General features: G+C 31.6%; 2 long non-coding RNA genes across 2 annotated transcripts; both read left to right on the forward strand.

Annotated features, from left to right (window-relative positions):
• Positions 1-26,675: 26,675 nt before the first annotated feature.
• Positions 26,676-28,815, forward strand: LOC128993594 (uncharacterized). Its single transcript, XR_008490774.1, has 2 exons — positions 26,676-26,720; positions 28,195-28,815. It is a non-coding gene; the product is annotated as an uncharacterized LOC128993594 (long non-coding RNA).
• Positions 28,816-49,121: 20,306 nt separating this feature from the next.
• On the forward strand, positions 49,122-51,408 carry LOC128993549 (uncharacterized). Its single transcript, XR_008490769.1, has 2 exons — positions 49,122-49,230; positions 50,763-51,408. It is a non-coding gene; the product is annotated as an uncharacterized LOC128993549 (long non-coding RNA).
• The last annotated feature ends 20,681 nt before the right edge of the window (positions 51,409-72,089 follow it).

Genomic DNA, 72,089 nt, shown 5'->3' on the forward strand with positions numbered 1-72,089 from the left:
TGCTTATAATTACTACAGTTCAACAGATAACTATTTAACATACGAGCATATGACGATAGAATTAACAATGAGGCATCCTACGAATTGAAGCTTAGTAATCTAAAAATAGTTTGGGGATTGACGATGGTAAGTGTAATATAACAAATATATTTAAGGAAACTATTGGCTCTCATGAGACACCAGTGTGGGCCTATTGCCTTTTTTTATTGACCATATGTGAATATATATATGAACTGCGCATTGTATCACAGACAGGTTGTAGGATTGACGATCTTCTCAATAATCACTGTTGACTAAAACTGACCACTAACGTGACTTTAGTCCCTCCTTGAAGATAAGGGTTGTGGGTTGCCTATAGTGGTTACAGAGGGTTTCATAGACCTGGGTAGATGGATCATTGACCGAGTTACAACCGTATAGATAAAACTAAAGTGACTAACTTTGTAACTGAAAATTGATATGAAAAGATCGTATATAGATACACGTGCATATGTAAACAAATAGACATTTTGAATGAAAACAGCATATTTTTGACAGATATAAATCTATAGTAATTTCTTAAAAATGTGTTTTATAAGTCATTGCTAGTAAAACAAAAAGGTGCAGCATGCGTCTTCCAGGCTAGAATGTGTCTACAGAAATACATTACTAGTTGTAAGAAGCGGAAAGGGAAGAAAGGTATATAGATACGTTTAAGGGCAATCTTTGTGAAAGGGGCAGCAGTGGTGCACCATGCTTCGATTTAGATTCAATAACCTTCTTTACAAGTTCGGAAATTTACTTATAACAAAAAATATGTTTTTAATATCCAGATTCTACCTAGGCCTTACTTCAACTTTACGTAGGCCTACAAACTAATATAGAAGATTGGTGGTGGTAAACAGGATCCTAGAAAAATGAAGACGTGGGAGATTATACAATGGAGAACTAAACAGTGAAAATAGAAAAGGTAACTTTGTAAGTCTAAAATATGGGTAAGGTTCATATTATTAACTCATAACTTTCCAATAAATAAACCTGTAAACACATGGTATTGTATTATAACTACAAAAGACCAGGAGTATGGATTCGTCAAGGCATTGATTTAAACCTGTTCCAGGAAAGGTTTTGAGTAATAAATTTACAACCTTCAAGAAGTTGATGTGAATAATCCTTCTGATAAAACAAACACAACAAACAACAAAGAAAGTTTTTGGGAACACGTATATGCTGGTGAAGTGATGTTTGTAGCTTGTAAAGTAACGAACTCCTTTGGTAAAGTTGGGTTTTATGTGCTTTTTCTATTTTTGATGAGTTTGTACCCGGCAAGAGAGCAATTTATCAATATTTAAAAACAATATTATTACGTTCTTTATAACATTTTGTGCTGTGTTGTGTTATTTGTGATTTTTATATTCTTTGCAACAATTTTATGCCTGGTAAGAGAGCAATTAATAATATTTGAAAAAAACTATTTTTACGTTCTTTATAACATTATTTTGTAGATAATACGGGGTCGCACTGAAAGGCGTTATTACTATGGTTGCACAACAACTACAGCAATCTCCACCCCCCCCCCTCAACTGCAATAAACCAATTTACTTCAAAATCTATATTCTATACCGTAGTGCTTTTTAAATTATTAAACTTTAATCAGATACTATAACTGTATTGCATGGAATGTAGCTCGTAAATCAATGTGCGTTCATTTGCTAAAGATTTTTGATTCAAAATGTTAAAGTTTTTTTTTTATTTACAACTGTTTGAGTAAATACAAGTATTATACGAGCTATTAGGACTAAGACAACGCTATTACATTTTTTATTCTATTGTAAACTGCTTTATGCTATTTCAAAATCACTGACTATTTTTATATGTCCATTCATGATTTTGTAGAATATTGAATTTTATCAAAACTCAAATCGCTATTTATAAATAAGGGTTATACCTAGAGGGTTTTATGTTTTCATTTGCAATATTTGATTTTCTATAGAAACAGTTTTAGGTGACTTTGGTACATTATTTTTTACCAGAATATTCTAACCAGATAGAAAATGTTGGTTATATCACTAGCAATACATCTTTTATGATTAATTATTAAGGAAATTGACAAGAAAGCAGGCTTACGTTTAAATAAGTCCATAGAGACAGACAACAAATACAACACAAAAGTGGAAATTTTCTTGGTCACTGACAAATTTTAGAAAATCAACCACTGGACTTTTCTCTAGTTTTTGTGTGGTATTTTTATGTCTCGCTATGGACTTGTTTAAAGTTAAGCCTGCTTTCCTTTCACATTTTATAATTCCAGACAAATGCCCTATCTTGTAATCAGATAATCTTTGATGATAAAGATATTTTAAACTGTTTAGTATTTTTTTTTATTCATTCTTAAGACAAGCTATTGAATACAACGTCTCTTCAAGTCGAATTTAGTTTTATGAAGCACGCAGTCTACATGATTTTATGTATTTCTAAGTTAGAAACTTGCACTCCCAAAACGTAACATTAATAAAATTTACTGCCCAAGGAGTTGAAATGTAGACTAATTAGCTAACACGACTCACAAGAACGAACGACGGCTGTTGGAGTTTACCATTGCTCTCTGGAGAAGAAACTTTCTGGTGTTCTTGACGCGTTCTGTAAGGACGAAGAAATCGTAAATCACGCAGCGTGTTGTAAAACAGGCACGGTTTATCTTATTTAAAATAACATATAATTTATAATATTATTTTTCCCGTTAAACATTACTATGCATAGAATGAAAATAAATATTTTCACTTCATAATTTGATGTATCCCTTTTTTACTTGTCAATATATGTACTAACTATTTTAAATAAATTTTTCTAAAAATCCCCATAGGAATGGTTATAGTTTTAAAGTTTGTAGTGCCATATGTATAGCTACAGCTTGTGATGTTAATTTGTAATGTTCAGTATGTTTGTTAAAACTAGACATAGGCTATATTCATAAAACCCATTTGGATACGTATGTCATACGCTCGAAACCCATTAAAAACTGTCTACGGTTAGTGTTTTAACATGTTAAGAGCTGTAAAAAGTTGGATTTTAAAATATATACAAGGAACCCTTTATTGGTGGTTTTGGTATTGATTGAAACGTTATAAAAGATGTAACAAAATATTTTATTGCACATTAGAGTACTAATACTTACAATTCTTAAAACAAAAAAAGATAACAAGTTATAACCTAACCTAATCTAACCTTACCTAACCTTACCTAACCTTACCTAACCTCACCTAACCTAAAAATTATCTCATGATGGTTGGCCTCTGGATCGTTAAAATTCGCAGTAATAAGGTTTATATTACCTGGCTTCTGTCTCAGACAGAAGCCAGGTAATATAAACCTTATTAGTGTTAAAATTATCATTGATAGTTTTAGATATTTTTAAAAACGTCATAAAGTGAACTTACATTTGTAGAATGATTTGAAATAACAACTTTTTACCCTTATTTGATAACACCGCCTACAAACAATCAGGATTTTTAACTACTATTATTAAGGATAATTATTCCTACTACAGTAATAAGTTTTTTGTTAGCTTATTAATGGTTGCAATTATGGCTTACGATTGCATTAAAAATTACCATAATATATATTTAGGCGACTCGTTCATTAAATAGTAAGATAGCAAACTTTGATATCAGAGACAGCCACATCAAAGGCATACGTCAGTGTCGGCTGTGACGTCACTACGCTGCCTACATGTCCGTGGTGTGGGGTGATTTACATGGAGATTATGTTGACAATTGAGCTTTGCAAGCATGTCTTAGGACTGCGATTGCTATAAAATTGCTTCACGCTTGCAGTTTTCAACAGTATTTTATATTTAACTAGGATTACTTTTACTTAAGCCAATTGTTTAGAGCGTTCTCATTTCATTATTATTATAAGGTGAGATATAAAGACCTTCCCCTCACTTACATATTATGTTCTAGTTTAAAGTTTCAAAGGTGAAATATTTTATTACTAAGATGTTTATTACTGAGTGGCCTTTGCCTATCGGTTTTCTAGCCTATAACAATCTCTAAGATTTAAGCAAATCCATCCGTTTAACCCCCTCTCTCTAAAAAAAGAAAATAATAAAAAAAATAATAATTTTTACCTATCCTTAAATTTCTTCATTGCTGTAGATATGAAAAAAATGAGAATAAACTCTTACAAGAATTGCATTTAATATTTCATATTGATTCGTCCTGATAGTCATTGACTAAACATCAACCTATACTGAAATTATAACAATAATTGATAATATTCTTCTGATTACCTTCACTTACTTAATGTACCTTTGAGTTTTTATCTTCTCACTCACTCAGTGCTAACTCTTGCCTTATTCCATCGAAACACATCAAGTAATTTTCATTAACGACCAGAGGAACATTACTTCTCGAGAGAGTCATTGAAAGTTCCTTTGTCGTGTGTTCTGTCTGTTTTACCCACAAGGATGCTTTATTAAAACTTTGTACATTACATATTACATCAAAGTATTCTTAGCTGTCGGCACTAATGACAATGTCATTTTCTTGGAGACTTAAGGTTATTGTTAATAAAAAACTATGGACTTTTACTAATTTTTCATTGATAAAATTATATACTAGAGTCTTTGTACATTCAATTATGATTGCCTTTTTTAGTCAGTATTATTTTTAAACTATGAGTTACACTGACGATTAATTCTTTCAAATTTAATTTATCTTTGCAGCCTGGACTGTTTTTTTTATAATCAAGTACTAGCCAATCCTGTTAAAGTATTACACTTAATAATGTTAAGATGTCTTCATATACAAGCCAATTATACTAATTTTGTACTTTAGCAATATAGGAACAAAACATCTAGGAATGTATGATTTAGTATGTTAATCTCGTTTATTTCAAATGCACGAATAATACAAACATATTAAAATGTTTTGTCTTCTCATGGTTTTAGAAATATTAATCATCATAAAGTATAGTCTCCTGTGTAACGGATCCAGTTAACCAAGTCGATGAAACCCACAGTAATTAGTCAAATGTAGTCTACAGACCCTCCAGGCTTACACTGAAGTCTCGTTAGTGGGCAGTTCTAGGCTATTGTGATCATTCTATAAATAGCCACAACAACAAACACCCTATCCTTTGTAACACAAGCCTTAAGTTTGTTATATCTTTCATTATTTTAAAAATGTTAATGATTAATGTACTTGAAATGGCTTGAAACATACATTACTAGATAGCTTAGAGTAAAATATGCTACTTTGGTGGTAGCGTAATGAATTTGCATTACAGACTATTTATTTTTACTATACGATATTGCAACAGGTAATTTGTTTGGGTGCATTTATCATCTGTTTGTTTAGTAGTAATTTCTATGTCGGTATACTATAACCATGTAATTCATCACCGCTTGGTTAATTAACATGGATCACCAGTTTAAATGTATTTAGGAATAGAATTAGGAAATAAAGTTGACTTTAATGAATATGGATATGGTATAAAGCAACATTGTCTTTGAAGCAATTTCGCCCAGGTTTAAGGGTAATTTGTCTTTCAAGTTAGTTTGACTGTACAAGTACAAGGACCTCGAAAATTAGTTAAGCTATAATACCAAAGTATTTTTTTTTTAAATTACATAAAATGACCAAATTACCTTGAGGAAATCTCTGCTTACTGAATTTAACAATTATTTCGTGGGTAAATGTTCAATTTTCATAGTGCCTGAAATCTATATAAAAATAGTACTCTATTATTACGTGAATCGATTTGTTATCGAACTTCAACGATTCTAATTTGTCGCTTACTATTCACGTAAACAGTGAATTATACGCGTACTTACAAGTACCAATTGCATATACGAACAGTGTATAACTCAGTTCATTAGATAAACATGAATATAGTACAGTACTGGGTAAACAACTAAGAGTAAACAGTTATGGATCTTCTTGAGTTAATATACCCTATATTGACCTGCTTACTACATTGAAGGCGGTACTTAAACATCCTTTGATACACAATGATGGTTCAAACTACTAGTTTGGCAAGTATCAGCTTTGCCTCTGAGGAAGTAACATTAATTGGCTAAACGTCTGGTTTGTAAATAGTGTAAATACCTCCTCGACGTGGCTCTCACTAGAAGACACCGACCACACAGAGCCGATTGAAGATCAATTAAAAGCGATACAGAAACTATCTTATCTTCTGGTAGGCATGCAGTTTGCTATGTAATAATTTAATTTTCGAAGTTTGTATGTCTTCTCGTAAACATAACTTTCTATTTAAATGGTGTGTCATTTAAGGTACAACGTTCTTGGACGTGTTAAAGCATAATGGCACGTTTACAAACCAACAGCAATTATATTTATAACAATAATTTGTTAGTATTACTTTCGTTCTGCTTTACTTGGCAAATTGTATAATAAAATAAAAAAATAATAAAAAATAGAGAATGGCAGATATTTGTAATAGCCCAAAGAGGGGAATGCGTAGTCAAGTAAAATAAGGCAAAGCAACATTATACAGTAGTCACCAATTTAGAAATATAGGCAATTACTACTCTTTAATGGTTTTAACGTGTAAACATGTAATTTGGACTTTTACGATAATCGCTGTTTGTTAGTCGTCAACTACGGCTACCAAGAATATTTAAAAGTTTGCGATAACAAATGTAACAGATATTATTGCAACTACTTAAAGGAGATTTCATCAGTTAAACGTATCAGTAAAATGGCAGCAACCACGTACTGGGTTTTGGTGAGTGAATACATTTTTATTCCGAATTTGTGAATTAGTTACGTAAATGTTGAAACTCCCTTAGTTTCACTACAGCTATTATTTGTGAGTTTTATTAAAAAAAATATTTATGATAAGGAATATCTGTTAAACTTATAATAAAGGTTCAAAAACACGTACGTGCATTATTAAATTATATATCTAACAAATTTATCTCTACCAATTTATCTTATACAGTGTGAGACAGACTAAAGTACAGTTACTGTAAACAATGTATAGCGGTCAAACCGATTGAGGTAAATAACAACTTAAACCCCCTTATTTTAACTCCGTGGAAGTTGGGGAAATTATTTTGAAATGTCCCAAACACATAGTTTTCCCAAATGTTTCAAATTTAAAGGTAGGTTAAGACTAACTTAATTTTTCAGGTATTTGTTCACTTAGCATTCTGATAAAACATTTAAAACTTATCTCGATGCTCATGTACAGGGTAGGGTGTTGCTAAAAAATCCTATGTTGCTATTTGAGATTATTTACTTGTAAGCTCATAATTTTTTTAAAGTTTTGGCCGTTATACATCCTGCCCTGTTTATTTTCTTAAATACTTTCTATGATAAATAAAACACTTAATCACTGTTATTCTGTCTAATTGTTGTTGTATATAATTAAATTTACCAGTTACAACTTTGAGAATATTCTAAAGTAGTAGCATTAGAATACGAATAAACAATATTAATAAAAAACTAAATCATTATTATTTTTGTTTATTATTTTGTTTATTGTATTTTATCAGTATTATTTATTTGGCTAGTAACTTATTGATACTAAATTTTATTTCCTTGGGTGCTGTATTTTATCCTAAAATAATACATATTACATATATTTAATTTAAGAGTGTTTGCTAAATTTATTCCAGATCAGATTGTTTCGAATGCTACTTTTGTATCATTACTGCACAAGGTAACAATACTGTACAAGGTATATTTTTCACTTGATCCGTTTATCACAATTACAATTGTGACAAAATTATATAAATAGATTGTACTAAAATTTGTTAGGAATTCAAAGAATTAAAAGTGTAGTTTAAATTTACGTAACAGTGATAATTAAGTTTTGCCATCTATTCATGGCTGAATTTTTCAATAATGTTATTTTTTTTTTATTAAATGTCCATGAAAAATAATTTTCAATACACTCGATGCTTTCATTGTCTTAGTGACCACAAGAGTACAAAGGGCTATCTTAAAGTTTAGGAAAGTGTTTGAACAAAATGTGTATGGATTTTACATGGAATATTTAAGCAAACATATTAAACATGTTTGTTTTTAATGGATTTTCTTTATCATTACTAAAAAATAAAATTATGAATAATTGGTACAGAAATAAGATCGTACTGTAAATCCCCAGATAAGAAAATTCGCATTTATAGTTTAAAAACAGTGCGGAAACCCAACAGATTCTACAGTTAAATGTTTACACAAAACAATTCACAGCTACATCAACAAAATTTTGTTGCAGGTTTTGGCGCTAGCTGTTGTAGTAGCATCCGCACCTTCTCCTGATTTTGTATCACTAGTTTCAACCAAAAACAAGCCTTTTAACGAAGACGATCTAAAAAACGTACATTTTTTGGAATTAAATGACGAAGACCTTGTCGAATTTTACAATTCACTGGAAGAACGTGAATTAGCCAAAGCACTTTATAACGCTCGAAAAACACTCGAAGAAAAGTGGTGGTTAAAGTTAAAAAACCTTTTTGGCTAACCTCATATATTAACCTAAGTTATTGGCCTAGGGGCATATCATAGCATGCAGTATAATATGTCTTTTTTAAATAAAACATCTTTAAATAACTTGTTAAATTAAAATATTAATGAGTTTACCCTCTTTTAAAATTTTATATACTAAAAACTTTAGCCTATTCATATTTTTACGCATACAATTTCATCTAGAGCAGCCGCAAAAGTATAGTATCTTTGAAGCATGTTTTAATTACATTATACAAAATAGCAACAGAAAAACAAAGTTGAAACTGTATTTTTTACATTAGGTTAAAATGTTGAAACATTTGTTATTTACATGATGTTGACATGATCAAGGTTTGTTTTAATTTATTAAATCAAATATACAATGTGTCTTTGAATAGAGTTTTCCTTATTAGCATCCCTCAACTTAAGTGGTTATAACATGACTTTATCTTACACTACTATATTTCTAGAATTTCCTATGTAATAATTTGCTAATGATGTTTTATTAAGACTCATAAGCCTTGATGAGGGTTTGGTTAATTTATTGTAAGCACATTAACTTGAAATAAGTTTTACATTTTAGTCATACAATTTGTTTACGTGTTTTCTAAAAAGGGTTTTTTCTCATTTCGTACGTTGATTGTGCATGAGAAACATGATATTCTTTTTCTGATATCAAACGTCATATTTGTCTATATTCAATTCAAGTTAATCAGTTTTTAATCAAAACCTAACGTACTCTTATAGTTACCAAAGTAGCCTTTCTAGGAAGTATTTGATTCTTTTTCAAACATCATACAATTATTATGCTAAGTTATTAGGTCGAGAATAACATTTAGGTTATACGTAAAAATCTGACCTAATCACAAAAAAATTATGTTTTTAAAAGTTTTGAATATAAATCTGTTTAAACGTTTATTTACTCTTTTTCTCTTTACAAACTAAAATTTTCTGACTTAAATATAAATTAAAATGTAGTATAAGCAAACAAGTTACAATGGAAGTACTTGTAAGTTATACGTGTGTAAATCCCAGTATGTCTCCACATTGTCGTACTCCAACACCTGTGAATTCTCAACACCTACTTTAGGAAACATCCACAACTTATGCGCAACCTGGCTTCCCGTGGTATTCTTTAGCAAGTAATTTACATAAATCTCAAATGTTTTCCACATTATTAATCGGATTAGTTTTAAAACTAAACAATAAAGGAAATTAAATATCTATATATAAGAAAAACCTAAATATGTTTTGCTGTATAATGTATTCTGCGAAGTTATTTAATTCCTTTTTCCTGATCTAGTAGAGTAAATGCATTAGCATTGTTTACAGTTTTTGTCGTAAATGTTTTCTTGGACAAGTAAGTTTGATTTAAACAGATGTTGATGTAGCTAATGCAATGTTTTGTTAGTTTGGCCCAATAATGGACTTTAGACTAGTAACGATTTTGTTTTATGTAGCTCAATATTATACAAGTCGAAATAAACTAATTAACTCTACAATATATTAACACAGCGATAAGTCTTTCTCTTAAATTACGATAAATAGTTACTTTATTACCTGCCGATATTTAGCCTATTAAATGCTTAAAAATAGATTTGGTTGAATTAACGTATTTTTTGTAAAATATTATCGATTATAATGCTGAAAAAAATATTATTAATTCAGTATTAAAGTGTTATTTAATTCAGTATTACTTCTAATAAAAAACTTACAGTAAGACAAACACATAAATATAAACAATTTGGAACCCAAACAATATAAAAAGCTATTCAACAATGGTTGTGGACTCGTACCGCATTAAAATAAACAGTTTATATACTAACTATCCAACAAACCACAATAAATGTTAAAATAACTATTTTTATTTATTCATTATTGTAGATGGATTGATGTTAGATTGAATAGACAATTCCAATTTTATAATAGGCTTACTAAAGTTTACGAAGTTACTAAAAGTAAAATTCGATAGGCCATAGAACATGTAGGGAATATATTTGATGACTTCTACTCACCACATAAATAATATTTAAAACAACATTTACTCTAATTCATAATACAAAAAGTATATTGTAATGGAAATACCACGAGAAAACATATTTCATATTTCACGCACTGGTGAAGAATGTACTAAGGAAAACAAAAATAACATGAAAGCCAACACAAAATGTTAACCAACTCAAAGTTTTCTCCATGAATATTATATCTACTTGGAATGAACAAGTTTACAAGTTAGCCTATGGCGTGTCTTCCTTTGAAACTGATGTCATAACTTGTTTAGTTTTATATCAAGCTACTAAGGCTCCTGAGTTATAGGATATTTAATATATTCTACGGATAAAATGCTTTACGTACATGAGTTCAAATGTTGTTAACATTTACCGTAGTAAAAATTATATTTCAATTAGTGATTAGTTATAAGCTTAAAACAGTGTAGAGTGACTGGCGTTTGGTATGATACCAATAAAATTTTCAAAAATAATACAAACTAATTTTATCCTTAATTCTAACAACTGTCTTTATTATCATTTTTAGGCTATTGACAAAATAAACATAATATTTTTGTCCGTAACGAACCTTCGCAGGCTGCCATACCTATTCTACAATTATTATAGAATAAGTATTATAATTTATGTTGAAATATGCATAGTTTCCCCATTTCTATCAAAGCCATTTGTAATGGTTATTGTGTTTGTTTCATAGTTGCAGAGGATAAGATGTGAACGAAATGTATTATTGTAAATTATATAAATAACGTTTACCAAACAATTTTCAACGTGTAATTGAATGGTATGAAATAGCCAACTAATTGAACTATTGTGTAATTTTCTTTTTATTAAATCATTTGGTTAAGTTGAACCTTAGAAAATATAGTTATTTTTATTCATCTATATTTTCTTTTAATGTTCTTATTAAGGTCAATTGACCCTAAGATATTAATATATTTTGTGTCAGGCAAATTCGCCATTTTTAGAGCCTTAAATAAATGTCATGTAGCAATCCTCTTAAGCCAAAGATTTTCTAACAAAGTTAAGATGAACGCCAACATTGGCGGGAATATGCATTGATACGAAACTGCATGCTCTTACCATTACAATTCAATATATTAAACAGATCATACAAAATCGAAACTAATAGAACGTATATCTGGTGTTTTTTTTTTTCTTTAGAAAAGCCAATAAAGATAAACAATTATTAAATGTTTAAGAAATAGATAATCTTGTCGAACTTACCTCAGCAAAATAGCAATATAATAACCAATTTATTTTCAACCAAATTATTACTAATTTATCCAATTAGTTTACTATTTTATATTTAAATAAATCTAATGTGAATTTATATAATGTAGGCCCAGTGCTTTCAAAAAACAATTTTCCAATAAATTCCTTAACTTGATTATAATTCCGCTAAAATACGATTTTAACCGCGTAGCTATTTCTCATATCAGAGAAATAAACTCACATATTCTCCTGGAATGTTTATAGTGCGGTATTATATACACGAAAAGAATAATAATTTTTTTGCCATAAGCAATCTGTTTAAATACTGTGTTTCCTAAACACAAGTTGGGAAACGTACAGTGTCTTGTTACTTAGTCATGAGTTATGTTAAAATTAACCTTAAGAGAGCGGCAGATTAAACTGAGGCAAATGAGAATTTATTTTTAATGTAAGAAATCAACAATACATTTGGCAAAATCTTGGATAAAGATGTTTAGCTAGTAGGATTTTGTTTGCTGTAACCTCATCTTCCAAAATCTAAACTTTGATAAGATACAAAAAAGTGGTAAATATTAAACTACCATAATTATTATTTCAAACACGGGATTCTACAAGTATCGTTTAACCCTACACGACTTAGCTACGATTGGTGATTTGGCGAGATTCATCCATGAATATAAATCAACCTAAGCCCAAGATCGCTGGATACGTGATGAATACCAACACTAGTTGGATCGGGACAGAGCTTCAATACAGGCAGAGACACACACAACAGTGCATATGTATGTGAACGTGTTTATGTGTACCCAAGGCTTTTGAAAAACATTTTTTTTACATTATGTCGTAATAAGAATACAATTAAACTAAACAAGTCCATTAAAACTACTATTCCTCATATTTTCAATTTTTTTTCGAGGAAGCAAATAGTCAGAGTATGAAGTATCAGTCCTTGAAAAGATTCATGCCTTCACATGGACTAATTGCCGATTATCATATAGAGATAACAACAGGGCATATTTTAAATCGAAATGAATGTAAGGAATTATCTTAGAATGGAGTGAGACGCCTTGGCTCAGTTACATTTTAAGACCAGTAGTTTCTTTATTAAGAGCCGTTTATGGTAAGCACATGTAGTTCATGTTACAAGTCCACTGGTGCATATCAGCGGAAGTGTAACGTTGAGTTATATTTTATGTTGTACTTGAACACATATTCTTAGTATTGTATACGTTTTTACCTGCAAAAGTCAAAATACCCCCGCCGCAGCAAACCTGCAGACTAAGCGAATTTCCATTTGCCTGATTGGATTTACACTAAAATGTCTCCTTAAAAATATCACATTTATCCCTATTTAAATAGAATCAGTTTAACACATACTTAGGTATGCAGCAACAGGGAGGGTAAAAGTGTTTTTTTATGTATAATGTTAATTGTTAGTAAGAAATAAAAACATTTTCCAAATTCGGGCAAAATATGTTAATAAACAAGCTAACTACAACAGTTTACTTATTCTCCATAAGAATAACATGGGAATTTTAAATTTACAATTTTTTGGAATTTTCTCCGTAACCATTAGGCGCAATATAACGCTTAAATATACTAAATTATTTGTTTTTTTAAGCTCTACAAAATAGTTTAGAAAGAAATTGCAAAATTTGATGTTTTTTGGGTCAAAAATGGGGAAAACCCATTTTTACCCCATAAACCCTCGTTCCCATGGTCCGATCATGCTGGTTCGCGAACTCGTTCGAATAAACGTAGGTTTACACGTTTGTACTAAATTTCATCAAAATCTGATCATTTTTGCTTGAGTTATCGCGCTAACGGTCACACACACACACACATATATATATATATATGAATTTGAAAGGATGGTGTTTTTGGCCTCTAGGGACCTCAAAACGAAAAAAAAAATCGGTCCCGGGTCCAGGTCTTACCATGAGTACTACGGTAATAGCTTATTCCCTATATGGGAAATTCGCTAAAACACGTTTTACTTCGATAAGTTATGCAGGAGCACACTTTAGATAGTAGGCTGGTAAGATATTTGTTTAAATCCATCCTGAGGTCACATTGTCGTATGCCTGTGCGTTCTCACCAGGTACCAGCATGTTTTGAATAAAATAAAATATGCAGGCCTACAAAAGATTATTCGTTTCAAATTTGTTGAATTTATAAGCTTGACAATGGTTGTAACAGTACTTGTGATAAGTGATATGCTTTGCTTTGATATTCCTCCAATCAGTTTATGCACAAAGCAGTAAACAAACATTACCTGTGATTCATTTAGCACACTTGTTTTCATATTAACCACTTCTTATTCGTAATCTACTAATGAATAATTACATTCTATTACAATTACTGTCATATATACTTACAGTGTTTATATTTACAACAGTTCATCAGGTAACTATTTAACATACGAGCATATGACGATGGAATTGACTGTGAGGCATAATATGAATTGAAACTTAAGTAATCAAAAACAGTTTGAGGATTGACTATGGTAAGTGTAATATAACATGTATATTTAAGGAAACTATTGGCTGTCATTAGTCGCCAGTTTATTGTTTCTTTTGTTATTAACAATGTATAAAGATTTAGGGTGAAAAAAGTCTGGAAACGGCTTGATTTCTTTTTAACTAAATTGGTTAGAAATTTCAAACCTTTCACATTAACTTATATGTATGAAAACTACTTTTTGCAAGCATTACCATGTTCTGGACTTCACCAGAGGATGGTCCATGCGGAGTAGGTACATAATCTTTAATGTAAGCATAGGTTGGTAAGAATAGCCGGGAAATCTGAAACCCGGTTAAATTTGCTTTGAAGATTGAATAATATTAGTATATGAGCTAGTTGACTTTAAAATACAATTTCAGCTCTCAAACTAATTTTGAATACGAGTATTTACTAATAATAAGGCCTGTGAAGGTATATTCCCCAAGAACTTTGGACAGCCACCATTTTGTAACGGATGAACCTTTTGAGACGCGGTTTCCGGCAATGAACTGCACCTGACTAACCCTTTAAAATGATGTGTCCATATCAACCTATACTTACATTAAAGATAGTGTTCTTACTCCTTATAGTCGTCCTCTGGTAGAGGGGAAAAAATGACAATGCTTGGAAAAAGTAGTTTTCATACATGTAAGTTGATGTGAAAGGTTTGAATTTTCTAACGGATTTAGTTAAAAAGATATGAAGCCGTATCCAGACTTTATTGCCACCCTACCAACTACACATTGTATTGAAGAGTGTTTGTAGGAGCGATGGTCTTTTCAATAATCACTGCTGACTTCAACCGACCACTAACGTGACTTTAGTCCCTCCTTGAAGATAAGGGTTTTGTGGGTTGCGTATAGTAGTTATAGAGGTTTTCATAGACCTGGGTAGATGGATCATTGGCCTAGTTACAACCGTATGGGTAAAACTAAAGTGACTAACTTTGTCACTGAAAATTACCATACAAATATGTATGTAGTTACATATGTAAACAAACAGACATTTTGAATGAAAACAGCATATTTTTGACAGATACAAATCTATAGTAATTTCTTAAAAATGTGTTTTTATAAGTCATTGCTAGTAAAACAAAAATGTGCAGCATGCGTCTTCCAGGCTAGAATGTGTCTACAGGGTTACATTACTAGTTGTAAGAAGCGGAAAAGGAAGAAAGTTATATAGATGCGTTTAAGTGCAATCTTTGTGAAAGGGGCAGCAGTGGTGCACCATGCTCCAATTTGGACTCAATAATCCTCTTTAAACGTTCAAAAATTGATCTTTTAAGCCAAAAATATTTTGTTCAATATCCAAATTCTACCAAGCTCTTACTTTGCCTCGAAATATTCCTACAAACTAATATAGAAGATTGGAGGTTGTAAACTGGATCATAGAAAAATTAAGACGTGGGAGATTATACGATGGAGAACTAAACAGAGAACTTAGAAAAGGCAGCTTTTTAACACTACAATAAGGGTAAGTTTAATATTATTACTTAATATTATAACGTTAACTACAAAACCTGGTGTCTGAATTCGTCAAGCCGTTGATTTAATCTTGTTCCAGGAAAGGTTTTGAGGAATAAGTTTACAACCTTCAAGAAGTTGATGTGAATAATCCTTCTGATAAAACAAACACAACAAACAACAAAGAAAGTTTCTGGGAACACGAATATGCTGGTGAAGTGATGTTTGTAGCTTGTAAAGTAATGAACTCCTTTGGTAAAGTTGGGTTTTCTGTGCTTTTTATATTTTTTATGAGTTTATACCCGACAAGAGATCAATTAATAATATTTGAAAAAAATATTATTATGTTCTTTCAAACATTTATGTAGATAATACGGGGTCGCACTGAAAGGCGTTATTACTATGGATTGCACAAAAACTAAAACAATCTCCACCCAACTGTAATAACCAAATTTACTTTACCACGCAATGAATTATTTTTGAAATCTATATTCTATAGTGTTTTTTATTATTAAACTTGAATCCGACACTATAACTTTATTGCATGGAATGTAGCTCGTAAATAAATGTGCATTCATTTGCTAAAGATTTTTTATATAAAACTCTAAGGTTTTTTTATATTTAAAACTGTTTGAGTGAATACAAGTCATATATGAGCTATTAGGACTAAAACAACTCTATTACATTTTCTTATTCTATTGTAAATTGCTTTATGCTATTTCAAAATCACTGACTATTTTTATATGTCCATTCATGATTTTGTAAAGTATTGAATTTTATCAAAACTCAAATCGCTATCATGATAAGGGTTATACCAAAAGGTTTTTTATGTATAAATATGCAATATGTATTTAATGCAATATTTGATTTTCTATAGAAACAGTTCTAGATGACTTTGGTGCATTATTTTTTACCATAATATTCAAACCAGATAAAAAATGTTGGTTATATCACTATCTTTTATGATTAATTATTAAGGACATTGATAAGAAAGCAGGCTTACATTTAAATAAGCCTGTAGAGACAGATAAAAAATTCAACGCAAAAGTGGAAATTTTCTTTGTCATTGGCAAATTTTTCAACCACTGGAGAAAATCAACCACTGGACTTTTCTCCAGTTTTTGTGTGGTATTTTTTATGTCTCGCTATGGATTTATTTAAAGGTAATCCTGCTTTCCTGTCACATTAATAATTCCTGGCAAATGCCTTATCTTTTAATCAGATAATCTTTGATAATAAAGTCATTAAAAAAACTGTTTAGTATTTTTTTTATTCATTCTTAAGACAAAGTATTGAATACAACGTCTATTCACGTCAAATTTAGTTTTCATAAAGCACGCAGTCTACATGATTTTATGTATTTCTAAGTTAGAAACTTGCACTCCCAAAACGTAATATTAATAAAATTTACTGCCCAATGAGTTGGAATGTAGACTAATTAGCTAACACGACTCACAAGAACGAACGACGGCTGTCGGAGTTCACCATTGCTCTCTGGAGAAGAAACTTTCTGGTGTTCTTGACGCGTTCTGTAAGGACGAAGAAATCGTAAATCACGCAGCGTGTGGTAAAACAGGCACGGTTTATCCAATTAAAATAATGTAAAATGTATAATGTTAATATTTGCGTTAAAACTTTACTATGCATAGAATTAAAATAAATATTTTCACTTTACAATTTGATGTAATATTTTTTACTTAGCAATATACCTACTATTTATTTAAAATAACATTTTCTACAAATCCCCTCTGAAACGATTATAGTTTTAAAGTGTGTAGTGTCTTATGTATAGCTACAGCTTGTGGTGTTAATTTGTAATGTTCAGTACATTAGTTAAAACTAGACATAGGCTATATTCATAAAACCCTTTAGATACGTATGTCATACTCTTGAAACTCATTAAAAACTGTCTACGGTTAGTGTTTTAACATGTTAAGAGTTGTAAAAGAGTTGGATTTGAAAATATATTCTAGTAAACCTTTATTCGTGGTTTTAGTAATGATTAAAACTATATAAAAGACGTAAAATAGTATTTTATTGATTATTAAAGTTCTTCCCAAAACTAAAAAGATATGGCAAACTGAAAAATAGTATTGATAGTTTCGGATAAAACTCCAGAAAATGAACTAACATTTGTAGAATGATTTGAAATAACGACTTTTTACCCTTATAACAACAAACGCCTAAAAACAATTTGGATTTTTAACTACTATTATTCAGTATTCTCTACAATTATTCCTACTACAGTAATAAGTTTTTGGTTAGTTCATTAATGGCTGCAATATATGGCTTACGATTGCATTATAACATTTTCATAATACATATTTAGGCTACTCGTTTATTAAATAGTAAGATAGCAAACTTTGATATCAGAGACAGCAACCTTCTACATCAAAGGCATACGTCAGCGTTGGCTGTGACGTCACTACGCTGCCTACATGTCCGTGGTGTGGGGTGATTTACATGGAGATTATGTTGACAATTGAGCTTTGCAAGCATGTCTTAGGACTGCGATTGCTTTAAAATTGCTTCAAGCTTGCAGTTTTCAACAGTATTTTATATTTAACTAGGATTACTTTTACTTAAGCCAATTGTTTAGAGCGTTCTCATTTCATTAGTATTATAAGGTAAGATATATAAAGACCTTCCCCTCATTTTTAACATACTCTTATGTTCTAGTTTGAAGGTTTAAAGGTGAAATATTTTATTACTAATATGTGTTTTATTACTAAGTGGCCTTTGCCTATCCGTTTTCTAGCCCAAAACAGTCCCAAGCATTCAACAAAATTCATCCGTTTAATTTCCTCTTAAAACGAAAAACAAAAAAAATTTACTTTCTTATATTTCTTCTTTGCTATGATGTGATCAAATAATAATAAACTTTTACAAGACTTGCATTTAATATTTCATATTGATTCGTTCTGACTATCATTGATTAAACATCAACCCACATTGAAATGATAACAATAATTGTTAATATTGTTTGGATTTCCTTCAATTACTCAATGTAGCTTTGAGTTTTTATCTTCTTATATAATGCTAATTCTTGTCTTATTCCATCGAAACACTTTAAGTAAGTTTCATCAACGACCAGAGGAACATTCCTTCTCCAGAGAGTCATTGAAAGTTCCGTGTCGTATGTTCTGTCTGTTTTACCCACAAGGATGCTTTATTAAAACTTTGTACATCACATATTACATCAAAGTATTCTTAGCTGTCGGCACCAATGACAATGTCATTTTATTGGAGACTTAAGGTTATTGTTTATTAAAAACTGTGGACCTATACTAATATTTCATTGATTAAATTATTACTATTGATTAGTATAATTGGTTAAATTATAACTATTTTAAATTAATTACTAGAGTCTTTGTACAGTAATCTATAATTACCTTTTTTAGTAAGTATTATCATAGACTATGTTTTATCTATGGTATTATTTTTCAATTATGAGCTACACTGACAATTAATTCTTTCAAACGTAATTTAGCTTTGCAGCCTGAGCTTTCTTCTATAATGAAGGACTAGCCAATCCTGTTAAAGTGTTACACTTACTAATGAGAAGATTTCTTCATTAGAAGCCCCTTATACTATTTTGTATATTTTTTTGTTTTATATTATTTTGTACTTTAGCAATATAGGAATAAAACATCTAGGAATGTATTATTCAGTATGTTAATCTCTTTTATCTCAAATGCACGCATAATATAGGTATATTAAAATGTTTTGTCTTCTCACGGTTTTAGAAATATTAATCATCATAGAGTATTGTCTCATGTGTAACGGATCCAGTTAACCAAGTCGATGAGACCTACAGTAATTAGTCAAATGTAGTCTACAGACCCTCCAGGCTTACACTGAAGTCTCGTTAGTGGTCAGTTCTAGGCTATTGTGATCTTTCTATAAATAGCCACAACGACACCCTATCCTTTGTAACACAAGCTTTAAGTTTGTTATATCTTTCTCTATTTTAAACATGTTAATGATTGATACACTTGAAATGGCTTGAAACATATATTACTAGATAGCTTAGAGTAAAATATTTGACTTTGGTGGCAGTGTTATGAATTTGCATTACAGACTATTTTTTTTACCATACGATACTGCAACAGGTAATTTGTTTAGGTGCATTTATCATCTGTTTGTTTAGTAGTAATTTCTATGTCGGTATACAATAACCATGTAATTTATCACCGCTTGGTTAATTAACATGGATCACCAGTTTTAATTGATTTGAAAATAGAGAAAGGAAATAAAGTTGACTTTAATGAATATGGATATGGTATAAAGCAACATTGTCTTTGAAGCATTTTGCCCAGGTTTAAGGGTAATTTGTCTTTCAAGTTAGTTTGACTGTACAAGGACCTCGAAAATTAGTTAAGTTATAATACCAAAGTATTTTTTTAAATTACATAAAATGACCAAATTACCTTGAGGAAATCTCTTCTTACTGAATTTAACAATTATTTCATCGATAAATGTTCAATTTTCATAGTGTCTGAAATCTATATGAAAATTGTACTCTATTATTACGTGAATCGATTTGTTATCGAACTTCAACGATTCGAATTATTTGTCGCTTATTATTCTCGTAAACAGTGAATTATACGCGTACTACAAGTACCAAGTGCATATACGAACAGTGTATAACTCAGTTCATTAAATAAACATAAATACTGTATAGTACAGTACTGGGTAAACCAATAAGAGTAAACAGTTCAAAGATTCAAAGATTCAAAGATTTATTTACCATTAAATATTTACAAAATACAATAGGCTTCGTCATGCTTATATCTAAAACAGTGCAAATCACAAATCACATGCAAGTGCTTAAATGACAAACAATATAAATAAGACACCTGATTTGGAAAAATATAAATATGAAAAATATAAATATGAAACCTGATTTGGTCCGGATGGAAGGTACAGCAGTTAGGGGTTTAATAGGGCAGAAGAGGTGTTGAGGTTGGTGTTGAAAAATTCATTAGTGTGATAAAAAGGATGCAGAATGAGCCAAGACTTCATGACCTGAGTGAATCTTGGAAGGGGAAGGTTTCTGACGGTGACAGGCAGCTTGTTAAAAAAACGTATACCTGAAACAGGAAAAGATTTCAAAGTTTTTTCAAGCCTAGTTCTGGGATAGAACAAATTTCTATTTGACCTTGTATTATGCTCATGAACCTCACCAACGGATGTAAATAAACCATTTCTTTCCTTTATAGCAACAACACAATGAAATATGTATAGACTATATACAGTTAGGACCCCTTTCTCTATGAAAAGAGGCCTGCCATGATCAAGCCAACCAGCACCTGAAATGACTCTAATTGCTTCCTTCTGCAGCAATAAAATTTTACTTACACTTGGACAATGTCCCCATAAGATGATTCCGTAAGTGACATGGCTTTGAAAGAAGGCAAAGAAAGCCTGTCGTACAAAGCTGTTTGGAAGCTCAGTAGCAAGCCTCCTTAACAAACATAACTCTACTAAGCTTACTACATAGTTGATCAATATGAGCGTCCCAAGACAATTTGGGGTCAATTGTGAACACTAACAACTTTACTGGTTCACTGATTTCAGAACTGTTGCAAAGACTAAAAACTATTTCCTGGGTCTTAGAATTATTGAGTGAGAGCTTATTATCAATAAACCATTGTGAAGCATTACTAAACAATTCTCTTGTTGAAGTTACAGCTGCCTGCCAACTGGTGTTACTAGATACAAGTGTTGTGTCATCTGCAAAGAGCAGGACACCATCCCCAACTCTGTGGTACAAGTCATTAATTGATACAATGAAAAGAAGTGGCCCCAGTATGGAGCCCTGGGGAACTCCGTGTTTTACATGAACAGGGGTAGACATTCTACCGTCCCAGCTAACAACCTGATGACGATTGTCAAGATATGATTCAATCAATCTGAGTGCACCACCCTCTAGTCCATACTTCTCTAGTTTCTCGAGCAAGATTTTGTGCTGAACGCAATCGAATGCACGGGATAAATCACATAGAATTGCCGAAGCAGATTGCTTGGTTTCAAAAGCATTGATAATTACTTGAACAAACTCTTCGACAGCCATTGAGGTTGATTTCGCTCTGCGAAAACCAAATTGGGCCGGTACTAGAAGGTGTTGCTGCTCAAAATAATTATAGAGCTGACTGAACATAATAGATTCAAAAACTTTGGCTAGTACAGGAATCAAGGATATTGGCCTATAACTAGCTACCTCATTCAAAAGTCCTTTTTTGTAAATGGGCACGGTCCTTGACATTTTAAGTACCTGAGGAAAAACTCCCTCCAAAAAACATGCATTTAATAGATACGTCAAAATTGGGGCAATTACATGTATAACCCGTTTTAACAAATTGGGGGTCAAGTCGTAAATATCTTTACTGTCAGATGCTTTAAAACTATGAACAGTATTAACAATATCAAGTGAATTTACATGATTCCACTCAAAGTGAGTAGCTACAGCTGGAATATCATTTGCAATGTCACACAGGTTAAGGTTGGATCTAGGTACATTTTCCAGAATGGAATCCACCGAGTCTACAAAGTATTGATTGAAATCATCTGCTGTAGCAAAGCTGGAATCAGCAGATGGACGTCTTGACCTGTTCCTGTTGATCAGGCTCCAGGCAGCTTTGCAAGGGTTAGATGCTTCGGAGATAAACAGAGCACTCGCATTTATCTTAGCTTCCTTTAGTTTTTTGCGGTAGTCTCTCCTCAGATTACGCAACACAGGTAATAGATGAAGTTCGGTAGCAGCGAGGTCGCTAACAAGGACAATGAAACCTCTTAGCCTAGCAAGCTCCGGAGTAAACCAGTTCTTTACTTTGGGGGAGTTACTCAATGGTTTATTATGAGGTTTCTTAGGTTTTATGTTCTTGACCTTTTTTTGGAAATATAATTCAAAAGCTTCTTGAAATTTCTCAAAAAAAAGAGAAAAAGCATCATTTGCTGTTAGAGTCTTTACTACATCAAACCAAGACCCAACATGCGTAGTAAGATAAAGAGAAAAAAGTTCAATTGCATACTCATTGATTTCTCGGTAGGAAACACTTTTAGGAACTAGGCCTATATCTAATTCATGGTTAGACTGTCTATTCAGAAAAGCAGTAAGAAAAATATGCTTGTGATCAGCAATCTGATCATCACTGACCACAACCTCATAGTCCCACTTATTGAGGTTAGTAATAAAAGAGTCTAAAGATGCTTTACCTCTGGTAGGCAAAATCACTGAACTGTAGCAGTTAAAAGTTCTCAAAATATTTAGGAACTCGGGTGATTTATTCTTAGAACTGAGCAGGTCTATGTTGTGGTCAGTACCAATCAAAACAAACATGCCTAAAGTCAATATATAGGTTAGACACTTATCAAGTAGTTCAAAAAACCTACCCACATCACCATTTGGTGATCTGTACATGGCCAACACAATTAGGGAAAGGCCTTGAAACAACACACCTGAAAACTCAGCATGAAAGTCCTCACAGTACTCACCGAGATCAAGTGGTTTACAGAAAGGCTTAAGCCTATGGTCTATGTACACTGCGGAGCCGCCACTACAAGATTGTCTACAGAAGTAAGCAGCAAGCTCCATATTACCCAAAAAACTGAAAGAATCAATCTCACTACTTGTGAGCTGATGCTCACATATACACATGATATCAATGTTATTTTCAGAGCAAAGAATCTCTAGTTCAAGTGTTTTGTTTCTTAAGCACTGAATATTAATTCCACAGAGTTTGAGGTTATGTAGGCTATTCACTGGTACATTAGGCCCTTCAGATAAAAAGTTGTTATTATCTAGGACTGAGGGCTCTGTTTCCCTAAAAAAGTCCTACTGTGTACAGTGAGACCTCTTTTAGGGACGTATTTCCTTATCAGTGTCCCTTCAGGCCAAAATTCAGCCTTCCACACTGTATCAAAATCTCCAAGTGACACACCTACCTTGAATGAAGCATATGTAGGGTATTTAGTTTCTAGTTTTTCACACTCAAGGTTATCGACACCGCCTTTCTTTACAAAATTCTCAAAGGATTCTTTAGTGACATCGGGTTGAACTCTTGAGATAAATAACCACACTTTTTTCTCAACAATTTTTAGGCCTTCATCTTCCGATGAGTCACCTTTACTCTTTGTACCAATCAAGGGCCTATTGCCTTCTGATGTCTTCTTTTTCCCTGAAGGATTCTTTACAGCATCTGCTAAATTTTTCCTGAGGCTAGGCTGTTCACCACCTAAGCCTACCTTATTATTTTTGCGCCGGCTGTTGGGATAAGCAAAGCCAAAGCCTGCACTGTCTGATTTCAAAGGGTTACGACTGTGAATGTTACCGTTATTACCGGTAGATTGCTCTACTTCCTCATCCCCATTGTCTTTAGAACAGTTGTTATTCTCATTCGATTTAATCAACAAATTTGATTCTTGACTAAGCATAGGCCTAGGCCCAGAACAGGTTTCAGCAGAACCCTGTTTTTGAGTTTTTACAATACCATCAAGTTTGTTATTAAGTTCAAGGTTATCACTAACCACACCTTTCACTAGAGATATTAGATTTTGTACTGTTGAATTTAAATTGATCAATTCTTCTATATTTCCAACTCTTGTCTGCAACCTTTTGAGGTTAGTGTCACAAGATTGACAGAACCACTTCGACTTTTCCCCTAAAGTATTAAAGAGGTCATATTCATCTTTATTAACATTCACACAGGCAATGTGATACCATCTAGAACAAAAACCATCACAAAATAACGCATTACTATTCTTTTTTACTAGTTTAAAGCACAAACCACAGTTAGGATCACATGTACCATCCGCCATTACAACTCCACCAAGTTATGGATCTTCTGGAGTTAATATACCCTATATTGACCTGCTTATTCAATTGAAGGTGGTACTTAAACATCCTTTGATACACAAAGATGGTTCAAACTACTAGTCTGGCAAGTCTCAGCTCTGCCACTGAATAAGCAATATTAATGAATTGGCTAAACGTCTGGTTTGTAAATAGTGTAAATTTCTCCTCGACCTGGCTCTCACCAGTAGACATCGACCACATAGAGCCGATTGAAGATCAATTAAAAGCGATACAGAAACTATCTTATCTTCTGGTAGGCATGCAGTTTGCTATTTAATAGTTTATGTTTTGAATTTCCGTTTCAAAGTTTGTATGTCTTCTCGTAAAAATAAATGTCTACCTAAATGGTGTGTCACTTTAGGTACAATGTTCTTGGACGTGTTAAAGCATAATGACAAGTTTACAAACCAACAGCAATTATGTTTATAACACAACTAGCTGTACCCGCGGGCTTTGCCCCGTTTAACTTCATAAGTATTCGCATGGCTCATTCACGTCCTGGTTGAAGTTCGTTCGCTACGCTCACTCACCGTTAGGTTGGAGCTCGTTCGCTGCGCTCACTTGCCTTCAGGTTAGCTCGTTCGCTACGCTAACTCACCTCCAGGTTGAAGTTCGTTCGCTACGCTCACTCACCTTTTGGTTGGAAGTTAGCTGTTGTCATAAATAAAAAAAATATAATAGTACTGCACCCTGTTGGTAGTCCTTGTAATTTTTATGCTATTGAACATCATAGAACAGAACCAACTTGTTTAATTGAAACAGCTGTTTAGATTCATTAATTCCTTTTAAATATGAAAAATCATAAGGTTAAGATGGGGAACTACAGAGCCTCTGGGGCGGAGCCCGAAAGGATTTTTGAGATAAGAATATGCTTTAATGTTAATCGGGAATGTGAGCTATCATCATGCCAAATTTCAGCCCAATCCGTCCAGTAGTTTATGCGCGATTGAGCAAAACACACACAAACTCACAAACTTTCAGATTTATAGTAGGATAATTTGTTAGTATTACTTTCATTCTCTTTCTCAATCTCACTATAAACCAGACAAAAAGCGCAATAGTAAACTTAACATCAAGAAACACAACAAACCAAAAATCTAACACTAATATTGAAATAGTATCAGAAACCAAATTCCTAGGACTAATAATTGATAAAAACCTCATCTGGAAAACCCATGTAGAAAATTTAACAAATAAATTATCCTCAGCATTTTATGGACTTAAGAGAATAAAAATAATATCTGGAAAAATTACCGCACTTGTGGTTTACCAGGCTCTACTTTCTTCTCACATAAGATTTGGTATTATAGTCTGGGGAGCGGCACCGCAAATCTACCTAGACCAAATACTAACTGTCCAGAAGAAGTCTATAAGAGCAATTAATGATCTGCAAGATGAAGAACACTGTAAACCATACTTTATTAACAATAAAACTTTAACAGTCATATCCATCTATATCTACGAAACCATCATCCATTAACTAACATCAAACAACAATAGAAGAGAAGACATACATACCACAACACAAGAAGAAAACAACAATTTGACTTACCATACAATAGACTTAAAAAATCTCTAAACCATCCAAACTACATAGCACTAAAATTTGTCAACCACCTCCCAGATCAACTAAAAAATATTCAAAATACAAACGGCTTTAAAAATAAACTTAAAGACTTCTTCTCAACAAGACCCTACTACAAAATAAAAGATTTCTTTGAGGCTATTGATGACTAAAGATGAAGAAATAAATCCGGACGAGCCCCCTTTCTTAACGACAGCGGAGGCGAACACCCACAAGTACCAAGGAGTACTTGTGGGTGTTAGTACTTACTACTTACTAAGCACTTACTTACTTACTTTAGTAAGTAAGTCTTTACTTGAGAAATTGTAAAAAAAAGAAAATGGCAGATATTTATAATGGCTTAATAGCTTAAAGAGGGGAACGTGTGGTCAAGTAAAGTAATAAGGCAAAACAACATTGCACAGTAGGCGTCAATGAAGAAATATAGGCAATTACTACACGTTAATGGTTATAAAGTGTAAAGATGTAATTTGGACTTTTACGATAATTGCTGTTTGTTGGTCGTCATACGGCTACCAAGAATATTGAAAAGTGTGCGATAACAAATGTAACAGATATTATTGCAACTACTTAACAGAGATTTCATCAGTTAAACGTATCAGTAAAATGGCAGCAACCATGTACTGGGTTTTGGTGAGTGCATACATTTTTATTCCGAATTTTGAATTAGTTACGTGAGTGTTAAAACTCCCTTGGTTTCACTTAAACTATCATTTGTGAGTTTTATTTAAATTTATTTATGATATGGAATATCTGATAAGCTTAACAGGGTCAAACACACTTATATGAATAGTTAAATAAAATATTCATCCTACTAATTTATCTTACACAGTGTGAAGCAGAATACCCGTAAACAATGTGTAGCGGCCAAACCAATCGATGTAGATAACAACGTGAACCCCCCTTTTAAATTATTTTGAAATATCCCAAACACATTAAAAGGGTATTTTTTGGAGAGTGGGGGTAGTTTCCGTATTTTTTTCAAATTTAAAGGTAGGTTAAGCCTAACCAAATTTTTGAGGTACAGTATTTGTTCACTTAGCATTCTGATAAAACATTTAAAACTTATCTCGATGCACATGAGTTAGCAACTGGGTGTTGCTAAAAACCCCTATGCTGCTATTTGACACTATTTACTTGTAAGGTCATAATCTTTTTAAAGTTTTGACCGTTATACATTATACCCTGTTTATTTCCTGAAACACTTTCTATGATAAATAAAACAGTCAATTATTATTCTTGTTTCTCATTGTTGTTGGATATAATTTCATTAGTCAGGTACAACTTTGAGAATATTCTAAAGTAATAACATTACAAAGCAAATAAAAAATATTATACAAAAACTGAATCTTTATAATTATTTTCATCATTTTGTTTATTGTTTGTTATCAGAATTTTTTATTTGGCTAGTAACTTATTGATACTATATTTTGTATCCTTGGGTGCTGTATTTTATCCTAAAATAATACATATTACAGATATTTAATTTGAGAGTGTTTGTTAAATTTATCCCAGATCAGATTATTTGAAATGAGATTTATGTACTGTACAAGGAAATTTGTTTACTTGATCCGTGTATCACAATTACAATTGCGACAAAATTATTTAAATAGATTGTACTAAAAGTTGTTATGAATTCAAAGAATCAAAAGTGTAGTTGAAATTTACGTAACAGTGATAATTAAGTTTTGCCATCTATTCCTGGCTGAATTCTTCAATAATGTTAATCTTTTTAAATAAAATGTCCATGAAAAATAATTGTCAATACACTTGATGCGTTCATTGTCTTAGTGACCACAAGAATACAAAGGGCTGTCTTAAAGTTTAGGAAAGTGTTTGAACAAAATGTGTATGGATTTTTGTAATGATTGTGTATATGGAATATTTAAGCAAACTGATTAAACATGTTTGTTTTTAATGGATTTTCTTTATCATTACTAAAAAATAAAATTATGAATAGTTTGTAAAGAAATAAGATCGTACTGTAAATCCCCAGATAAGAAAATTCGCATTTACAGTTTAAAAACAGTACGAAAACCCAACAGATTTTACAGTTAAATGTTTAAACAAAACAATTCACAGCTACATCAACAACATTTTGTTGCAGGTTTTGGCGCTAGCTGTTGTAGTAGCATCCGCACCTTCTCCTGATTTTGTACCCCTAGTTTCAACCAAAAACAAGCCTTTTAACGAAGACGATCTAAAAAACGTACATTTTTTTGAATTTAATGACGAAGACCTTGACGAATTTTACGATTCACTGGAAGAACGTGAAATAGCCGATCCACTTAATAACGTTGGAAAAACAATCGAAGGAATGTGGATGGGTTTAAACAACATGTTTGGCTAACCTTATATATTAACCTAAGTTATTGGGCTAGGGGCTTATCATAGCATGCAATATAATATGACTTTTTCAAATAAAGCATCTTTAAATAACTTGTTAATTGAAAATAGAAATGAGGTGACCCTGTTTTAAAATTTTATATATGGAAAACTTTAGCCTATATATATTTATACGCATTTAATTTCATCTAGAGCAGCAGCAAAAGTATGGTATCTTCGAAGCAATTTTTAATTACATTTCCCAAAATATTTACGGAAAAACTAACATGAAATTGTATTAATTACATTAGGTTAAAATATATTTGTTATTTACATGATGTTGACATGATCAAGGTTTGTTTTAATTTATTAAATCAAATATACAAAACTCAGTGTCTTTGAATAGAGTTTTCCTTATTACCATCCCTCAACTTAAGTAGTCATAACATGACTTTTTCTTACACTATTATATTTCTAGAATTTCTTATGTAATTATGTGCTAATGAGGTTTTAAGACACATAAACCTTGGTAAGGGTTTGTTTAATTTATTTTATTCACATTAACTTGTAGTTGTTTCATTTTTCATTTAAGTCATACATTTTGTTTACTGTTGTTTATGTGTTTTCTAAAAAGAGTTATTTTTCTTTTTTTGAGTATAAATAGTTTTTTTAGATCTACGTTGATTGTGCATGAAAAACATGATTTTCTTTTTCTGATATCAAACGTCATAATAGTCCATATTCAATTCAAGTTTGTCAGTTTTTTAGCAAAACCTAACGTACTCTTATAGTTACCAAAGTAGCCTTTCTGGGAAGTATTTGATTCATTTTCAAACATCACCATCATACAATTATTATACTAAGTTATTAGGTCAAGAATAACATTTAGGCTATCTGAAATAATCACAAAAAATGAATGTTTTTTTTAAGTTTTGAAAAAAAATCTGTTTAAACGTTTATTTACTCTTTTTCTCTTTACAAACTAAAATTTTCTGACTTAAATATAAATAAAAATGTAGTATAAGCAAAAAAGTTACAATGGAAGTAGGCTTGTAAGTTATACGTGTGCAAATCCCAGTCTGTCTCCACATCGTAGTACTCCAACACCTGTGAATTCTCACCGCCTACTCTAGGAAACAACCACAACTTATGCACAACCTGGCTTCCTGTGGTATTCTTTAGCAAGTAATTTACATAAATCTTAAATGTTTTCCACATTATTAATCGGATTAGTTTTAAAACTAAACAATAAAGGAAATTAAATATCTATATATAAGAAAAACCTAAATATGTTTTGCTGTGTAATGCATTCTACAAAGTTCTTGAATTCCTTTGCCCTGAACTAGTAGAGTAAATGCATAGGCATGGTTTACAGTTTTTGTCGTAATTGTTTTTTTGGACAGGTAAGTTTGATTTAAACAGATGTTGATGTAGCTAATGGGATGTTTTGTTAGTTTGGCCCAATAATATAATTTTGACTTGTAACGATTTTGTTTTATGTAGTTCAATATTCTACAAGTCGAAATAAACACAATAACATCTACACTATATTAACACAACGATAAGTCTTTCTCTTAAATTGCAATAAATGGTTACTTTATTACCTGCCGATATTTAGCCTATTAAATGCTTTAAAAAATTAGATTTGGTTGAATTAACATATTTTGTGTAAAATATTATCGGTTATGGTGCTGAAAAAAATATTATTAATTTAATTATAGAAATAGATTACAAGAGAACAAAATAAATTTCCTAGACGTGACAATTTCAAAGGAAAATAGATCTTATAACTTTGAAATTTATAGAAAACCAACTACAAGTGACTGCATAATACCAGCAGACTCAAACCACCCGTGGGAACAAAAGGTGTCTACATTCCACGCATTAACAAATAGATTGATCAATATCCCAATGAACAAATCTTGTTTCATAAAAGAAAAGAATCTAATTAAATACTTGGCATTTAAAAATGGATACAACCCTAGAATGATAGAAAACATGATTAAGAAAAAACAAATGAAAAAAAGAACAAAATTGTAACAGAAAAACAAAAGAATGGTTTTATTTGTGTTCCATACATCAATATCAATATCAATCAATCATTGTGTAAATTCAATTTGGGAAATCAGGAAAACATTCAAAAATTCTAAACTAAAAGTAAGTTACCGAACCAAAAACAACGCATTAGAAGTAATTAATAAAAGAGCCAAAAAAGATAACAACCAAGCTGTAACATCAAAATATGAGAACTCTGGTATCTACAAAATTAAAAGTTCAGATTGCGAAAAGTACTACATTGGACAGACAGGAAGCTCATTTAACTGCAGATATAAAGAACATGTTCAAGCGTTTAAATCAAAGAATCTAACTAGTATGAAAAGTAATGTAGCAGAGCACATGCTTAATGAGAATCATAAATTCACTAAAATTGAAACAGATATGACAGTTTTGGACTACGGATCAAAAGGAAATAAATTAGATACAAAAGAAGAATATCATATATACTGCAGCTACAAGAAAGATCCAACGAATATAATCAATACGATGCAAGTAAAGAAACAAAATCCTATAAATGAAAAAAATTAAAATTAATAAATAATAATAATAATAGTAAAAAGGCCTTTATTTACGAGCGAGTTTCATAATACATGGTTTTCAAACTAACTCAAGTCACTAAATCTAAACTATCCCAATATATTTACATAAGTATATACAAACAAATTACAACAGAATAATTACAATATATATTTTACATTTGTTTTTTTTCATTGCGGCCCTGAATGTGTTGTACGATTTTGAACACTTGATCTCTTGAGGGAGGCCATTGTACAACCGCGGGCCGAAATAAGAAAAAGACTTTCTTCCAGCCTCAAGCCTCACTTTAGGAAATTGAAGCTTGCGGTCGGAGCGAGTACTACGCAGACAGATCTCCCTCCTGTACTTCAGCCTCTCGCTGAGGTAATGAGGCTCTCCCAGCGTGAGCACTTTGTGGACCAGGCAGCAGGTCAGCTTTCTGCACATGTCATCCATTGGGATGAGCTTAGCAGCATCTCTGTAGGAGGACACGTGTTCAAAGCGACTAAGGCCAAAAATGAACCTAATGGCAGAATTTTGAATTCTCTGAACTCTTGCCATATCCTCCTTAGAGATGCTTTTTCCATATGCAGGAAAGCAATATGTGAAGGCTGGAAGGACCAAGGACCGCATGAGTTGCGTTTTGGCAAATTCTGGCAGGAGAGTTTTGAATCTGCTAAGACCTCTCAATCTTCCCACTGCGCGTTGGACTGCAGATGTGACGTGGTCAGAAAAAGAGAGGTCTTTGTCAAGTACAACACCAAAGCGTGTTGACAGTGTCACAGACAGACAATCCCATGCCATCAAGGGTGACTTTAATGTAAGATTTTCTCAACTCCTGCATTAGAATATGTGGTCCAGTATGCATGACAACACACTTGTAAACGTTCAATCCAAGGCCATTCATGCCAGACCATTGAAAAATGCTGTGCAAATCAGCATTGATGAGTTCAATTGCTGCGGATGTCATGTCTGGCTTGTATGACAAGTGTAATTGACAGTCATCAGCATACAAGTGTGCTGTACAATATTTTACACTTCTGGGCAAGTCAAATGTGTATAAATTGAACAGCACAGGGCCTAAACAACTACCTTGAGGAACACCTCGCAATTTGCAAAGCGGATCTGATGTCCCACTCCCAATTTTGGTAACCTGCAGTCGGGACTCCAAATAGAACCGAAACCAACATACAACTTTTTCGCTGCAACATAGTACTTCATTTTTGCCAATAATAATTCATGATCAATAGAGTCGAATGCTTGAGAGTAATCTAAAATAGCTAATGTGCTGTAGTAGTACAGGTAAAATAATACCAAAAACGCATCCAATAACAAAAAAATTGGTCCGTTGATGAAACTTGGTGAAAACTTTCCTTTTGTCATAAGAATTAAGAATCTAAAGAGTCCATAAAAATATTTTAGGTGGAAGGGTGTTTTTGGGGGGGTGGGGGGGAAATATCAGTTTGAAAAACTGAAAATTATATTTTGACGAAATATAGGCATGTGACCCATGTTTTTGGGGTTATTTTTTATGCTAAAACGAATAAAAATAAGATCCAGACGATATAACCTCCATATAAAGAGTTTTTGTTTTGATTACCTCTGATATTCAATAATTTTCCCAATTAGTACAGGTAAGATGGTACAAAAAAACACCATAGTATAACAAAGTTGGTCCGTTGATGGATCAGGGTGAAAACCTTTCTTTTTCCATAAGAATAATGGATCAAAATAATCCATCAAAATACCCCCGCCTCAGCAAACCTACAGACTAAGCGAATTTCCATTTAGGCATACCGGTATCTGATTGGATTTTTAATTAAATCTAGGTAATTTTTAAATACCTTTAGCACTATTTTTACAAATACCTAGGTTTGCTGCTACAGGGAGGGTAATATAGTTTGTTTTTAGTAAAATATTAATAGCTTAGTTTTAAGTAAGGTAAATGCACCAGTAGCTGACAGTGCTCCAGAAGCTGACAGTTTGAGTTTCTTTACATTATAATGTGGTCTCTTAAAAATATTTACACATGATTGCATTGTTAGAAGAACATGTGTTTATTCTTGATTTGTTAACAAAAAAATGAGTGAAATTTAGCCCATACTCGCTGAATGGTGGTGGTTTGAAAGCGACCCTGTCTGTACACATCACATTTAGTCGATTCCCTTAATGAAATTGTTAAGAAGGCAAGTTTAGTTTTTTGTAATTTCGCAAAATTTCTTAAATGGTATTAATGATTAGGCTCATTATTTTTATCAATTATACCTTTGTTGACAATTTCATGATAAAATTGGGGTGTTAGGGGTTCTGGATTCAAAATTATATCAATGTCAGGCTTTGGTACACAAAAGCCATACAAGTTCCACTAGCTGACAGGGGATATTTGCTACTTGCAAAATATTAAATTGGTTTTACCCATCGAAATTTGCATGCTATTTATAATTTATGTAATCTCACATTTTTATAAAATGATTTTAATTTTTTTTTATTAATAAGCCAAATTATCTTAAAAAAATGTTTACTTTTTTTAAATATATATAATATATATATTTTTAATGTAAATATTTTTTTATTTTAAAATATGTAAATTAAATTTTCTTAATAACGTTTTACATGATTTTATAATTTAATTAGGTATTAAGTTAGATTTTATTCGTCTCATAAATTATAAAACCCTTAGGTTTAGCAGCTAGTACATTTATAGTTCCAGTGTCAGCTACTGGGACAACTGACAGTCAGCTACTGGTACAAGCACTTTTTTCACTGTCAGCCACTGGAACACGTACAAAGGTTGAATTAAGTTTAAAAATGAGATAAAATATATTTAAAAACCCCTTTTTGTAGGACAAATTTGAAAATTACACTAAATTTAAAATCACATAAAATCCGTAATATCTCTTTAGTTCCTATTTATTCAAAACCACGGATTATTAAGTGCGTATAGTTTCTTATACTGTCAGCTACTGGTGCGTTTACCTTAAATACTTTTTCCAAGTTTGGTGGAAATATATTCATAAACAAGCAAACTACAACAGTTTACTTATTATCTTTAAGAATAACATAGGAAATTTAAATTTACAATTTATTGAATTTTCTCCGTAACCCATAACCTTATAAACACACTTAAATATACTATATTATTTGTTTTTACACTATATTAAAAGGTGAAAAGATAAATTGAGGAATTTTATGTTTTGCTCCCCAAACCAATTGTTTTGAGAAAAATCAATTTTTACCCCATAAAAGCCCTCATAACACCCCGTTCCCAAGGTCCGATCATGCTGGTTCGCGAACTCATTCAAGTTTATTCCGCCCTACTCCTTCAACCGAATTTAATCAAAATCGGACAAAAAATCGTTCACGGACGTAATTTTTTTTCACCGACTTCTCTACAACAGTAGTATTTAAACATCCACAACTACGTATTGCTGGGCCATCCATTTAGTGGTTGTGGCAGCACTAGTGTTATATTTGGGAAAGGTAAAAAAAAGATTCTTAAAATACTGGAATCTGAGGCTGCTATGGAGAAAGTCATATCAACTTTCAACTCAAAAGGTTCAACAGAAATTGAAGCGAGTGAAGCTGGAGAAACTTTATTTTTCGATGTATGGAGAGAAAAAATTGTAAATATTCTCTACATTGAATTGCAAGTTCTACAATTATACAGACTATTTCAAAAGTCTTTGAAAAAGGATAGTTAAAAACTGGAATCACTGCCACCCTCGTCGGATGTAATGTTAAATCATATAGATGTAATAAAGTTCAGCTATGGTTTGGTAATAAATTAGTGCCTAAACAGAGGGGTTGGACACGACAGGATGGAAATTTGTTGCTACCAAATAATATGACATAAGATGTAACCCCAGAAAATATTCTGATGTTGGTGTCATGTACATGCAAAGGCAACTGTTTAACAAAACAGTGCAGCTTCAAGAAGAGTGTAATCACATGTACACACCTACGCAAGGTGTGAAAGCCTTACAAGTCTGAATGCGGAAGTAGAAGAGAAGGAACCAACACTCATTTACCAAAAGACTTGAATGAAGGCAAACCATTTTTGTGAAGAAGATAATTAGTATAAACCTTATTATACCATTTTATTATTTTTCTTATAGTCAAATGATTAACCATAAGTTTTTTTCTTTAATCTTTGTATCATTACAATATATTCTTTATTGCCTAAACGGTTTGCTTATACTTATATTAATACTTAGTGGTGGGCATACTTACTGCAGTATGTTTTACCATCGCCATTTAATTATGGTGAAAATCTAGAACTAGCACAGGAAAACCCAATATTTTTATGACAGATAACAATAGAGCATGTAATTTTAAGATACAGTATCTTTATTCTTAAGTACTTTCTTTTACAACTGTAGGTTTTGGAGAAAACGGGTAGGTATACAAGTTTCCCAGGTGTAATTTTAATAGTAATAACCACAAAACAACACCCTTCGTTCAAATTTATATACATATATACAGATATATATATACGTCCATGGACACGATAAACTGAGTAATTTTGTTCCGATTTTGATGAAATTTAGCATGAAGGTGTAGGTTGGAATAAACTTGAATGAGTTGGCGAACCAGCATGATCGGGCCGTGGAAACAGGGTGTTATGGAGGCGTTTATGAGGTCAAAATTTGTTTTTCTAATTTTTAACCCTCGAAGCATAACATTCCTCAATTTCTCTTTAAACCTTTTAATATAGTGGAAAACAAATTATGTAGTATATTTAAGTGGTTTTTTACAGTAACCGGTTATGGAGAAAATTCAATAAATTATAAATTTTAAAATCCTATGTTATTCTTAACGAGAATAAGTAAACTGTTGTAGTTTGCTTGTTTATGGATATATTTCCATCAAACTTGGCAAACGTATTTACTTTAAACTAAGCGATTCACATTTTACTAAAAAAAACACACTTTATTACCCTCCCTGTAGCAGCAAACCTAGGTACTCGTTAAAAATAATGTTGTTTAAAAGTTAAATAGATTTAATTGAAAATCCAATGAGGTAAATGGAAATTCGCTTAGTCTGCTGGCTTGCTGTGGCGGGGGTATTTTTATGGACTATTTTAATTCTTTATTCTTATGGAAAAAGAAAGATTTCCATCCTGATTCATCAACGGAGCAATATTTTTACACTACTGTAGCCTATATAGTGTTTTTGTACCATCTTACCTGTACTAATTGGGAAAATTATTGAATATACGAGGTAATCAAGACAATAACTCTTTATATGGAGGTTATATCGTCTGGATCTTATTTTTATTCGATTCAGCATAAAAAATAACCCCAAAAACATGGGTCGCATGCCTATATTTCGTCAAAATATAATTTTCAGTTTTTCAAACTGATATTTCCCCCCCCACCCCCCAAAAACACCCTTCCACCTAAAATATTTTTATGGACTCTTTAGATTCTTAATTCTTATGACAAAAGGAAAGTTTTCACCAAGTTTCATCAACGGACCAATTTTTTTGTTATTACATGCCTATTTTACCTGTACTATAGAGTCCTTTGTCTTTGGCATCAAATAGATCAGCAAACATATTAGTCAGTGCAGTACACGTGCTGTGGTTTTTTCTAAACCTTGACTGTAGCTTAGGTAGTATATTATACTCATATAGAAATAAAGTGATTTGTTCGGTTACTATCTTTTCCAGTATCTTTGAAATTGCAGGTAACACAGAGATAGGTCTTAGCTGCTGGATGGTTTTTGGCGTAGCAACTTTAGGCAAAGGTTTCACGTAGGCAACCTTCCAACTGCTAGGAAAAACACCAGAGGCCAGGCTCATATTTAATAAATGTGTAATTGCTCCTAATGCAAAAACATCCTAATGCTAAATTAAAGAATATTTAACATAAACGTCAAGAGAAAGATAAAATAAAAAACCATAATCAATTATATATATGACAAAAATTCATGACCAAAGATTATCCTACTATAAATTTTAAGAAAAAGAAAAATCATATGTTAAGATCATCATATGATGTTTTTTTATTAGCCAATTTGTTGTGTTTAAAGTGAGGTTAAATATGTTACTCTTGTAAATGGCCTAAAGGTCGAAACATGTAGAGTGAAAAAAAAAGAAAAAAAAATCAGGGTACTGAGTTAGTATGATTTCTTTATTATTATTAATTTAGTATTAAAGTAATATTTAATTTAATATTACCTTTTAATTAAAAACGTACAGTAATACGAACACATAAATAGAAATCATTTGGAACCTAAACAATATACAAAGCTATTCAACAATGGTTGTGGACTCGTACCGCATTAAAATAAACAGTTTATATACCAACTATCCAACAAACCACAATAAATGTAAAAAAAATTTATTTATTGATTATTGTAGATTGATTGATGTTAGATTGAATGGGCAGTTCCAATTTTATAATAGGCTTACTAAAGTTTACGAAGTTACTAAAAGTAAAATTCTATCGGCCATAGAACATGTAGGGAATATATTTGATGACTTCTACTCACCACAAAAATAAATTTTAAAACAACATTTACTCTAATTCATAATACAAAAAGTATATTGTAATGGAAATACCACGAGAAAACATATTCCATATTTCACGCACTGGTGAAGAATGTACTAAGGAAAACAAAAATGACATTAAAGCCAACACAAAATGTTAACCAACTCAAAGTTTTCTCCATGAATATTATATCTACTTGAAATGAACAAGTTTACAAGTTAGCGTGTGGCGTGTCTTCCTTTGAAACTGATACCATAACTTGTTTAGTTTTATATCAAGCTACTAAGGCTCCTGAGTTATAGGATATTTAATATATTCTACGGGTAAAATGCTTTACGTACATGAGTTCAAATGTTGTTAACATTTACCGTAGTAAAATTTATATTTCAATTAGTGATTAATTATAAGCTTAAAACAGTGTAGAGTGACTGGCGGTTGGTATGATACCAATAAAATATTAAACAAATAATGTAAATTAATTTTCTCCTTAATCCCAACGCCATTTAGCTGTCTTTATTATCATTTTTAGGCTATTTACAAAATAAACATAATATTTTTGTCCGTAACGAACCCTCACAGACTGCCATTCCTATTCTACAATTATTATAGAATTAGCATTATAATTTCTGTTGAAATATGCATAAGTTCCCCATTTCCATCAAAGACATTTGTAATGGTTATAGTGTTTGTTTCATACTTGTAAAGGATAAGATGTGAACAAAATTTATTATTGTAAATTATATAAATACCGTTTACCAAACCATTTTCAACGTGTAATTGAATGGTATATAATGGCCAACTAATAGTATTCTCGTAATTTTTATTCCTTTATTCCTTTTTTTATTAAATCATTTAGGTAAGTTGCTCTTTAAAAAATAATTTTTTTTATTAATCTATATTTCCTTTTAATGTTCTTATTAAGGTCAATTGATCCTAAGATATTAATATATTTTGTGTCAGGCGAATTCGCCATTTTTAGAGCCTTAAATAAATGTCATGTAGCAATACTCTTAAGCCAAAGATTTTCTAACAAAGTTAAGATGAATGCCAACATTGGTGGGATATATGCATTTATACGAAACTGCATGCTCTTACCATTATAATTCGATATATTAGACAGATCATACAAAATTGAAACTAATAGAACGTATATGTGGTGTTTTTTTTCTTTAGAAAATCCAATAAAGATAAACAAATATTAAATGTTTAAGAAATAGATAATCTTGTCGAACTCACCTCAGCAAAATAGCAATATAATAACCAATTTATTTCCAACAAATGTAATACTGATTTATCCAATAAGTTTACTCTTTTAAATTTAAATATATCGAATGTGAATTTATATAACGTAGGCACAGTGCTTTCCAAAACCAATTTAAAAAAAAAATTCTTTAACTTTATTATAATCCCTCTAAGACGATTTAGTCAGCGTAAGCTATTTCTCATAGCAAAGAAATAACCCCACATATTCTCCTGGAATGTTTATAGCGTGGGATTATATTCATGATAAGAATAATAATTTTTTTACATACACTGTTTCTTAAACACTAGTTGGGAAACGTAGTGCCTTGTTACTTAGGCATCAATCGTGTTAAAATTATAGCTAGTAGGATTTGTTTACTGTAACCTCATCTTCCAAAATCTAAACTTTGATAATATACAAAAATGTTGTAGATTTATAACTACCATAATTATTATTTCATACACGGGGTTCTACAAGTATTTTTTAACCCTACACGACTCAGTCCTTGAACAGATTCATACCATTACATGAACTAACTGCCGATTATCATATTGAGATAACAACAGGGCATATTTTAAATCTAAATGAATGTGTGGAATGATCTTAGAATGGAGTGAAACTCCTTGGCTTTGTTACATTCTTAAGACCAGTAGTTTCTTTATTAAGAGCCGTTTATGGTAAGCATATGTAGTTCATGTTACAAGTCCATTGGTGCATATCAGCGGAAGTGTAAGAACACATATTCTTAGTATTGTATACGTTTTTACATGCAAAAGTAAAAAAACACGTTTTACTTCGATAAGTTATGCAGGAGCACACTTTAGATAGTAGGCTGGTAAGATATTTGTGAAAATCCATCCTGAGCTTACATTGTCGTATGCCTGTGCGTTCTCACCAGGTACCAGCACGTTTTGAATGAAATAAAAAATGTATGCCTACAAATAAATCATTAGTTTCAAATTCATTGAATTTAAAAGCTTGACAAATTAACCGGTTGAGCTGAAATTCTACATTCTAGACCATCAGGAAAATGTCATTTTATTAGATGTATAATGACAATTTGCAATAATCACTTACACTTAAGAAACATTTGCAAGATAATGCAGCAAAGTTTGAACCAGGGAGGACAGTACCACTTTACTGAGTTAACACGAAAAGCAAACATCTTACATCGGGCTAATACATTAATTCATTGTATGTGTGATGAATACCAACACGGATGGGATTGGAGCTGGCACAAACATTTTTGGTTATAATAAAGTTTTATTTTCAAATAACATATGACCTATTATCTCTAATTAAGTGGTAAGTGATGGCTTTACTTGGGAGAAAATGCTCCATAACATATTTTCTTCCTCTCAAATTATCCATTCTAATTTTACAAACTTCATTGTGACTACAGGCGAACAACAAACTGTTTTTAGTAACTGTACCTTGATATACATAAATATATATAAAAATACGTTTAGTGTTAAATGCAACTTTATACAAATTTGGAGAACTCGACTTTATGAAATTTAGAATGTCGTTAAATGGAAAAACTGATTTTACCTGATTTTCATAGTGTTAGTTTTGATGGTTCATTATAGAAAATCGTCTACATCCTTATCTTGCTGTAATATTAACCAATCAGTGAAATACGGTTGAAGAATGCATCGCATTAAATGTATGTAAATATTTTTATACATTGCACTTAATGTAGAATATAGGAACAAAACCATTTGGATCACTTGTTTGCGGTAACATTCCATCCTTATGTATTAACTTAATGGTTCACCCACAGAGTGGCTAAATAATATATTCGAATGAATAATATATATGGATGAAGGTGTTTTGCAAGTTCTCGTTCTTTTCGAGTTTTAACCGAAGTTAAAATATCTTTGTAAGCCCTCATTCACTGCCCATGAAGCAGAAACACACTATTGTTGCTCTTGTAAATTTGTTATGTGGTTGATCTGAAATGGTTACTTAAACTGTAACTTCTTAAATATAAGTTCTGTTAAAACCAATTTTACAAAACTTTCCACAAATCTAAATATCATTATTCCGACTTATTGTTGATGTTATCTTATTACTTAGCATTATTACTTTGCTACCGACCCTTAAAGGCAATGTTGATTTCTCATCTTGTAAAAAAACATTTATTTATATTTTCTGTTTAATTACATCTTAGTTAATACATAAAACCTAAAGCGAATGCCAATTGATCTAGTAATTTAGTGGAAACAATAGAAGATAATAATTTTCATCAAATTAATTGATATTTTTTTATAATCAATGAACATTTGTTTTGTGAAAGACTACGATTTTCATAACCATTTGATAGTAATTAACTTTTCCTACTCACGTTTATTTGTTTTATCATTCCATATTTATTTCAATTTATGTTTAATATCTTTGTGATAATTAAACGTATGCAAGCTACAAAAAAACATGAGATAAATTTTAAATTACAAACCGTTGTGAACAACGTTTATAAGGTAACTATAAAACTTTATTTTAGTGGTGATAGATTCTGCCATAAGCTCGAAACAGCATTTCCAAAGGATTGTAACAGCACTTGTGATAAGTGTTATGCTTTGCTTTGGTATTCTGCCAATCAGTTTATGCACAAAGCAGCAAACACACATTACCTGTGATTCATTTAGGACTTGTTTTCATATTAATCACCTCAAAGAATTCGAAATGTACTATTGAATAATAACATTTTATTACAATTACTGTTATTTATACTTATTGTGTTTATAAAAACTACAGTTCAACAGATAACCATTTAACATACGAGCATATGACGATGGAATTAACAATGAGGCATCCTACGAATTGAAACTTAGTAATCTAAAAATTGTTTAATGATTGATGATGGCAAGTGTAATATAACAAATATATTTAAGGAAACTATTGTCTATCATGAGACACCAGTGTGGGCCTATTGCTTTTTTTATTGATCATATGTGAATATATATATATATGAACTGCGCATTGTATCACAGACAGGTTGTAGGATTGATGATCTTCTCAATAATCACTGTTGACTAAAACTGACCACTGACGTGACTTTAGTCCCTCCTTGAAGATAAGGGTTTGTTGGTTGCCTATAGTAGTTACAGAGGGTTCCGTAGACCTGGGTAGATGAGTAATTTACCGAGTTACAACCATATAGGTAAATCTATGGCCAACTTTGTAACTGAAAATGACTATTAAAAATCGTAGATACACATACATATGTAAATAATTAAGGCATCTTGGATGAAAATAACATATTTTTGACAGATATAAATATATAGTAATTTCTTAAAAAACCTGTTTTTATAAATGCCATTTCTAGTAAAACAAAAACGTATACCATGCGTATTCCAGTCTAGAATGTATCTACAGGGTTACATTACTAGTTGTAAGAAGTGGAAAGGGAAGAAAGTTATATAGATGCGTTTATGTGCAATCTTTGTGAAAGGGTCAGCAGAATGCTTCGATTTGAATTCAATAACCCTCTTTACAAGTTCACAAATTGATTTATGACAAAAATATTTTTTAATATCCAGATTCTACCTAGCTCTTACTTCACCTTGACATAGGCCTACAATTTAATTGAGAAGTAGGCGGTGGTAAACTGGACCCTAGAAAAATGAAGACTTGGGAGATTATACAATGGAGAACTAAACAGTGAAAATAGAAAAGGTAACTTTGTGACACTAAAATAAGGGTAAGGTTTATATTATGAACTAATAAATTACTAATAAATAAACCTGTAAACACACGGCATTGTATTATTAACGTTAACAACAAAAAACCGGTGTCTGTATTCGTCAAGCCGTTAATTTAATCTTGTTCCAGGAAAGGTTTTGAGTAATAAATTTACAACCTTCAAGAAGTTGATATGAATAATCCTTCTGATAAAACAAACACAACAAACAACAAAGAAAGTTTCTAGGAACACGAATATGCTGGTGAAGTGATGTTTGTAGCTTGTAAAGTAATGAACTCCTTTGGTAAAGTTGGGTTTTATGTGCTTTTTTATATTTTTGATGAGTTAATACCCGGCAAGAGAGCAATTTATCAATATTTAAAAACAATATTATTACGTTCTTTATATTCACCGTCCTCACAAATGTGTTCAAAGTTCAATTAACACAGCACGTGACTATGTATATTGGATTAATATGGAAAGAGATATTGAACAGTATGTAGCGAGGTGCAATGTATGCAGTAAATATCAACGAGATAAACCTCAAGATGTGATCTTTCAAGAAACAGTGCCAGTGAGGCCATGGCAGTTCATCGGTGCTGATGTATTTGAATGTGGAGGTAAAGACTTCTTAGTAGTTGCTGATAGTTACTCAGGATATTTTGAGTGTGAAAGTCTAAGGAACAAAAGTAGCATTACTGTTATTACACACCTAAAAAAGTACTTTGCAGCTCATGGTATTCCAGATGAACTAAGAACTGATGGAGGACCATGTTTTGCTTCAATAGAATTCACTAAATTCGTATCCGAATGGAAATTTAATCATAGAATTTCATCTCCTCATTTTCCAAGATCCAATGGGCTGGTGGAGAGGTATGTCCAAGAAGGGAAAACTTAATTGTCAAGTGTCAAGAAGAACAGTCCGATATTTATCTTGCACTTCTTCATCACCGTAACACACCAAGAGGTAACCTAGGTTCCCCGGTTCAGCGGCTGATGAGTAGGAGGACAAAGACTTTACTTCCATCTACGACCAACCACCTTATTCCGAAGGTCATAAAGAATGTTTCAAAACAGCTAGAAAAAATTAAAAGGCGAGAGAAGCTATACGGTGATATGAGGAAGACAGAGCCTGATCAGTTTAAACTCGATGAACCAGTGCTTTTCAGATTCAAACCAAAGTGTTGGCTGAAAGCAAAGATTGTTCAAGTTGGTCCTGAACCACGATCATACAAAATCCAGACTGGTGATGGACGAGAATACCGAAGAAACTCATGGTTCCTAAGAAAAGACAAGTCATTCAGAATCTCCCATGATGTGAATAAAGGTCAATCGTCCAAGTCAGAAGAACATAACAATGACTCAGCTCCTGTTGTAAGACGAGGGGAAAGGATTAGAAGAAAACCAAATAAATTTGACTTGTGAAGGAGGGATGACAGTAGTAGTTAATATGTTGATAAAATATGGTAATTGTTCTACATATGTTTTGTGTTATCCTACTAATATTATAAATGAGAAAGTTTGGATGTATAGATGTATGGATGTATGGATGTATGTTTGTGACAAGTGAACGCGAAAAATACTGGTCGGATTGGGCTGAAATTTGGCATGATGATAGCTCACATTCCCGATTAACATATAGGCATATTCCCAAAATCCTTTCGGGCTCCGCCCCAGTGGCTCTGGAGTTTCCCATGTTAACCTTACGAGAAATGGAATTATTGAATCTTAACAGCTGTTTCAACTAAACAAGTTGGTTCTGTTCTATGATGTTCAATAGCATTAAAGTTACAAGGATTACCAACAGGGTGCAGCATATGACAACAGCTAATTCGCAACCAAAAGGTGAGTGAGTGTAGCGAACGAACTTCATCCTGGAGGCGAGTTAGCGTAGCGAACGAGCTAACCTGAAGGCAAGTGAGCACAGCGAACGAGCTCCAACCTAAAGGTGCGAGTGAGCGTAGCGAACAAACTTCAACCAGGACGTGATTGAGCCATGCGAACGAGATAATCTTGAAAATTAAGAAGTTAAACGGGGCAAAGCCCGCGGGTTACAGCTAGTTGTTTTATATTTTGATTGAGTTTTTGTTAAGTTAGAAATAAACAACCTTTCTTGAGTTCAGTACAATTATTTAATAATTAATTTAATGTTTATTTACTCGTAGGACTAAAACAACGTTACTATATTTTCTTGTTCTATTGTAAATTGTGTTATGGTATTTCAAAATCATGGATTATTTTTATTGTGCTAGTGCATTTTTTGTTAAGATATTTGATCTAAACTCTAATTGCTATTTAAAGATAAGGGTTATATCAAATGGCTATATAAGTATTAGTTTGCAATATTAGATTTTCTACAAAGAAAATTCTAGATGACTTTGGTACATATTTTTTACAAGAACATTCAAACCAGATAGAACATGTTGGTTATTTAGCTAAGAATAAAACTTTTATGATAAAGCGATTTTTAAAAAGCATTTTAAATTATTCATTCTTAAAAGATAAACTATTGAATACAACGTCTCTTCAAGTCGAATTTAGTTTTATGAAGCACGCAGTCTACATGATTTTATCTATTTCTAAGTTAGAAACTTGCACTCCCAAAACGTAACATTAATAAAATTTACTGCCCAAGGAGTTGGAATGTAGACTAATTAGCTAACACGACTCACAAGAACGAACGACGACTGTTGGAGTTCACCATTGCTCTCTGGAGAAGAAACTTTCTGGCGGGCTTAACGCGTTCTGTAAGGACGAAGAAATCGTAAATCACGCAGCGTGTGGTAAAACTGGCACCGTTTATCTAATTAAAATAACGTAAAATGTATAATAAAAATATTTGTATTAAAATATTACTATGCATAGAATTAAAAGAAATATGTTCACTTTATAATTTTATGTATCCTCTTTTACTTGGCAATATATGTACTAATTATTTAAAATACATTTTTCTACAAATCTCCTTAGGAATGGTTATAGTTTTATAGTGTGTAATGCCATATGTATAGCTACAGCTTGTGATGTTAATTTGTAATGTTCAGTATATTTGTTAAAACTAGACATAGGCTATATTCATAAAACCCTTTAGATACGTATGTCATACGCTCTAAACTCATTAAAACTGTCTACGGTTGGTGTTTTAACATGTTAAGACCTGTAAATGGGTTGGATTTTAAAATATATACAAGGAACCCTTTATTGGTGGTTTTGGTATTGATTGAAACGTTATAAAAGAGGTAACGAATTATTTTATTGCACATTAAAGTACTAATACCTACAATTCTAAAATAAAAGATAAGTTATAAAATAAGTTATAACCTAACCTAATCTAACCTAACCTAACCTAACCTAACCTTACCTAAAAATTCTCTCATGATGGTTGGCCTCTGGATCGTTAAAATTTGCAGTAATAAAATTCTGTCTTAGACAGAAGCCAGGTAATATAAACCTTATTAGTGTAAAAATTATCATTGATAGTTTTAGATATTATTAAACACGTCATAAAATGAACTTACATTTGTAGAATGATTTGAAATAACAACTTTTTACCCTTATTTGATAACAATGAACGCCTACAAACAATCAGGATTTTTAACTACTATTATTCAGGATAATTATTCCTACAACAGTAATACGTTTTTGGTTAGCTCATTATGGTAACTCATGGTTAACTTATGGTTAACTCATAATGGTTGCAATTATGGCTTACGATTGCATTATAACATTACCATAATATATATTTAGGCAACTCGTTCATTAAATAGTAAGATAGCAAACTTTGATATCAGAGACAGCCACATCAAAGGCATACGTCAGTGTCGGCTATGACGTCACTACGCTGCCTACATGTCCGTGGTGTGGGGTGATTTACATGGAGATTATGTTGACAATTGAGCTTTGCATGCATGTCTTAGGACTGCGATTGCTATAAAATTACTTCACGCTTGCAGTTTTCAACAGTATTTTTATATTTAACTAGGATTACTTTTACTTAAGCCAATGGTTTAGAGCGTTTTCATTTCATTACTATTTTAAGGTAAGATATAAAGACCTTCCCCTCACTTTTAACATACTGTTGTATTCTAGTTAGAAGTTTTAAAGGTAAAATATTTTATTACTAAGTTGTGTATTACTAAGTGGCCTTCACCTATTGTTTTCTAGCCCAAAACAGTCTCAAGCACTCAACCAAATCCATCCGTTTAATCTCCTCTCTCTTTCAAAACAAAAAATCACAAATACAAAAAAAAATTACCTTCTTATATTTCTTTTTTGCCATGAATATGATAAAATAACAATAAGATTTTACACTAATTGCATTTAAATATTTTATATTGATTCGTTCTGATAGTCATTGATTAAACATCAACCCATATTGAAATGATAACGATAATTGTTAATATTGTTTTGATATCCTTCAATTATTCAATGTAGCTTTGAGTTTTTATCTTCTTACATAATGCTAATTCTTACCTTATTCCATCGAAACACATCAAGTAAGTTTCATTAACGACCGACGGAACATTACTTCTCGAGAGAGTCATTGAAAGTTCCGTGTCGTGTGTTCTGTCTGTTTTACCCACAAGGATGCTTTATTAAAACTTTGTTCATCACATATTACATCAAAGTATTATTTGTCGGGGCCAATGACAATGTAATTTTCTTGGAGACATAAGGTTATTGTTTATTAAAAACTATGGACTTTTACTAATTTTTCTTTGATTAAATTATGTACTAGAGTCTTTGCACAGTAAACTATGATTAAATTGTTTTCTAAATATTATTTTTTATTATGAGTCACACTGACAATCCTTTCAAATGTAATTTAGCTTTGCAGCCTGAGCTTTTTAGTAAAATGAAGGACTAGCCAATCCTGTTAAAGTGTTACACTTACTAATATAAAGATGTCTTCATTAGAGGCCATTTATACTAGTTTTGTACTTTAGCAATATAGAAACAAAACCACTATGAATGTATAATAATCTCGCTTTTTTTTAAATTCACAAATAATATGGGTATATATTAAAATGTTTTGTCTTCTCATGGTTTTAGAAATATTAATCATCATAGAGTATTGTCTCCTGTGTAACGGATCCAGTTAACCAAGTCGATGAGACCCACAGTAATTAGTCAAATGTAGTCTACAGACCCTCCAGGCTTACACTGAAGTCTCGTTAGTGGTCAGTTCTAGGCTATTGTGATCATTCTATGAATAGCCACAACGACACCCTGTCCTTTGTAACACAAGCCTAAAGTTTGTTATACATTTCTTTGTTTTAAACATGTTAATGATTGATACAATTGAAATGGCTTGAAACATATATTACTGGATAGCTTAGAGTATAAATAATTGTGACTTTGGTGGCAGCGTAATGAATTTTCATTATAGAATATTATTTTTACCATACAGGTAATTTGTTTAGATGGATTTATCAGCTGTTTGTTTAGTAGTAATTTCTATTTCGCTATACAATAACCATGTAATGTATCGCTGCTTGGTTAATTAACATAGATATCTAGTTTTAATTTATTTATGAATAAAATTATGAAATAAAGTAGATTTTAATGAATATGGATATGATTTCGGATAAATGGTAACGCAATTTAGCCCAGGTTTAAGGGTAATTTTTCTTAGTTTGACTGGACAAGTACAAGGACATAGAAAAATGAGTTAAGTAACAGTACAAAAGTATTTTTTCAAATTACATAAAATGACCAAATTACTTTGAGGAAGTGTCATATTATTGAATTGAAAAATTCGTGGATAAATGTTTTCAAAGAGTCTGAACTGTCTATGAAAATAGTACTCTATCATTAGGTAAATCGATTTGTTATCGAACTTTAATGATTCGAATTTGTCGCTTATTATTCACGTAAACAGTAAATTATACACGCACTTACAAGTACCAATTGCATATACGAACGATGAGTGTATAACCCAGTACATTACATATGAATATAGTACAGTACTAGGCAAACCAACAACAAGTTAACAGTTATGGATCTTCTGGAGTTGATATACCCTATATTGACCTGCTTACTCAATTGAAGGCGGTAATTAAACATCCTTTGATACACAATGATGGTTCAAACTACTAGTTTGGCAAGTCTCAGCTCTGCCACTGAATAAGCAACATTAATGAATTGGGTAAACGTCTGGTTTGTAAATAGTGTAAATATCTCCTCGACGTGGCTCTCACTAGAAGACACCGACCACATAGAGCCGATTGAAGATCAATTAAAAGCGATACAGAAACTATCTTATCTTCTGGTAGGCATGCAGTTTGCTATTTAATAGCTTATGTTTTGAATTTCCCGTTGCAAATTCTTTATGTCTTCTCTTAAAAATAACTTTCTACCTAATTTTTTTAGGTACAACGTTCTTGGACGCGATAAAGCATAATTACACGTTTACAAACCGACGGCAATTATGTTTATTTCACAAGAATTTGTTCGTATTACTTTAGTTCTCTTTATTTGGAAAATTGTAAAAAAAGAAAAGAAAACAATGGCAGAAACTTGTAATATAGCTTAAAGGGGAAACTCAGAATGTGTAGTGAAGTGAAATAATAAGGTAAAACAACATTATACAGTAGTCACCAATTTAGAAATATAGGCAATTACTACACTTAAATGGTTATAAAGTGTAAAGATATAATTTGGACTTTTCTGAGAGTCGCTGTTTGTTAGTCGTCAAACTACGCTTACCAAGAATATTTAAAAGTGTGCGATAGCAAATGTAACAGCTATTATTGCAACTACTTAAAGGAGATTTCACCAGTTAAACGTATCAGTAAAATGGCAGCAACTATGTACTGGGTTTTGGTGAGTGAATAAATTTGTATTCCGCATTTGTGAATTAGTTACGTAAATGTTGAAACTCCCTTAGTTACACTACAGCTATTATTTGTGAGTTTTATTTAAAAAAATATTTATGATATGGAATATCTGTTAAACTTATAGTAATGGTTCAAAAACACTTACGTGTATTGTTAAATGATATATCTAACAAATTTATCTCTACCAATTTATCTTATACAGTGTGAGACAGACTAAATTGGCAGTTACTGTAAACAATGTATAGCGGTCAAACCGATTGAGGTAGATAACAACTTAAACCCCCCTATTTTAACTCCGTAGAAGTTGGGGAAATTATTTTGAAATATCCCAAACACATAAAAAGGGTATTTTTTGGGGAGTGGGGGTAGTTTTCCGAAACGTTTCAAATTTAAAGGTAGGTTAAGCCCAACTTAATTTTTCAGGTATTTGTTCATTTAGCATTCTGATAAAACATTTGAAACTTATATCGATGCTCATATATAGGGTGTTGCTACAAAAACCAATGTTGCTGTTAGAGATTATAAGCTCATAAGTTTTGGCCGTTATACATTGTGCCCTGTTTATTTTCTTAAACACTTTCTATGATAAATAAACACTTAATCACTATTCTTGTGTCTAATTGTTGTTGTATATAATTACATTTCCCAGGTACAACTTTGAGAATAATCTAAAGTAGTAGCATTAGAATGCAAATAAACAATATTAATAAAAAACTAAATCATAATTATTTTTGTTTATTATTTTGTTTATTGTATATTGTCAGTATTATTTATTTGGCTATATATTGACTTATTGATGCTATATTTTATTTCCTTGGGTGCTGTATATTATCCTGAAATAATACATATTACATATATTTAATTTAAGAGTGTTTGCTAAATTTATTCCTGATCAGATTGTTTTGAATGAGACTTTTATTATCATGCCTGCACAAGGTAACAATACTGTACAATGTATATTTTTTACTTGATTCGTTTATCACAATTGCAATTACGACAAAATTATAGAAATAAATGTACTAAAAGTTGTTAGGAATTCAAAGAATGAAAAGTGTAGTTTGAATGTACGTTACAGTGATAGTTAAGTTTTGCCGTCTATTCCCGGCTCAATTTTTCAAAAATGTCAATTTTTTTAAATAAAATGTCCATGAAAAATAATTGTCAATACACTCGAGACAAAAATGATGCGTTCATTGCCTTAGTGACCACAAGAATACAAAGGGCTGTCTTAAAGTTTAGGAAAATGTTTGAACAAAATGTGAATGCATTTTTGTAATGTTTGTGTACATCGAATATTTAAGCAAACTGATTAAACATGTTTGTTTTCAATGGACCTTTCTTTATCATTGCAAAAGATAAAATTATCAATAGTTTGTAATGAAATAAAATGGTACTGTAAATCCCTAGATAAGAAAATTCGCATTTACAGTTTAAAAACAGTGCGGAAAGCCAACAGATTCTACAGTACAATGTTTACACAAAACAATTCACAGCTACATCAACAAAATTTTGTTGCAGGTTTTGGCACTAGCTGTCGTGGTAGCAGCCGCACCTTCTCCTGATTTTGTATCACTAGTTCCAACCAAAAACAAGCCTTTTAACGAAGACGATCTAAAAAACGTACATTTTGTGGAAATTAATGACGAAGACCTCGACGAATTTTACAATTCACTGGAAGAACGTGAAATACCCAAAACACTTAATAACGCTCCAAAAGCAGTCGAAGAGAAGTGGTTGGAGTTTTTAAAAAGATTTTTTGGTAACCTCATATATTAACCTAAGTTATTGGCCTAGGGGCATATATGACTGCATATGACTGGGCATACAAGCCTGCAGTATAATATGACTTTTTTTAAATAAAACATCTTTAAATAACTTGTTAAATTAAAATATTAATGAGTTTACCCTCTTTTAAAATTTTAAATATTAAAAACTTTAGCCTATTCATATTTTTCGCATACAATTTCATCTAGAACAGCCGCAAAAGTATAGTATCTTCGGAAAATGTTTTAATTACATTACACAAAATAGCAACAGAACAACAAAGTTGAAACTGCATTTATTACATTAGGTTACAATGTTGAAATACTTGTTATTTACATGATGTTGACATGATCAAGGTTTGTTTTAATTTATTAAATAAAATATACAATGTGTCTTTGAATAGAGTTTTCCTTATTACCATCCCTCAACTTAATGGTTATACTTACTTGATACTTGATGATGTCCCACTAGCATCGCTCCTGCGACGTGGAAGTCAAATGGGTAGAAAAACAATAATAGGCCTAATTGAACAGATCTTCTACTTTAAAATAGGACGCTTCACATAAATATTCCTTTAACATCTTCTTAAATTTATTGAAATTTTGCTCTTGGATAATGTTCCTTGGTTATAACATGACGTTTTCTTACACTACTATATTTCTAGAATTTCTTATGTAATAATTTGCTAATGAGGTATTTTAAGACTCATAAGCCTTGATGAGGGTTTGGTTAATTTATTTTATGCACATTAACTTGAAATAAGTTTTACATTTTAGTCATACAATTTGTTTACGTGTTTTCTAAAAAGTGTTTTTTCTCATTTCGTACGTTGATTGTGCATGAGAAACATGATATTCTTTTTGTGAAATCAAACGTCATATTTGTCTATATTCAATTCAAGTTTGTCAGTTTTTTAAAAAACCTAACGTACTCTTATAGTTACCAAAGTAGCCTTTCTAGGAAGTTGATTCTTTTTCAAACATCACCATCATACAATTATTATGCTAAGTTATTAGGTCGAGAATAACATTTAGGTTATACGTAAAAGTCTGACCTAATCACAAAAGATGTATGTTTTTAAAAGTTTTGAAAAAAATCGGTTTAAACGTTTATTTACTCTTTTTCTCTTTACAAACAAATTTTTCAAACTTATAATATCAATACAAATGTAGTATAAGCAAACAAGTTACAATGTAAGAAGGCTTGTAAGTTAAACGTGTGCAAATCCCAGTCTGTCTCCACATTGTCGTACTCCAACACCTGTGAATTCTCACCACCTACTCAAGGAAAGATCCACAACTTATGCACAAACTGGCTTCCTGTGGTATTTATTCTTTAGCAAGTAATTTACATAAATCTCAAATGTTTTCCACATTATTAATCGGATTAGTTTTTTAAACTAAACAATAAAGGATATCAAATATTTATATAAGAAAACCCTAAATATGTTTTGCTGTATAGTGAATTCTGTAAAGTTCTTGAATTCCTTTTCCCTGAACTTGTATAGCAAATGCATCAGCATAGTTGACAGTTTTTGTCGTAAATGTTTTTTGGACAAGTAAAGTGTGATTTAAACAGATTTTGATCTAGCTAATGCAATGTTTTGTTAGTTTGGCACAATAGACTTTTGACTTGTAACGATTTTGTTTTATGTAGTTTAATATTCTACAATTCGAAATAAACTAAATAGCATCTAAACTATATTAACACAGCGATAAGTCTTTCTCTTGAATTGCAGTAAACAGTTATTTTATCACCTGGCAATATTTATTAAATACTTGTAAAAAATGTTGATTAGTTGAAATTAACGATTTTTTTTTAATTATTCACGGTTATGATGCTGAAACAATTAATAGAAATTAAGAATGACTTCTTAATTAAAAACATAGTACGAACACATAAATAGAAATAATTTCAAACCTAAACAATATACGCTATTCAACAATGGTTGTGGGCTCGTACCGAATTAAAGTAAACATATATAAAAGTAACAGTTAATATACCAACTATCCCACGAACCACAATATATGTTAAAATAAAAATTTTTATTCATTCATTATTATAGCTCCATGTTAGATTGAATGGAAAATTCCAATTTTATAATAGGCTTACTAAAGTTTACGAAGTTTACTTATAGTAAAATTCGAACGGCCATAGAACATGTAGGGAATATTTGTTTGATGACTTCTACTTAGCACAAAAATAAATTTGAAAACAATATGTACTCTAATTCATAATACAAAAAGTATATTTTGATGGAAATACCACAAGTAAACATATTTTATATTTCACGCACTGGTGAAGAATGTACTAAGGAAAACAAAAATAACATTAAAGCCAACACAAAATGTTAACCAACTCAAAGTTTTCTCCATGAATATTATATCTACTTGGAATGAACAAGTTTACAAGTTAGCGTGTGGCGTGTCTTCCTTTGAAACTGATACCAAAACTTGTTTAGTTTTATATCAAGTTATGGAGGCGCCTGAGTTATAGAATATTTAATATATTCTACGGGTAAAATGTTTTACGTACATGAGTTCAAATGTTGTTAATATTTACCGTAGTAAAAATTATATTTCAGTTAGTGATTAATTATAAGCTTAAAACAGTGTAGAGTGACTGGCGGTTTGTATGATACCAATAAAATATTTTAAAAATAATGTAAATTAATTTTCTCCTTAATTCCAACACCATTTAGCTGTCTTTATTATCATTTTTATGCTATTGACAAAATAAACATACTATTTTTGTCCGTAACGAACCTTTACAGGCTGCCATACCTATTCTACAATTATTATAGAATTAGCATTATAATTGCTGTTGAAATATGCATAGGTTCCCCATTTCCATCAAAGACATTTGTAATAGTTATAGTGTTGGTTTCATAGTTGCAGAGGATAAGATGTGAACGAAATGTATTATTGTAAATTATATAAATACCGTTTACTAAACCATTTTCAGCGTGCAATTGGATGGTATAAAATGGCCAACTAATTGTACTATTGTCGTATTTTTTAAATGATTAAATCCGTTGGGGAAGTTGCTCTTTAGAAAATATATTTATTTTTATTCATCTATATTTTCTTTTAATGTTCTTATTAAAGGTCAAATGATCCTAAGATATTAATATATTTTGTGTCAAGCAAATTTGCCATTTTTAGAGCCTTAAATAAATGTCATGTAGCAATACTCTTAAGCCAAAGATTTTCTAACAAAGTTAAGATGAATGCCAACATTGGTGGGATATATGCATTTATACGAAACTGCATGCTCTTACTATTTCAATTCAATATATTAGACGGATCATAGAAAATGGAAACTAATAGAACGTATGTCTGGTGTTTTTTTTTCCTTTAGAAAAGCCAATAAAGATAAACAAATATAAAATGTTTAAGAAATAGATAATCTTGTCGAACTCACCTGAGCAACATAGCAATATAAGGTGAGTGAGCGTAGCGAACGAACTTCAACCTGGAGGCGAGTGAGCGTAGCGAACGAGCTAACCTGGAGGCGAGTTAGCGTAGCGAACGAGCTCCAACCTAAAGGCAAGTGAGCGCAGCGAACGAGCTCCAACCCAAAGGTGAGTGAGCGTAGCAAACGAACTTCAACCAGGACGTGATTGAGCGATGCGAACGAGATCATCTTGAAAATTAAACGTAACGGTACTTTCTTTCCATCGGTCTGTCTTAGGGGAAACCTATAACTTAGGCGATACGAAGTTCGCCGGGTCAGCTAGTAGCAATATATTTTGCTTATTTTGCTTGTGAAATTTGTTGCACAGAATCATGTATATTTTGAATTGTCCATGTATAAAATGGCAATTTTGCCGTTGAAAAAATGAAATGAAATATAATAACCAATTTATTTCCAACTAAAATTACTGATTTATCCAATAAGTTTACTATTTTATATTTAAATATATCTAATGTGAATTTATTAACGTAGGCACAGTGCTTCCAAAATTTTTATGTAATTTTTAAATACATTCCTTAACTTGGTTATAAGCCCCTCTGAAAGACGATTTGCCAAGTAAGCAATTTCTCATGGCAGAGAAATAAACTCACATATTTCCCTGGAATGTTTATAGCGTGGGATTATATTCATGATAAGAATAATTATTTTTTTTACATACACTGTTTCCTAAACACAAGTTGGGAAACGTAATGCCTTGTTACTTAGGCATTAATCGTGTTAAAATTAACCTTAAGAGTTCTGCAAATAAGTATTCTATAATGTAAGAAACTAACATTAAATTCTGCAAATCCTTGAGTAAAGACGTTTAGCTAGTAGGATTTGTTTACTGTAACCTCATCTTCTAAAATCTAAACTTCGATAAGATACAAAATATTGAACTACCAAAATTATTATTTTAAACACGTAATTCCACAAGTATCTTTTAACCACGACTTAACCACGAGTGGTGATTTGGTGAGATTCGTCCATGAATATAAATCAACCTAAGCCCAAGATCGCTGGATACGTGATGAATACCAACACTAGTTGGATCGGGACAGAGCTTCAATACAGGCAGAGTCACACACAGTGGTGTATTTGTGTGGGTACGTGTTTATGTGTACCCAAGGCTTTTGGAAAATAGTTGTTGACATTATGTAGTAAGAAGACTACAATTAAACTAAACAAATCTAAGAAAACCACTATTCCTTAAATTTCCATTTTTTTCAACTAAGTAAATAGCCGGAGTATGAAGTATCAGTCCTTGAAAAGATTCATGCCTTTACATGGACTAATTGCCGATTATCATATAGAGATAACAACAGGGCATATTTTAAATAAAAATGAATGTAAGGAATTATCTTAGAATGGAGTGAGACGCCTTGGCTGAGTTACATTCTAAGACCCGTAGTTTCTTTAGTAAGAGCTGTTTATGAGCCTATGTAGTTCCTAACCATAAAAAAAATTTAGGCTCTTATTGTATTGAACCTAAAAGTAAACTTGTTACGTGTCCATTGGTGCATATCAGCGGAAGTGTAACTTAGACTTATATTTTAGGTTACACTTGAAAACATATGCTTAGTACCGTATACGTTTTTACCTGCAAAAGTCACAAAACACGTTTTACTTTAGTAATGCAGTAAAACACTAAGAAAGTAATAAAGGAAGGCAAGAAAGTAAACACAAACGGATGAAAATAAAAGTAGGCTAGTAAGATATTTGTGTGCAAATCCCATCCGGAGCTCACATTGTCGTATGCCAACACCTGTACATTCTCACCTGAAACCAGCACGCCTGCAAATAAAATATTAGTTCATTGAATTTATAAGCTTGATATATTATCTAATTGAGCTGAAATTCTACACAAGGATTGTTATAAGGATTCTAGACTATCAGGAAAATTTCATTTTATTAGCTGTTTATTAAGAATGTGAAATAATCACTTACGTTTAAGAAACATTTGCAAGGTAATGCAGAATCAGTTTGAGCCAGGGAGGATGGTACTACTTTACTGAGTTTACACGAAGAGCAAACATGTTACATCGAGCTAATACATTCATTCATTGAATGTAAAACTATTTTTTTCCTTTTAATTTAAGTTTGACAACTTTTAGTAGCTGGTAAGAATTCACAGTTGCTGGTATACGGCAATGTAAGCTCAAACTGTTGTGTGTAGACAAATATCTACATTCATCTTAATATATTTGCATTTGGAAAATAGTTTACAATGCCATAAAGTCGATGTAAATAAGCTTTCATTGATTAATATGTCATGAATAATATGTTTGATGAATCAGTTATCATCCATTGATCACTAATAATTTAATCATGGAGATAATTAGTGTAAGATTATTTTAACCATACATCTAACCATAAAAATGCACCCTTGGTCCATATGAAGGTTGCATCCAGACATTTGAGGACTTATTCCAAGTAGTACAGTAATGGGAACATTTTAGAAAATGGTAAACATTCTGGAGGTTTGCTGTGGCAGGGGATTTTGAATTATCTGTTTTTATAAATTCCACTATCTGTAAAAAAAACTATTGTTAAACCGGTGGGATAGTTGCTTGCAATACTATGAAACGTATTGACAAAAAGTATTTCACTTCAGCGGGTTTCCACGAATTATTCAGTAATGTAACGTTAGTATATATTAATGATCTGTTTGTCAATTGTTCTCTAGGGGGTTATGGTTACATTATTAATGACCACCGTAGATTATCTGCTGTAACACCACCTGACACTGTGTCAAGCTACATGCCATGTCTCATGTTGCTGTGTTGTGTTCTGTCATTTTGATAGACGATTACTATGACTAGTAATTGATTTAAATAGTGATTACATGTCGACAAATTAATAATAAAATAAAATAGCTTGGACACAGAGATATGCTAAATGATAGCAATAAGCTTAAGATTTATTCGATCTCATTTAAACATTTTGCAACCCTATAAGAGACACTTAGTAAGAGTGGGTTTTAGAAGGTCCCTTCTATGAATATGAATCAACCCGAGCCCAAGATCCTCAATACGTGATGAATACCAACACGGATGAGATTGAAGCTGACACATACGTTTTTGGTTGTAATAAAGTTAGATTTTCAAATAATATATGATTTCTTATCTCTACTAACTTTAATTGAATTAAGTGGCTATGCAATTTTAAAGGGGTTTGCTTAGGGAAAATGCACTAAAAAAAAACTAAACATAAGTTAAACTGTTAGTAAAATTAATACTTTTACATAATAATACACATAATGCATATGTGGATAGTGACAAAATATCTCTATACCATATTTTCTTCCTCCTTTCAAATTATTTATTCTGATTTTACAAACTTCAGTGTGACCACAAGCGAACAACTAACTTGCAAACAAAAAGCCTGAAGACGACAATCCTAAATTCACTTCACTGAACCAGATTAAATCCTATTCGAGCAAAGTAGTTTTGGTTAGCCGTCATAGGCATCTGTTATATTTTATATTAGTATTAACTCGCTAGTTGAAATAAATTGTTTAATATTTGCTTTTTGAAGTTTTTTTGAATTTTTTTATTAGAAGGTTCTTATGTCTTGTAAAGTAATTGATTTATTGTGTAAAATCAGATTAAAGATCGATATTTTGTATTTGCTTTGTAACAATGAATACAAATGTATCGTCAAATGGGATTTGGGCATAACGGATCAATACTTAGTAAGTATTGAAAAGCAAAGTAATACATTCATTTCCATTTTGACGGTTGAGGTTGGACGGTTCATTTCGAACTGAAACAACAATTTTGGAAATATTTATCCTTATTTCAAGTATTTTTTGCTGTAAGAACCTGTGTAAATAGTTGTAGACCCGTAATCATGATGATACCACAATCTAATGTGTGTGTCCAAACCAGCATTCTGTGCCAAGTTTGTGTCTTTTATGGTTTTAATAACCAGCAAATGATGCTAAAATCATGAAAGAGTTTTTTTTTTTATTTGCAATACTTATCATTTTGGTAAAAATAAAATAAAACGTTAGGTGAAAATTTTTTTTTAAACACCCAGGGAAAGGTGTTTGTTCATATATATTCATTTTGTTCAGAAACTTTTATTGTGAAGAAAATTGTGCCATTAATATTTCAGTATGGCGTAGCAAAGTGCTATTCCACAGCCGTGAGCTATCTGTGGCTTTCTTGAAACAAACTTTCAAAGTTTTCCTATTTCCGACCGTAACCGCAGTCTACCTGAAAGTACAATAATGTTCGTGAATCTCGGCCTCAACCTTTATAAAACATGAATAAACATGGACAATATTCTGGTGAATAAAATTATTCAAAATCATAATTAGTGTACAAAACACCTTAAAGTTTGAAATTGATTCATGGTAATTAAGTTGTTTACTCAAATGAACGTTTATTTTAACATACTAAATCGTTAAACTACTATTAAAAAAAAAATCAAACAGAGATGTTAAAAGTAGATTGAATATTGACGGATCGTGAAAACCAAATAAAAATAAAAACTAACGACCACTAGTTTAGTACTTTACTGTAAATTTAATTAAATGTTCTTGAACCTGCGGATAAAAAATTAGTTGACAGGATCAATTCTGGGCCCAGATAATATTTGTTGCTATGCTATTTATTAATAAGCATATCCAACAAATTGTTGAAATTACATTTTGAATTATGACTGCTCCTTAAAAAAAAAACTGTAAAAACTGAAGTGGCTCAGATGACAATTGACATAAAATTCTTTTAGAGTCAATAATACAATTGTTATACTGCCAAATAAATAAGGTTTTAAACGCTAATAAACAATCCAAACGTATTTTAACGGTACTTTATTTTGCCACTGCATACTTCTCGTTTGTTTATAATTAAAATGAATAATGACAGGTTTAAACAAAAGTTGTCCAATTTTTCTCTTTTACCCTTCTTTAAGTTTGTTGAAATTGTGTAAGTTTGCTGGAGGGTGGCTCCAGACTATGATGTAATTTCCTGCACGTGTTACAGCTAATGTATGGGAGTAGCCGGTGGCGGTGGCGGCCAGACTGTAGGGATGTGTTAAACAGCTCTGTCAACTCTGGGACAAGTTTAGTTAGTGATAGAGTAACTGCTCTAAACTGAAAGTGTATTTGACCTTAATGTGTATATATTTGCACCCGTACGAGCCAGATTTGTAAATTAAATAATAGTATCGTGCCATTTAAAAACCATATTTAATTCTAAGCAGCTACAGTATCCGTCAACGATTAGTTCTAACAAATATTAAAATTAAGACGTTTCGCAAATTAAACAGTTATGTTACATTAGGGGAAAATAAATAATGGAAAGCTTGCGTACTAAATGTGAAAGATTAATAAAATAAAATCTTTAGGAAAGGTTTTAATATGATGTTCATAGAAATGCTATATTGTAATGTGAGAAGAGGCTATGTCATTGTGGATTTTCCTTGGTTTGATAATCACAACTGACCTCATTTCATAGAAAACATCTTCCTATTTCCTAACATCTAATTTTCACCCTTTGCCTAGAAAACTTACTTAAGCTTCAATATTTGGCTCTCGATCAATTACAGATTATTGATCTTTAAAATGTTCTATGAATTATGATTTACTAACTACTAAAGAGCTTTACATAAATGCCTTGATCACTTGATAGCTTGTGATTGGTGTTCATTATTACACAGAGCTTCGCAGCTGTTTTCTATTCCTATATTTTATAGACAAATATTTTAAAACAATATTTATAAATCTTAAAACACTATTTAAAAAATTGTTAAACAAATTTTAAACAATATTTTATGGTTGTTTTACTTACATTTACAAGCTATAAATCCGCATTATGTACAGTACATATTTTTTCATAATCATTGAATGTTTGCATTCACAATTCATGTTAGTCCATCGTGCACCTTATGATTTGCATGGATTTGGTGCACAGGTTTATTTTTTTCCAATTTTATGTGACAAGGGATCCCATGATCTTGTTGCAGCATGATGTTAAATGCTGGACTGATGATTTTTTTTATTATTGTTTCAGTTATAATATGATTGCTTGTATATCTATTTTGTCTTTTTCAATAATAGCTATTTAGGCTACTCAATAAAATAAAATAAAAATAAATACAGTTTTGTCTATTCCTTAAAAGTGATTCAACGTTATATATCCAATTTTTTGTTACCATCGCCTTCAAAGAATTCTGTTATACCCACCCAAACATGACATCACAAGTGCGTGATTTGTATATAGTCCTGGAACTCAAATTTAAACAATGCAAATGTTCTTTGAAATTAATTAACTCATTTATATTTACTTTACTAGATATATAAAGAATGACGGAAAAAAGTCATCATCATGTATGTCTCTTCTTGTACTTATGACGAGAATATACAGACGAACATACGCTATCATACAATAGACCAGAAGTTGGTGGTGCTAATTGTCACGTGACCGTCTATATAATCAGCTGACTCCAGGCTAGCCAAAACTAATAACAACAGTCAGTCAGTGAGAGTGTGTGAGTCAGGTCATAACTATCTGGTCTGTGTTTTGGTGCGAGGGGCCTCTCGAATTCCAATAATGGAAAGTGTTAGAGTAATCCTGCTTTCTATTATACTTGGATTAGTCATAGTGCAGTGTTTAGCATCAAGTAAGTAAACTGTTTAAGTTACCGGTCACATAGATGTTCTATTGATCGCGTGGAAAAGAAATATTGAGTAAATTACTTGGCTACGTTTTTTGAGTGTGATGGGCACGATTTTTTAAAGAATGATTTTACGTTAAAATAATAACGCTATTTTATTGAAATATTTTACACTAAAATATAATTGATTAAGACACGTAATAAAAAACTAAAGTCACTAAAACACAAACAAATAATTTTTACTTGACTTAATTTTGCTACGTTTTTGTACACGCCAGTTCTTGTAACGAAGACTTCCCTGTGTGATGTTTCAATATTTAATTATATTCGAGACGTTTCAAATAATGTGTTGTATGTAGGATCTTGGGTTACAGATAAACATTAGTTTAAAGGTTAGGGAAGGTTTGAAGGACGTCCCATTCATGAATTAAGAGTTAATTGAGTGATTTTCCTTGTATGCTGGTATTTTTTGTAATTGTTGACTAGTGTGTTGGCTTGAAAGGATGTTGTCTATGTTGTCTATGATGATGTGTTGTCTATGAGTCGCAAGACTACCCATACCTTACATTCTGTGGATCCACTATTGTTCTTCAAAGTTATCTCTAAGCAAGTAAAGAAAGAACAAAAACTATTTATTCACAGTGTTAAACATTATCATTTATAATAATTTATCCTTTTTATTTTAAGCACAACTTAGGCTATATAAAACGTACAAGAATTCATCGGTTTGTAAAACTTAAAAAGAAAATAATCAATTTTAGGTTTATTTTGTTTCATTGGATTATTATTTTTAATTATGTGTTGGGATTGATTGGTTTGTACGCAAATGTGTTTATTATATAATTAACTAGCAGAGTACCCGTTCTTCGTACAGGGTTGGCATATAGGAATAAAATGCTTATTGCAGTTATACTCAACCTTTGCGTTTACAAATGGGGAGGACACAGTTTGATAAAATTTCCTTCTTTAAATTTACGGTATACATAGTATTACACATCTACCATGGCCATAATGTTCTACCACTTCACCTAAACCATAGACAAACAGATTTGTCTATGGTTAAACCCCCTAAACAATAGAGAAAAATTCATTATTAAAAATTCGCAAAATATCACAAACTATTCATTAAATTAAAAACAACCGTTACTTTGACAGTTCTCATTGCGTATCACAGCTTTTTGTTGCTGCTTATGTCAAATTAGCTGTTTTCATAATTGCAAAAAAAGAAATAATAGTGCTGCACCCTGTTGGTAAATCTTATAACTTTTAATGCTTTTGTATATCATACAACCAACTTTTTTAGTCGAAACAGCAGTTAAAGTTCTTCAATTCCCTTTAAATATGAATACTTATAAGGTTAACATGGGGGACTACAGAGCCACTTGGGTGGAGCCCGAAAGGATTTTTGAGATAATATTTTGCCTATATGTTAATCGGGAATGTGAGCTACCATCGTACCAAATTTCAGCCCAATCCGACTAGTAGTTAATGCATGATTGATCTTTAAACAAACAAACAAACAAACAAAAAACAAACACACAAACTTTCACATTTATTAAATTAGTAAGATTACCTTCTTTTACACGTTTTACCTTTGTCGTTTTAGTAGAGAATGTGGTGGTCAACCTGGTTGGTTCTCCACCCAATAAGGTCTGGCATCACTTTTTTTTAATTTGATGGTTAAAAATACAAAGTTGGAGTTAAATTATTAATTTTCAAACAAATAAACATATTTCTTAAACTTGTTTCACCATCCTTATTCCTCCATTTCCACAGCTGACACTTGTGCTACCGAAGAGCGAGTGAACCCTGAGGGGAAGTGCCGGAGGACCTGTAACGCCTGTAGGGACTGTGGCGAGTGTCTGTGCAAGTCAGGATACATCCGTCTCAACATTGGAGGTCCTTGTGTATCGGAGGAGGATTGTCATGCAAGTGAGTAGGCATGTTTAATAGGCTAGAAGTTCTTGATAATTGAATTAAATCCAACAGTTTATACTAAACCTTAGAATTGTGTTGATTATTGCACCACCAGTTTATTTAGAGTGTATTATAGAAACATGCGTTATGTCTTGGAGGGGAAGCTCTACCTAGCTTTGAAATAAAGGTGGAAAAATGTATTTGTACTTGAAATCCCATGATACTAACTTATTCGTAGATGGGCATGTCAGGTGAAATTTCAATAGTCCAGATTGAGACATGCTCTTTGTAGGTACATCAGACAAAGCTTTCTTCAATATACTACAGTAAAACCTCAACAATCTGTTGACCCAGAGGCTGTTGAGTCAGCCAGAACATTAATACGGTTAATGGGTTTAAATAAATGAACGCATAAAAGACTAATTTTTAAATATTAATGTATTTCCTAGATTAGTAGCTTTGCATAGCCTTTTAAGTAAACAATCTTCAGCCGTTCTTGAAAGTCGAACGCACTAGTAGCCAGCTAGACGTGCTGCCAGCTGTTAACTGTCAAGTTAGTGAGACTTTACTGTAATAGCATTTTATATTCTTGGATGGAATAAATTATTATGGCACTTGGGAAGGGCCTGCAATCCATTACAGTTTATTATTTTTCTTTAAGTGTATGAAAAGACACAACGTACTGCTCTAGCTGTTTTTAGTAGATGTCAATTAAAGTTTACTTTATCTAATTGTCAGTGTTTACTATAGAAAAAAGGAGGAAAATATAGCTCTAATGATGGGGGTACTAGGATGCTCAATTAAAATGTACTAAAATAACCCCCCCCCCCAAATAAAACGATATTTAATGGTGGTTGTGTGCACTTACAAACAGATATTGACTTGTTAATTGTAGACTGTACAATTATAGCTATACTATAATGATTCGCCTGAAGGATTAGACATTTATTATTTATCTTTACGTATTTTTTGAATGGTTCGAATAAATTGTATAATATTATTACAAATCCTTTTATGCCTGTTGCAGTGCATTTCAAATGGCTGAAGGAAGCAAAGTACAGCAACGTCAAGACAAACTTCTTCAACTGCAACTAGTTAAAACTTTTATTTACGTCCACCTTTATTCTTTTTCAACATATCCTCATTTTGCAAAATATAATGATTTGATGTTCAAAATGATTCGTTGTTGAAATTGCCCCATATTGTTGCGTTATGACTACTTTATGCTAGTCTTTACGAAAAAAGCGCAAATAAGAGGTAATGTTTTATCATTTAACATATAATTAGTTATACTATCGATTTATTTTATGGAAGTAATGCCTTCAGTTTGTCCGTCCGCTTGAGTTTTGGTATTATAATGTAAAAAAAATACGGCATATTTATTATCTTTTTGGTAATATTAAAAACTGAATTCATCCCTGAATCGCGCTTAAAATGATTACTAAAATATACTTAATATCATATCTGAAACTTTGAACGAAAGAAAATTAAGATATACATTTAAGAATGTAAGCAAATTGGAAACTAGTGTCAACAACTTATACAAAATGATTTATTATTTAAAAATTTCACAATATAGGTTTTAACATCCTTCAAACACGTTGAGGCCATTTAGCCCACCTTTCAGCATCTAGGGAGTAGACGTACAAGGCAGCCTATCGTGTCATAATAGGGAAGGTGATTATGATTGTAAAAGTCCACAGATCGGCACATTATGGAATGTGACACTTCGCTGCAGGTTCATTGTCCTCTGAGATGGCCAATGACAGTGACAGCCACTATGTGACATCACTTTGTATTATAACTTACCTAATGACATGATTGAGTAATAAAAAGTCTAGGGTAATCAGGTTTACTGTTTTAAAAGCGACGTTCATGTAAAATTCTATTTACGTAAAAAAATGTATTGCTAATCACGTAAACGGCTTTGTTTTAGTTTATGAATTGACTTCGTTTGATAGCATGAAAGACCGTTACTTAGTCAGTTTGTGTTGAAGAATATAGGTCTCCTGACATGGCTTGAATGATTTAATGTAAACCCTAAAGCATACCATATAGCACATATCCAACTTCACTGAAAGAACCAAGTTTTACTCATACAGTTTTAAGATTCTCTTTTCATACTACTGAATATATACTCTTTAATTTTGTCAAGTGAAAAAAAAAATTATGGTAGGCCTATTTGTTTATTGATCGATAATAAGTTAAAAGAAGGAAATAAACCCCCGTTTAGAAAGGTAATTCTCTAACTATATTTATATTTGATTTGAACAACATGATTACCTCACATTTTCAGCAGAAGCTTTGAACACCCCAAACACTAAATATTGTGACCGTGTAAAAAAAAACAAGAAAACATTTATCAAGAAAACAAGTATCTGTGCATATTATTAAAGCATAGTATTATTTATGAAAATATTAAAGAACACATTATAGCATTATCAAAAGTGTTTTTCACACCCCTTTTTAATCTAATGGGAATATTTCTTGATTTGGAATTTTGTTACCCTATTCTAACTTGACTTCCTCAGAAAACGAACTATAAAGCATATGATTCAAAATTGGAACCCACATCAACTATATTGTAAGACATACAAAGACCAAAACAAAAAAAAATCTGATTGAGTTTTATATTTGGATTTTTACTTAATACAAGCTGAGGCACAGAACGGAAAGAAACTACACTACGATTAGGTTAGTTGTTTACCAACAGCTTATCTATTCTGCGGTTCTGCCTTACCTATCGTTTTCGTTATATTTGTTTACGCTTTTAATAGTTTTTTGCCCCAAAACCCCAAAAAGTATGATGGATAAGTTGTATCAAATCTTCATGAAGGAATCACAATAAGATGGAGAAAAGCGAAAGTGCAACGAGCTTCAAATTCGTCATTTGTATCATTCATCAGTACTATTTTCTTATGGCAGAGTTGGTTACTGATACTCTATTATAGCGGCATGCTTAACTACTTTTTATACCTGGTTCCTTAAATCTATAATACATTTTATCTAAAGGATTTATTTGAAACATGCAATGACACTTCGATGTCAATGAAATATATGAAATCTATAGTTCGTGTATCACAATTTTAAAATTAAATTAAAATCAAACTTACAACATACTGCGGGGAAAGTACTGTATGTTCTCAAAGTCTGCTGGAGTTACCGATATTTATATTAGTATTACAATCTTACAGTCTCTGAGGGCAAAACTGAAGATTGACAGTTTACAAATAATTTGTATCTGGTTAAATTATAAGATTTAAACACACAGGGGTAAGTGCATTGGTATATTATCTTGTTTCTATGACTCGCACAAAGAGCCAGACCATAGCCGTCTCTAATACTAGAAGCGGCTATGGCTAGACACACCTGCTTGCAAGCTGAAGATTAGGGTTGCAAGAACAACAAGTTTGCCCGAGTTGTGTTAGTTTTTTTTTTTAAGTACTATTAACTAGATGTAGCCTATAGCATTTAAAAATAAAAAAGAATACTTAATTGAACATTTAACCCCTTAAATAATTTGTTGTCTATTTTTACTACAAAGAAAAATTGTATTTCGTTTATGACTATTTTATTTAAAGAGCTACCATGCTTGTGTAATGGTTTTGAATACGTAAAAATCTCTGGCAACTTTACAAGCATGTTTGAATTACGCTAAAGTTACATGTTCATAAACATCTTGTCTACCTGAGGCAACAAATTTGGTATAAAAAATATGATCCGAGTGCATTACTATTTCTGTAATATTTAATCTAATCTATATTGTAATATTCAATATTCAATCTATATTGTATGGACCAATCTAATCAAATATTTTAATAGAAAAAAATATTGCTAAAACTTTACTGAGATAAAGAGAAAAACAAGTACTATATGCGTATAACTACGACAATGTACGTTACTGTTCATTGTTCGTGAAATTCAAATAATCTAAAATGAATATTTTCAACTCATTTGACGTTGTTTTTTGACATTTTTCAGGTAAAAAAACAACGCCATACCGACAATGCAGGCTCTGCGTCTATCTGCACCATTCGCCAAACTAATCTCAAAAGTTTTCCTATTTCCGTCCTAAAGCCACGCAATCTAACTGTACTCGCACAAGCGGAATAACAATTGTACATTTTGGTAATTTTTTAGGGTATTGTCAAAGTTTGTATTTTTTTTTGGACTGAAACTGTTGCATGGCTTTTCTTTTAATGTGCAGATGTTGTGGAAGACTCCAACCAGTTTTAACAATCGATTTTAGTTTTAGGCACTTAATCACTACCTAAAATACTATCTAACCTAGTGATTGGTACGTAGGTAAGGATACTGACCATTTAACCCTCAAGATACGCTATTTTTTAATATTTATGTTTTTATAATTATTGAAATGTTTATATATATGTATATGTATAAAAATGGGTTAGTGGCATCTTTTCACTTTGAATTTGCCTGTTCACATAGGCTATGAGCATGTGCATTGAGCCATAGATAAAAGCACTAGACCTTCATCTATGGTGGAACGTATCAAGCTAACTAAAGAAAGGGGCGAGCCATTACGGTAGAAGTACCAGTACCGTGCCAAACCTTCTACAATTTTTATTTTTTATGAGAAACACTTAGGTTAACCGCCTTAAACATTACATTGATTGAATAGCTAAAAGCTACTAACTCAAACAATTATGAATAATAAAATGTAAAAATAGATCATTATAAATAATATTTTTTTTTATTGCGTTAGCATTCCAGGAAAGCATTCAACATTATTAAGGAAGAATATATGTGAGTAGTGATCGTAACCAGTAATATTGGTTCGTCGATTTACCAGCTTAAAAATAAAACATACTATTTGCAAACTTAGTACAATTTTTTATGCATTATAAAAATCTCCATGACGTATATTACGAAATAGCAGTGTTTTATTTTTATCAGAGAGTGAATATTTACATTATTTGAAATATGTGGTGAAACTTCTGTGAGCTTCGCACTCTAAATAAAATAATTTGTAGCTTAATGATGAATATAATTGTTTTCCTTGAGATAATATTACGAACGTAACATCATATTCTTATTCTCCACCAACGTCGGACAGGCGCCATATTTTCATTACATACAACCGCGTTTCCATTTTACGACGTTATTATGTAACTTCTCGCCACCAAACCAATTTGGAAACTTTCTCTATTCTTGCTGAACCACCAACATCTAATCACCTGGCGAGCAACTTTTAAACATTGTTATATTAGTTTGGTAGGCTTACCCATCCAAGCGAACTTTGAATTTGTGTTTATAATTCCTTACTCTTTTTTGGAACTCTATAGGTCGAAGAAGACTCATTATACCATGGTAGTTTTTGTAAACAATCACGATTTAAATATATAAGATCAACGGAAGTGCAGAGCACGAGCCCAAACTCGTCATGTTGAACTCCAACACCCACGCTTAAGATCATGTAATTTAAGCAGACATAAGGGAAGTGACTGTCAAGAATAGCAAGGGTTGACGTGTCTAGCCTGGAGGGCTCTCAGGGAACGGGTGAAGGGGACCACGTGACTTTGATCCTAAAACAATGCATTATAATTTAAATTTACAATGGCATATGTTTGTGACTTCAAAGACTAAGTGGATTAATAACACCTTTATTGTTAAAAACATTCTTTGCCATCTTATCTATGCATAAAATATAAAAAAAAAAAATATAATCTATATAATCTAAGTTTGTTGGTGTAGCAATCGTTTTTTTTTTTATTTTATGACTTAAAAATGTTTGTTACAAACAACATGTTAGATTCAATACACCTGTTTGGAAACAAATGTTTGCCAATTTTCCATTATTTATACTCCGCTAATCAGGATTAAAATAACCAAGAAACAAATCAAATTAAAATCAATGCAAAAATTTATTTTCTATAAAAAAGTTTGTTGTAATTTTCTCAGAAGCATATTTTCCTTATGTACATATGTAGAATATATAAATGACATTACATCCAACACCAAAACAGTAAAATACAACAAATTGTGAAACATTTTATACTTGGAAAGTGTGAATGCATTACACAAGACCAGTAGCTTATCATCAATCATAGCTGCTGAACAATAAATCGAAATAATGCTGCTTATTTTGTATAAGCATCACTTTAAACATTCCAATAGCTCTTCTAGGTACCGGTATTGAAAATATTCAAAGACTGATTTGCTAGCAGAGACTATTTTATTATAATAGTTTGTGATAAGTTTCCGTATACTTTCAATAAATGGTAGCTAATAGAGAATTCTTTTACACGCAACACATTTTGTAATACTAAAGACTTATACAGAGTGCAATTTGAATGAGAAGCCTCTGCTTGCTCCTATTTTTAGAGTAAAATACTTCTCATGCCATCCATTATCATTGGCTAATATCAGACATAAGCTCTCTAATACATTTCTAATACAGCTGTTTATAATTTATTTTTATGGCCCCAGGATTGCGTTTTATGACTAATTATGGTAAAAGCGTACCTTGTCAGACAGTCCTTGACATGTTTTGTAGTGTCGAAAATAACTTGCTACATGTTTTGGTGGTTCTTCAATTCCACCATCGTCAGGCACACAAAAGGATCCACTTCTTGAGGTGTTGTCAGAGTTGTTACACACATTTTACACAAACATAAAACACGAAACGATTAAATACGGTAACAGATAGGCCTATCAACTTATGCACGTACATTGCCGCGGGCAGGTCTGGAAGTGGGGTCTAGTTTTGTTGTTCTATGATGTATAAAATAAACAAAACAAAAAGAACTTGATAAAATTGTGTTTGTGTAAAAAATAGAAATTCCACTTAATAAACCAACCTTAAAAACTTAACACAATTAATTTGCTGAGCCGAGCAAATCCTGGAATTTGTATTCAGCACCATGATCAAGTTCACAACACTGGCCTTATCGAGTGTTCTTGAAGAGTTAGAGTAGGAATTCCCCTTAACCAGTTGGCTTGTTAAATGTGTTTTATTATTATTATAAGTTATTACGATTCAAAAACACATTTGTAACCTGGTATTTATACTGTGGCAGTATACATGGTGTCACAGTAATAAATCATGAAAAAATGCAAAAAGATTGATAACAAAAAAATAAGCAAAAATCTAAGAAATATTACTAAACGTTTTATATAGGAATAAAGTTTTTCTTTCTGCATGGCACGCTTCGTATTTTTTATGACACCCGTTTATTTTTATGTAGTGGAAGAAGTGCACTTAACAAGTATTTCTGCAACCTGAAGTTATATTATGCCCTACCCTTAAAACCACAAGAAAAATCATTGTTATTAAATTTTTTGTTTCCGCAATAAATAATAACAACTGAATACAAATACTGTACTTACTTATGGCTGAACAAATTATGTTGAGATCTAAAGATTTGAAAATGGTATGTGTCCAATCAAGTGATTTAAAAATTATATACCTAGTTTTATAAACACACATTTTTAACATAAATTTATTAAATACTTAATATCAACATAAGTGGCAAACGATGGCTTCAACCCCACATTTATACCCCAACACCAATAACCCTTTAGATCATCTAATTTAAGCAGACATATAAGAGGGGAGCTATTGAGTAAAGCAAGGGTGGAGATGTCTAGTCCTAAGGGTTCCGAGTAAAAGGGGTGACTTTGATGCAAAAACCAATATTATAATAATTAAAATTAATAATAACACAGTGACTTGAATGACTAAGTAGATCCATAACACATTTTGGTCAGAAACAATTTTCGTCATTTTTTTTTTTTAAAGTATTATCAACCAACAGAGATAACTATAGCTACAGCTATAACAAGGAAGTTAAGAAATATCAAATCTTAAGATCTTTTTTAATTAGAAGTATTATTATTAATACCTAAAAAGTTGGTTTTAATTATGATAAACCAAGCTCATTGACAAAAAAATTTAATATGCAACATACTTTATGTAACGTAAAAGAAAATGGTTTTATTCGCCTTAAACAAATTTCATATCTTTTGCATTAACCAATTTTGAAAAAAGAAACTATTCCCAGGGAAAGTGTTAATGCAATACAAATGGCCAGTAGCTTATCATCAATCATAGCCTGCAGCACCATAAATCACAATAAGACTGCTTATTTTGTATAAGCATCACTCTACCCCCTCCAATAGGATTTATGCTTTATTCGATATTTTTCAAGATTATTTTATAGTGTTTATAATTTTTGAAAGTGAAAGAAGAATGAGAGGTTAGAAACTTTCGATGGGTTCAAATCATTAATCAACTTATATAAAAAGCGCAACCATTAATCTGTCAGCTGCAATCATCAATCAAAGAACTAAAACTGATTTGACATTAATCAATTATTGAACCGATATTGTTAAGACTGTACAAATTGTAAAAAACATAGCTTTTTGGATGTTAGCGAATTTCCCATATAGGGAATAAGCTATTACCGTAGTACTCATGGTAAGACCTGGACCCAGGACCGATTTTTTTTTCGTTTTGAGGTCCCTAGAGGCCAAAAACACCATCCGTTCAAATTCATATATATATATATATATATATATATATATATATATGTGTGTCCGTTAGCGCGATAACTCGAGCAAAAATGATCCGATTTTGATGAAATTTGGTACAAACGTGTAAACCTACGTTTATTCGAACGAGTTCGCGAACCAGCATGATCGGACCATGGGAACGGGGGCTTTTATGGGGTAAAAATGGGGTTTTCCCATTTTTGACCCAAAAAACATAAAATTTTGCAATTTCTTTCCAATTTATTTTGTAGAGCTTAAAAAAACAAATAATTTAGTATATTGAAGCGTTATAATGCGCCTAATAGTTACGGAGAAAATTCCAAAAAATTGTAAATTTAAAATTTCCATGTTATTCTTATGGAGAATAAGTAAACTGTTGTAGTTTGCTTGTTTATTAACATATTTTGCCCAAATTTGGAAAATGTTTTTATTTCTTACCAACTATTAACATTTTACATAAAAACACTTTTACCCTCCCTGTTGCAGCAAACCTAAGTATGTTTTAAACTGATTCTTATTAAATAGGGAATAAATGTGATATTTTTAAGGAGACATTTTAGTGTAAATCCA

This window comes from Macrosteles quadrilineatus, unplaced genomic scaffold (assembly GCF_028750875.1).
Source record: "Macrosteles quadrilineatus isolate MER2022 unplaced genomic scaffold, UCM_ALF_1.0 Scaffold_4__1_contigs__length_99947679, whole genome shotgun sequence".
Taxonomy (NCBI): Eukaryota; Metazoa; Arthropoda; class Insecta; order Hemiptera; family Cicadellidae; genus Macrosteles; species Macrosteles quadrilineatus.